The following is a 64,913-nucleotide window of genomic DNA, read 5'->3' as shown; positions in this document are numbered from 1 at the left end:
TGACAAGGCGAAAGGCTCGGCGAGAAAGAAGTAAGTCCACAAATCCCAATGAGGAGCGATCCCCAAGTACCCTTCGCATAACGCTACGAAAATAGCGGCCTGCGAGATGGAGTTGGGGGAGAGGTTGTGCAACTCCACCCCATAGTGGAATAGAATGGCCCGCATAAAGCGGCCCGTCGGCGCGCCAAATCCCCGCTCATGGAAGGAGACGAAGCTCACGACATACCCCGGCGGCGGGGACGGAGCGGCTCCGCCCACGGGAGGAATCCATTCTGGCCGCTGCTTGTCGGTGAGGGGGCGGAGCAAACCTTCGCCGACCAGCTCCTCCAGATCACTCGCCGTCACCGTGGAGAAGGGCCACGGATCGCGCGGGGGGATTATGGTCACTCGATCCGCCATCACCAAGATGGAGAAGATGGCGGCGCGGGGGGCAGGGAGGGTGGTTTCTCTCTCCTCCGACTAAAGTTTCCCGGGTTGCGAAAACCTAAAGGGAAAAGAAGGGAGCAGAGCGAAGAACCGTCACCGGACCCCCTCTCAAGTATATGAAGGCCAGGGCGAAACCGTTTCCAGCACGCCGCCTGGACCGGACGCAGGATTCGAAAAGCGCGAAGCGGCACAGCCGTTCCTCGAAACGGCTCGCACACGCGTAACGGCCGCCCCGCCAACCACTCGCCCCGTCGCATTAACTCCGCGGCGGGACACGCGGCGCCTCTGGCAGGAGGAGCGCGCGACGCTTCACCTTCGCCGTAATAACCGCTTCAGAAAAGGTACGCCACGTCGTCCGATTTCGTATCCTTTTCCGTTTTTCTCTTTCTCTATCTCTTGCAACAGGGACCGAGAAAGGGGGATACCCCGAAAGGGATCCTTCCCCGCGAAGGAACCGGGCTCCGAGCCCCCCATTACTGATCAGGGGTTCGAAGGCTGGCCCTCCGAAGGGTTCAACAGTCGCCTCAGATCGCGTGGGCCCGACACCCACTACTGGTCAGGGGTTCGAAGGCCAGCCCCCCGAAGGGCTCCATGGCCGCCTCAGGCTACTCGGGCTCCGCGCCCATTACTGATCAGGGGTTCGAAGGCTGGCCCCCGAAGGGTTCACAGTCGCCTCAGACACCGAGCGAGGGATGACCAGGGGTACGTTCGATACATAACCGAGGCTCGGGCTGCGCTCCCGAGGTACCCTAGGACATTTCCGAGACCAGCAGGAACGATCTTGTAACGGAATCCCATCGGAGGGAGGCATCGAGCCCTCGGACCCCGTCGCCAGGGGACCGGGTCCGGCAAATCACCCGCAGGTACTTTTGGGCGTGCCTCTGGGCCCCTAGCCGACCCCCAACGAACGGGGCACGGACGTCCACTCGGATTACCCGCTTGCAGCTCACCGGAGACACCATGTTCAGTGCCCATCGAGGGTAACATGGCGCACTCCCCCCCTCCTCCTTGCGGAAAGGCGACGTAGGGGCGTATGTAAAAAGTCGAGTCTGTCCCTGACCGTCCTCTCGCCCTGTGCAGAGGCTCGGGGGCTGCTCTCGCAAAAACCGGCTCCGGCCAAATCGTTGACAGCGTCAACATACCAGCCCGAGAGCTTGGGCCCCGACCGTGCACCCGGGCTACGGCCAGTTCGCATGAGGCAACGACCAGACCAGCCGAAGCGTTAAGCGAAGTATTAAGACCTCGAAGGAGTGTAACCACTCCTCCGAGGCCTCGGGGGCTACACCCGGCGGGTGCGCTCGCGCGCACCCACCGGAACGAAATGCAACCGAGAAAGGCTGGTCCCCTTGCAAAAAAGTGCGACAAAAGCCTCCAAGCGAGTGCTAACACTCCCTTCGAGGCTCGGGGGCTACTGTCGGGGACCATAATTAGGGGTACCCTCAAGACGCCTAATTCTCAGCTGGTAACCCCCATCAGCATAAAGCTGCAAAGGCCTGATGGGTACGATTAAGTCAGGGATCAGTCCACACGAGTGACTCGATCACGCTTCACCCGAGCCTAGCCTCGGCCAAGGGCAGCCGACCTCGAGAGACTTCCGTCTCGCCCGAGGCCCCCTTTTTATGGCGGACACACCACACCGACTGACCAAACTGCAGGGGCATTTAACGCAAAGGTGGCCTGACACCTTTATCCTGACACGCGCCCCCGGCAGAGCCGAAGTGACCGCCGTCACTCCACCGCTCCACTGGCCAGTCTGACAGAAGGACAGCGCCGCCTGCGCCACTCCGACTGCAGTGCCACTCGACAGAGTGAGTCTGACAGGCAGTCAGGCCTTGCCAAAGGTGCCACGACGAACTCCGCTCCGCCCGACCCCAGGGCTCGGACTCGGGCTAAGACCCGGAAGACGGCGAACTCCGCTCCGCCCGACCCCAGGGCTCGGACTCGGGCTAAGACCCGGAAGACGGCGAACTCCGCTCCGCCCGACCCCAGGGCTCGGACTCGGGCTAAGACCCGGAAGACGGCGAACTCCGCTCCGCCCGACCCCAGGGCTCGGACTCGGGCTAAGACCCGGAAGACGGCGAACTCCGCTCCGCCCGACCCCAGGGCTCGGACTCGGGCTAAGACCCGGAAGACGGCGAACTCCGCTCCGCCCGACCCCAGGGCTCGGACTCGGGCTAAGTCCCGGAAGACGGCGAACTCCGCTCCGCCCGACCCCAGGGCTCGGACTCGGGCTAACGCCCGGAAGACGACGAAACTCCGCTTCGCCCGACCCCAGGGCTCGGACTTCGCCCTGGCCTCGGCCGAACGACTTCCGCCTCGCCCGACCCCTTGGCTCGGGCTCGGCCACGGCAACGGGAGGCAGACTCAACCTCGGCTTCGGAGGAACCCCCACGTCGCCCTGCCTAGGGCACAGATCGCCACGTCAACAGGAAGCGCCATCATCATCCTACCCCGAATCGACTCGGGTCACGGAGAACAAGACCGGCGTCTCATCCGGCCAGCTCCGCCGAAGGGGCAATGATGGCGCTCCACAAGCTCTATGACGACGGCGGCCCCCAGCTCTCTTACGGAAGTAGGACGACGTCAGCAGGGACTCGACCGCTCCAACAGCTGTCCCTCCGCCAGGCTCCGCCGCACCTCCGACAGCCACGACATCATGCCAGCAGGGTGCCCAGATCTCTCCGGCTGCCACATTGGCATGTACCTAGGGCGCTAGCTCTCCCTCCGCTAGACACGTAGCACTCTGCTACACCCCCCATTGTACACCTGGATCCTCTCCTTACGACTATAAAAGGGAGGACCAGGGCCTTCTCAGAGGAGGTTGGCCGCGCGGGACCGAGGACGGGACATGCGCTCTCTTGGGGCCGCTCGCTTCCCTCACCCGCGTGGACGCTTGTAACCCCCCTACTGCAAGCGCACCTGACCTGGGCGCGGGACGAACACGAAGGCCGCGGGACTTCCACCTCTCTCACGCTCGACTCCGGCCACCTCGCCTCTCCCCCCTTCGCACTCGCCCACGCGCTCGACCCATCTGGGCTGGGGCACGCAACACACTCACTCGTCGGCTTAGGGACCCCCTGTCTCGAAACGCCGACAATATATATGTCTAGATTTATTATCATTTATTTAAATACAGACATAAAAATTAAGAGTTAAGACAAATACTATTATCCCATAACATAGGTAGCTCTTGAACGAATGCCCACTCACGGTCACATTCATCGACTTTGAGTATGTGAGTTCCCAGTTCCACTTCTATAAAAATGAGCTTTGGTAAAAACAATTTAAAATCAACATGAACACATAATCGGTCGAGTCATCACGATAATAGTAATTCATCGTTTTCTAGATCCTGAACCACTTCATTTTTTTCTTCGCACGTAATTCTTACGATACTCTTATACCTCTCTCAACAAGATTCTTTACACAGCCACATTCTTAGAAAAGATGGTAAGAAAAAAGTTGAACAAAAAAGACCTAAATTGATGTAATCAATCTTGGCCAAAAGCACGCAAAACAAATTCGAGTGACCTTGTCAGTGCCCTAATTTTGTAGCAGCTCAGTGTCACTGCTCGCACTGCCGCGAGCGCAGATTCCTGGATCTGCTAATCTAGCCACAGTAGAAACATACGCCAGCCAACGTGCAGCTCCTGCAATCAATTCAGGCCGCCAGGACCCCCTCTTCCTGCAATCAATGGCCAAGATGATGATATGATCGGGGTACTGGTACTGCTCTGCGCCACGCCCTGCCCCTGACAAGTGGCCCATGCAGAATTTAACACACACACATTTATCTTGCCCTCCCCGTCGTTTCCCCGTAGCTCCACCATGGTCCCAACGCACGTGAAACGTCACTCGTCACTGCCGACGGGACCACCAGAACGCGCGGGCCCCAGGATCCAGGGACGTAACAAAAACAGTGCTCCCCTCCCGGTGCCCCACGGGGCCGATCCCGCAGCCAGCCAAGGTCGCTGTCTGCACTCGACTGCGGACTGCCCCCCAGATCCCACCACCGGTTTCGTGCCGCGGTTGCTCTGCTCACACCCGGCGCGGCGCACCCACGCCACGCCCCACGCTTGCTTCGCTCCAGGCCAGCCCTGCGATTTCGCGCACGTCGCAGGGGCAGAAGGGGCAATCCACGTGCCCCGTATTAATTAAGTCAACATGAGCCGCGGCCTCCTACCCGACGATTCCCCCGCTACCAGGCGGGGTCCACTTTCCCCAAACTGCCCTTCCCACCACCCCCTCCTCCAAAACCACCACCTAGCTTGCTCCCTGTCTCGTCCCCCCTTCACACTCACCTCTCCACACCCCCCCGCCAATGGCCGATTCGCCGAACCCTAGCTCCGGGGACCTCCCCGCCGGCCCCGGGGGCTCGCCGGAGAAGCCGGTCCTGGCGGATCGACGCGTGGCCGCGCTCGCCGGCGCCGGCGCGAGGTACAAGGCCATGTCCCCCGCGCGGCTGCCGATCTCGCGGGAGCCATGCCTCACTATCCCCGCCGGGTTCAGCCCCGGTGCCCTCCTCGAGTCCCCCGTCCTCCTCAACAACTTCAAGGTGATTTTTACCGCTCCACACTGTACCTGTCACCCGCGCCACTCACTCACTGCTCCCGCGGGATCTGCGAATTCCGCGGCCTCCATGTCACGCCGAGGCTGATTCGGGACGGGGGAAAGAGGGATTCCGATGCGCATTAGCTTTGTGGCCTAGTTTATGAGACATTTGCGCCGGTGGGATTGGCTCGTGGCTCTGGAATATCGCGTTTTCCCCCCGCCGGCTTTCGCATTTCCGGTGGTGATATGTGGCTTTGGAGCTGCCTTTCCCGCGGGGGTTCTCGGGGATATGGTTGTTTTTGCTCGGCTATTCCTTTTGGGGCGCCCCTGCGCCGTCTATTTGGTGCGGGGTGATGGGGAGAGCTGTTGCCTGTGCATCTGGGGGAATTATTCTGTCCGGCACACACTTGGTGGCTGAGAGAACAAATCATCGTTTGGCATTTCTCTTGTGGGGGCTTTAAATGACCTTATTTAAGGAAATGTCTCCTCTGCCTCGGGTGGTATGGTACTGGCCTCGAGTGCTAAGGGATGGTACACTTCCATAAAGAAAACATCAAGCTGCTGGGGAAGGAAAGAGTGGATTTTGCAGGCTTGGGCTACGGATGACCATTTCGTTTCTATTGTCTCTTGAGATTGGTTCAAGTGCTGTTTCTGACTTTCATTCTTCTTCCTGACTACCCACATCCCAAAATAAGCTAGGATATGATGTTTGATTACAGATTCGTACTATTGCTTTGTTCCAGTTTTTTTGTCACTGTTCACATTCTTCTCTGTTTCCTTTTCCAATCATTAGATGCTTCGCAAATATATTCTTCTTACTAAAGTAAGAATTAATGAAGTTAGTATTCATTTCAGATTTCACTGGTGTTTCTAATAAATCTCTAAGGGCTTAAATAATACTATATTGTCATAACAGAAACACTTTGAACAAGTTGTGCGAGCTTTGTTCTACACTATTTGATGTTCAATGGTGCATACAGATACAGTTTATCCTGCTGGACAAATAATCAATAGGCATTTTTATCTATTTATATAGGTTGAACCGTCTCCCACAACTGGTACTCTAAGCATGGCTGCAATCATCAACAAGAGCACTCATATGGACATAATGCCTTCACCTAGGGATAATTCAGCTGGTAGTGGCCAGGAAGATGGAGGTTCTCGGGATTTTGAATTCAAGCCTCATCTCAATTCTCATTTGGCGGTATGCAACCATTATTGGAATGATTACTTTTGTAATTCTTTAGCACCATAGAACACGTCATCTTGAGGGTCTTGTTTATATGTGAGCTACAAAAAAACACTACCTTGTATAGCAACAAAGGGTGTTTAGGCATTTTGTCTGTACAACCACTAAAATATAATGTAGAAATTATCCTTATGCTCTGCAGAGGGAAGTTATAGTTCTGATGTACTTTATACAACTTCCTTTTAGCAGCATGATGCTCTCTTATTGTTCAATCCTCATCTCATTAGTATTCAGAGACACAGCTAATTGGTTTCAGTGTTTTATATTTTAGGTACCAGCTCTATACTGCATTCTGATTCATGGAAAAAATTTGTTCTTAGGTTCTTGTGTTGTATAAAAAAAAATAAATATCCCCCTTTGCAGTTTGCACGGTGTTCTAGCACTTATGTGTGTGTTTCTTTGACTGAAATAGTAATTACCAATTTATCAAAGCTATGATTTGTTAATGTTCTTTAGTAGCTGTGTAGTTATCAAAATTTAGTCAGATAACATAACTGATTGCTGATTGATAGTTATCACCATATCTATGCTCATCTTACATATATGTATATCTGAAATCCCCCCCCCCTGCTATTCTTTTTGGGAGTTAGGAAGTGAATTTTGGTGTCAAATAAATTTGAACTCTTGAATGTTAGACCACAATCCGATTAACTCGATTTTATTGGGTCTTGTCTCTTGTGCATGTTGTCGCTAGTATAAGTTTTTCTTACCTGGATTTGCTTCAAATAAAAAAGGTGGCACCATCACTATCATGGTTCGGGAAAATTGCCAGCGTAGAGCTTGCAAATGACTCACAACGGGACCAGTGACCTGCTATTGAGAGCTTAGTACTCTTTTTTAGAGTAACTGACCACATATGAGTGACACTGTTGTGTTTCTGTATCCCACAATTTCAAGTCTGAATGACTTATGGTTCTGTTACATTTTGGCTTGACAGCCTATAAATGCTGCAATGGAAGTTTGACCGTTTAAGGAGAACATGTTATGATAAACTAGTAGGACAGTTCAAGATGAAAAGGTTGCTAGTGTGCTTGCACATTTACAGCAAGTCAGTGATTACAATATAAAGAGGAAAATCTGCAGGAATTTTGTAGGAAGAGTCCACGATTGAAGTAGCGTGGATGTTTCCTTATAAGGTTTCAATGGCATTCCTATGTTGCAGTATTGAAAGAATTACTCTTGACCTTTGTGGCTTCGATTATGATCAACAAAATAGGGTGTTCTAGCTTCAACAGAGAATGGAGTCAATATTCTTATAATTTGTCCAGAGTCTTATCTACTCTACTCTCACATGTGCAAAAGTTCTTTTTGCAGAACTGACAAGTTTTTACGAAAAAACTTCAGTATTTTTGTGATCTACCTATATGGGGCTTCTGTATTTCTTATTCTTGTTGACTCACGCTGCAAATAATTTTGTATTCCATGACATTCATAGTTCTCACATGCAGGCTCCTTCAGTCAACAATCAAAACCATCATGACACTATGCAAAAATATAGCTCAAATCATACCACACCATCTAGCAATTTGAAGACTGAAAATAAACCTCTCTGTTCACGGGAATCGAGTCACACAGCACATGCTTCAATTGCTCCAAACCAAACTGTTTCGATAGTTTGTCCGTCTGACAACATGCCTGCTGAAGTTGGTACAATGGAGATGCACCAGATCAATAGTTCTGAAAATGCTACCCAGGAGACACAAATTGAAAATGTAGCTGAAAAATCAGCAGAGGATGGCTACAATTGGCGTAAATATGGACAGAAGCATGTCAAGGGAAGTGAAAATCCTAGAAGTTATTACAAGTGCACGCATCCTAATTGTGAAGTTAAAAAGCTATTAGAGCGTTCGCTTAATGGCCAAGTTACTGAAGTTGTTTATAAAGGGCGTCATAATCATTCTAAGCCCCAACCAAATAGAAGGTTAGCTGCTGGTGCAGTTCCTTCAAGCCAGGGTGAAGAAAGATACGATGGTGTGGCAACTATTGAAGGTGAGTGTCCCATGGTTTTCTGTAAATATATTGGATTCTGGTGCATTGCAATTTCACCTTGAGCATACTCATATCTAGTTTTGCATTATGAAGTATTTGCTTGCTCATTTTGCATGTCTGTTTCAATTACTTTTTTAACAATTTAAGTTCCGACTTTTTCAAATTCTTGAGAAGGAATGATTTGAATGCACAATGATCATTTGATAATAAGTTTTAAAATGTTTACCTGTTATATTTTGTTGGGTCTGACAATTTTTCTGTTAATATGCAGACAAGCCTTCAAATATTTATTCCAACCTCTGTAACCAAGTACATTCAGCTGGCATGATTGACACTGTTCCGGGTCCAGCTAGTGATGATGATGTTGATGCTGGAGGTGGAAGATCCTACCCTGGGGATGATGCTAATGATGATGATTTGGACTCGAAACGCAGGTAAAAGATAGTTTGAACTTTGGACTCACTATGCCCTAAGGGTTTTCTCCTGCCAATTGCTAATGATGTACTCCACAACTGTGTGGCTAGGAAAATGGAATCTACTGGTATCGACGCCGCTTTGATGGGTAAACCAAATCGTGAGCCTCGTGTTGTTGTACAAACTGTTAGTGAAGTTGATATCTTGGACGATGGGTATCGTTGGCGCAAATATGGGCAGAAAGTAGTGAAAGGAAATCCCAACCCACGGTCAGCACTCATTTTATTCATTATTTTTGGCCAATATTATGTTTTGCTTCCTTTTGTGTTTCTGACATTCCAATAGAAATTTGAACCATTATATGATAAAGTCGGGTTACATTATTTGGACCAGAAACTAGGAAATGTTTGTAATCAGCATATCTTATTGCAACTGATCATTTGCATGCCTGTTGACTTTTGGTGCTTTCTCAAAAAAAAATTATTATTACTGTGCTGGTTACCTGTACTCTCTAGAAACTTAAATCCAGTGTGGAAGTGACCATGAATCAATAAAATTTTCTACTTAACATGGATAAGCTGAAACATTGTCTTTTAACAAATTAGGATGCAGTTAGTAAATATGTATGGTGGATTGATGCAAAAACTGCTATGGACATCTATCTCAAATATGTAGAAGGAATCCTTCTTATTAAGATCTGTCCATCTGTCTCTCAAGATCCCTCAGAGCTAGAGTCCATTTATTCTGTTGATTTGGGCTGCCGTTTTGTTCTGTTTGACACCTGATTAGGGCAGCTGCCAGCCAACACTATTATGATGTTCTATTCCCTTGGCATAGATTGCAGCTAACCACACAAGAATTAAAATGATGAGATATATGTTAAGTTTATAAGGAATATCCGGCGCTTTACATTTCGTATATTTCCTACAACTATGCAAGTATATGTTCATTTATGTATATATCCTAGCCTACGGTCCTACCCCAGCAAAAGTACATTTCATGTAGAAAAAAAACATTGTCTTGCACTAGTCTATTCCAAATATTTGCTTATTTTGTATAATAAAGTGCACTTTTCTTTATTAAAGATATGAAGTCAAGGCAATTGGTTCACTAGGATTTGTCTTCTACGCATGATTGTTTGGTTTGAAGCCCTTCATGTAGTTTATTAATGGTTGGGGAGTAAGGTTTGAAAGAACCTGCTCTTAAATGGGTCGCTAGCTAGGCATGTTGGCATCAATTGGTGTTTGGTTTGATACCTACGGTTGTCAGAATTTGATGGCACTGCCCTGGTTATAAGATTGACATGCTGCTAGTTTTCTGCACTTCTAGAAAAAAAGGGATGGCACATTAGGCAATATGTTTAAACATATTCACTTCTCTTCTTGATTGCAGGAGTTACTACAAGTGCACAAATACAGGATGCCCGGTCAGGAAGCATGTTGAGAGAGCATCACATGACCCGAAGTCGGTGATCACAACATATGAAGGAAAACATAACCATGAAGTCCCTGTTTCCAGGAATGCAAGCCATGAGATGTCCACAGCTCCCATGAAGCCTGCTGTGCATCCTATTAAGAGCAACATGCCAGGCCTTGGTGGCATGATGAGAGCATGTGATGCCAGGGCCTTCACCAATCAATATTCTCAGGCAGCTGAAAGTGACACCATCAGTCTTGACCTTGGTGTAGGCATCAGCCCTACCCACAGCGATGCAACAAACCAAATGCAGCCTTCAGTTCCAGAATCTATGCAGTATCAAATGCAACACATGGCTCCTGTATATGGTAGCATGGGACTTCCAGGAATGCCTGTGACAGCAGTACCTGGAAATTCGGCTAGCAGCATATACGGTTCTAGAGAAGAAAACGGAAATGAAGGGTTTACTTTCAAAGCCGCACCATTGGACCGATCAACTAACTTATGTTACAGTAGTGCTGGTAACTTAGTGATGGGTCCATGAGTGTCTCTGCTGATGGTCATACCTCCATGAAGCACATATTACCGTAATCATGAAGATTGCTTCAGAAGGTGCTCTACTGTGTATCGTCATCCACACATAATTGAATCGGAGGTGGTCAAGGTATACCTGGGAGCTGCAGCGTTGACACATGAGCCTTTTGCTGTTTGGATGTACACTTGCTGTATGTGACGCTGCAGCTCAACATTCGTTGTACAGCAAACCAGTTATGATTAATTAGATTCTGATAATTTGGTTATGTAAACTTCTTTCTGTACTGGAATATGGGATAGAACCAAAGATCCGTCTGGTGGCAAAGCTTTGTTATGCCCTGCATATGAACGATGCCAGTTTGATATCCATATGAAATGAAATATATCATTTCAGCAAACTGATTTTCGGCCCTCACTAGTGAAGATTTCCGAAGGGTCAAGTTAGAAGGTTTGATGTCCTTTTTGAAGAGGCCACCCTTCAGAATGCACCCAAGCAAAACTGATTAACTGAAACATATACCCAAACTTACTACTACACATCATCAACCTGTTCTAGGCTAGGCTGGTAGTGACTGCCATCACAGCATTAGGCATTTAGGCTATATGTGTTCTACTACAACTCAGTATCTATCACCATAGGCTTCCTATAGATAGTTCCAGTGACCAGCCAAACATATCTAAACCACTAAGAGGTACTTCGAAGGTTACAAGAAACATTCTCCATCAGGTCAACATTCTCTGAAGTCAACACTAGTGCCATGCCGATGAGACGATCAGGGGCCTGTTCTTCCAGCCGAGGTAGAGCACGCCGTCCCTCTCGGCGAGCTTGTAGTCCGGCGAGTAGCTCTGCAGCAGCGTCTTGATGGTGGCGTTCACCAGCGCGCTGAGCGGGGACGGGCTGAACCCGGCCATCATCAGCCGCGCCTTCCACTTGCCGAACACCTCGTGCCGCTCCACCCGCTCCTCGCCCTCGCAGGCCACCAGGTTCACGATCTCCCGGGCCAGGCAGTGCTGCTCGATGTTGATCCGCTCCCTGTCGTCCCTCGGCAGCGCCAGGTCGATGGACTCGAAGATGGCCGTGTAGTAGTCCAGCGTCTCTGCGAACCGCTGCGCGAAGGGGGCCGTGTTGGTGTTGGACTCCTGCTCCACCAGCGTGAGCACCTTGGGCGACAGGCCCTTCACCAGCCTCAGGATCCGGTCCCGGTGGTTCGCCGTGCTCACGGTCTCGTCGGGGATGTGGTGCAGCTCAAGGGTGAAGTTGACGGCGACGGCTTCGCCTGGGACGACGCCCAGATGCTCCTCCTCCACCTCACTGCCTGAGATAGCGACTGCGTCGAACTGAAAGGGCACCTTGTAGAGGCCAGCAATATGTGTCAACCTCCTGCCAACCAACTCCAGACCGCCGCCTCGAGCGTAAGCTGAGACTGAATCATCAATGCCGGTGACCCTCACGAACGGTGGCCCGCCAGGCCTGGCTGCAAGGGCTTGGAGGAGAGAGACCCACTGAGCCCCTTGCGCGATGTGGAAGTCGATGATATGGATCCTGTCCTCTCCCTTGATGGCCTCCGCGATCGCGCCGTTGGCTGACATGTAGCCGAACTTGAAGTAGGGGCAGGCCTCATACAGGAAGTGCATGTAGGAGAGGAGATCAGAGCTCCTGGGCTCCTTACACTTCAAAGCCTTGTAGATTGAGCTGCCGGAGGCCGCGAGCCTGGCAACAAGACCTTCCACCATGTAGGCTCCCAGCCTCTCAAGCGGCTCGCCGGACACCGAAACCATCTTCCTCAGCTCTGTGATCATCAGATCAATGGCGTAGCTGTTGTTACGTTCCACTGCCCTAGCGCAGGCAATCAGCAGCTCCTTCAGGTTCCCTCTGGGCATGCTCACCATGTGCTCCCACTCCTCGGGCTCCAACGAGAGTTGGTTTGCCGCGGAGATCTCGAGACTGTTGACTATCTCGGGGTCAGTCTCAGACGTCCCCAGCATTACAGCCTCAAGATCCTTCAGTTTCTGCTTGAGATCAGTAGGGTCCTCGCCGGTGACACACGACGCGCTCACAGGTGATCCATGGCCATTCGTGGAGCCGGAGTGGCTGTCGTCGTGAGACACAGGGCTGCCACTCCCGGCATGGACGCTTTGGCTGGAGGGAGAACCATGCCTTGAACAACCAGAAGCCGCTGAGGACTCCAGCGTGTACTGCTTGTGAGTCTCATGGTCTTCAGAACCAGCATTATTTGGTGAGTGAGACTGAGACCTCACGGTGTAACGGCGCTGGAGCACGACATGGGTGTCCGGAGCTGACTGGTACGGATGGCAGAGGTGCTGCGGGTTACCAGAATACAGGAATTGCTTGGGAGTCTGCCTTGGGGCGTCGCCAAAGGGGTGCACCATGCGGGACGTTGGAGTGTCAGCCATACTGGTCCAGCGCAGACAGTCCGGACTACAACTCCAAGCTATCAGTTGCTTGTGGTAAGACAAGCATGTCCCAACTTTGAGGTCAATTCTAAGCTTGCAATTTGATAGCTGATGCGTGTGAATATGTCTTCTAGCTAGTGCTCTACTTTATGAAGACCAAACAGAACCTGCAACAGTAGATTAAGCATGTGAGAGAGAGAACACAACCTACAAAGCAATGTACCAGTAAGTAAGGGAATTGGTACTGCAGTTTGACAGTGAAATATGAGAACCAACTGCACAGCCTTGTCGCTTACAGAAATTAAATCTGGTGCACGAACTCAATAATAAGGATATCTACAGTTGGGAATTAATTCATCAGAAAGCAAGCTGAGAAATTTCTACAGTTGGTAAATAGCAGCTCGTTTAAACATCATCTCTGGTAGTGCTAATCGATCAGAAAAAGAGAGAGAGTATCTCATCTCAAAAAGGTTCTCTTCACTGACTGAGGGTAGCGTACAGCAGATATTTTCATCCATGCTAATTCTGAAAGCCACGCAAGAGCAAATAACTAGCTAGCCTAATCAGAAAATGCTAGTAGTAGTTGTGTAATCCCCAAATCCTCCACTAAAGTTTGCATTCTGAACCGGGCAATAATAAACAGGACCACAGCAGCACACCGCGACAAACACAGGCACGGTTTAAACTGCCGCCGAAGTCCTGCTGACGGAAACGGCACGAAGCGTAAGGTGGGCAGGATGATGTGTGTAAGGCTGACCAAAGAAAAGCTACGATTCTGCGTCATGGTAAGAGATACGCATCTCACATCCCGACAAGTTAACTAATCTTACAGTCTGACCAAACAGACAGCTAGAAGAAGAAAAAAAAACGCTAATATTTATAATACCAACTAAACATTATTAGATTACCTACATCATACTATATGTTTTATAGTAAACCCTATTTAGAGATACACATATCAATACTGTTTTCTAGAATTTTAGCCCAGCTTAAAGTCTGTTGACTCGTCAAAAATAAGACGAGGGTTAGTTTGGGACGGGGTACTACACTAGTACGTGCTGAGTACTGAACGGGAGGTATATGAACAGTCAGCAGAAGAGATTTTCCGCGTGAAACTGAAACCAACCCCTGCCGCACAAGGAGTTTGACCCGTACCACCATGAACCACCTGCCGCAGACGATTTGTTTTGTGTGTACTCTTTATATATATTAAAATGCAGAAAATCAGGTGGTCAAAAGCTTCTAGATCTGCTGTTTTTTTTGTACGATCGCGGGTCAAGAGATCCGCGTAGGCGCGTACTAGCCACCAGCCCACCAAACCACTAGTGTGCATCGTGCTCATCCATCCTAGGACCTGAGCGATTGCCATGGTCGGGGGGGGGGGGGGGGGGGGGGGGGGGGGGGGGGGGGGGGGGGGAGGGGTGGACAGGAAATTCCCCACGACTTCACAAGGAAGGCCACGGATGATGAATGTGGTGTATAAAGCCTATGCCCTACGGGGGTTGTAGATTTACTTGTAGTACGAGACGATCCTGTTCTTCGAAGCCAAGCCCTCCCCCTTCCCCCCACCCCCATCAGAGCAGCTTCGTTACTGCAGTTCTGAAGCTCCCACGTCCCTCAGCGCAACGAACTGACACACGCGAAGGTCGAGGCTCAAGACAGCCGCAGTGAGACCGCGAGGCTCCGAAACGGCACTAGCGGTAGCGGGGGAAAGCAGAGACGACACGCGGCCGGAGCAGAGTTACAGGATCTTCAACCTGAGCGTTCAAGCAAATCAACCAAACACAGCAGCTTCCCATCCGTTTGGATTACCAACTGCACACAGGGCAGGCCCGAGCTGGTACCAGCTACAGTACCCAAGGAGAAGGAGAAGGCAAGCAAGGCAAGGAAGGAGGCAAGCACGTACCTGTCCCGTCGTCCGGCTGGGCGCCCAGGGCAGATCCTTCAGCTGAGGCTTCCGACCGTAACTCGGAGAGGGGACGGCCAGGTAGCTAGGCCGACGCTGGTGGAACAGGAACAGACAGGAGGGGGCGCGGTAGCTGGGGCTGGGGCTTGGGGAGGAGAAGAGAAGAAGCGTGGGCACGGGCAGGCAGGTAGTGGTGGCCCGGGGATTGGATGTTTCCGCCGAGGGAGGAGGGCATTATTATCGGTGTGGCGCCGACCGAGTGGAGTATTTCTACCCGCGCGTCGCGCGTGGCGTCTCGCCGTCCGTGCGTGCCTCGCCCGTGCGCGTCGTCCGCGGTTTCGGTCGCGTGACGCGCGCGGTGGGACCCGCCGCGCGCCTGTGTTCAAAATTGCATATTCCTTATTTTTTTACTAATCTCATAAATTTCAGACTCTTACATGGGACTTCTTTTACCACCACTATATATGAGATATCGTCTTGTTCTACCCTTATACTCCTACAAAAGGTCCAAAAAGGTGAAATAATTGTGACAGTATTGCACCTGTAAATATCTCTTTTGCCTTTGTACTGCACACGCACGTACTATGTCGGTACTGGAATACGTTTTTTTTTAAAAAAAAACAAGTGCAAGCTCATGGTTTTGATTAGTACCGCAGAAAGCAAAGCACGCACCTTTTGCAGCGGAGCTCTACCACACGCAGACGCAGGGCATCTCAATCGGATTTACAGCAGGCAAGCAACCATATCCCTTGGCTTTTCCAGCACATCTCACCGGCCGATTTTTTCTTGTGTACACACAATTAAAAAGCGCCGACGTCCTAATCATGCCGTAATCTTTACCATTTCCCTCTCTTCTAAGTGCGTGCGATGATTTCTTATCTGTCTGCCAGTGTTATCCCCCCGTCACCTCCTTTAATTTTGACTCTACTTTTGCATTGAGAATCCATTTTTTTATACGCCTCCTTTTACTTCTGGATCGTATAGTGGTGGTGGGGGGTCCGTCAACACACCCTAACCATGGTGGCGCTGACGTGTATAAATAACTAATATATACAATAAAATGATACGGTGTGCAATTGCATTTTTTCTAGATACTGACAAAATGTGTTCGTATCTTTTTTGGCAACCAGAAGGGTAAGCATCATGATGTCGACATGACTATTTGATTAAGCATGGATCGCCAAACATGTGGAAATCCGGAGAGGATCATGCTCTGGAGCCCGAGGAGTAGCTGGCTACCGCCTTTTCTCGCACGCGACTATGAACTATAAGGAAAGCAACGTAGCACAAGTAGCCTGGCAATGATCCAAGGCAACATCAAAAGGTTTTTCTTGACTAGAGAGAGGCTTCTATGTAGGTGGTAGTATATTTGAGCACTTCTAGTAAAAAGGATTCGTTTTTCTTACAAATCATACCAACACCACTACATATATAATCCATATTCATGGTCGATTCATCAACACCGATTCGTTATAGTAGATGCCGTAGTACTAGTTGCCAATGCAAATATAAATCGACAGTATTGCTCAAATACCGACACTGTCGATTTAATGTTCGTACTCGCGGCGGTGATCTCGAAGACACCGCTGTCGTTGTGAACTTGTGATAGATAGAAAAACATTGTGACTATCATTTCTCTGAGTCCATGAAGTTTTGGAATTAAGGGATAGGGACAGTTCTGAGATGAGGCCGGCGTCGTCACCCTCGCCTCGCTCCTCGATCGCATGTATATATGCCACACAGTCGCAGACTAATAGTAGGTGCTTGTGAGAGGGTTTTGCTGCTGTACACCCACACCACGACGTTATAACTTAATTACTACTACTACCTTATTACGAGAGGTTGCATGCCAAGGAGACTTCACGCCAGTCGCTTCAATTCGGAATGTCCACATTAATGGTACTACTCACTACTAGTAGATGAGCTAGCTAGGAAAAATACGATATATTATAGGTTTAAGAAATTCTTATAGAGCCAGAAATTCTTTTATTGTAGTTTCTTTTGCACGGTCATTTCTAATATCCTGTTCGTGCATGTTATGATCAATTGTACCAGCTTCTGCCGCCACCTCGATCCACATGCTGATGATAACGTATACGTTTACGCACTGCGTACGCAGGGTGGAAGTGCAGGACTGCAGACACGTCCAAAAAAAAAAAGAAAAAGAAATGTACGCGTCGCTCGCTCTTGTCAGTCTTCTTCGGTACCAAACCGGAAAGAAATGGCAGGGTTGGAAGTGCTGGTGAGAGTGGTCAATCTTAGACCAGCCGGCGGCAAATGGTTTGACCTCAAGCGTAGCATGATCCGATCAGAGCTGCTGGGAAAGGCAGGGATCGAGCCGATCGAGCGTTACGTAGCGACAGCGTCGATGGGGCGCTAGTCTATGGCAACTTGTGTCATGTGTCTGACATTTGCCAAGTTTATTTGCTCTCAGTCCAGTGATTGGAACTTGACCAAACATTAGTGCTTGTTAGTCAGCTTCGTGTAATCGTGTTATGTAAGCAGATTGACTTTTCCTGTGCCTTTTGTTAATAATAAACTATACAGTAGAGTACAGTACAGGTCCTTTTCTGGATTCTAATTTCTAAGTACTTGTCAACATGCGTCCGTGATGCCGCTTTGGCATGTTGCATTAATCTTACTACTATTATTATCCCTTGGGTCTGCTTCTGTGTGACGCCGCGGCCTTTTTCATCCGGATGCGGTGGAGAAGGGCGAAATAAAAGCGGCTGCCATATGTATTAGGAGTCACGCGTGAGCCGGATCCGGGCCTCGGCAGGCGGCAGCGCTGTTGCGACCCCACAGTTCCTGAGCACGGTGAGTGTGTATTCTAGACTCCCAAGGCGGAACACGCCTGGCAGCGTGACACACACAACCAGCGGCGCGGTCGACCCTACTAGTACCCCGTACGTACAGTATTCTCCCGGTTCGGTTTGTTTTTGTCCATGCGGCGTGGTCGTCGAATGATTCGCATCCATCCACGCGGTTTCGGGCCTTTCGGCCTTCCAAGGAGTGCTCGGTTTCGCGTGTTCGTTTGCGGGCCCCCCGGGAGGTTCCACCCGGCGTCGGTCGGGCGCTGGCCACCACTGCCAGCAGCCAGCGCGGTTCACACGTGTGCCCGCGCGCCGGCCGGAGCCACTGCCATTCCCCGTGCACGCCGGCCGACCACGCCGCGCCATCCGATGCCGGTGCGACCTCCGACCTGCCTCGCGACCAGAAGATCCCAGTGGCGGTCACCACACCGCGACGTGGCGCACGGCCGCGCGCGCGCGTGGCTGCTGCGTCTGCGTGCTCCGCTTTTGAACGACGAAAAAAATAGATTGCAACGAGCTAACAATTTGAGTTTTCCTGCGATATCTGATCTGAACTATCGACTCCATGAGTCCATGGATGCTTTATTGATCTGGTGGGCACGTCATTGGATCCAAGTGCTAAGCTGTGCCAAACACGACATACCCCTATGTTGGAGGAGCCTCAGGGATGCCTTTTTCTGTTTTGTCTCTACAACCAGGCACGAAGGCAGTAGACGAGGCTCGACCTCCCTACTGGTCATATAACTTCAGTAACTGGAACCTCCCTAGAATTTAAAATTTACACAGTATAAATGTATAATAAAGAAGAGTCTTATATACTATAGCAGCTTAGTTTAATCCCTCCTGAAAAAATTACTAGCTCCGTCACTGTGTAGAACAGCAATGCGTGTTTTCTTAAGAGGAAGCAGGGTAGGGTTTAAATCAGACACGAATTAATGTATAAATATAAACTAATACACCTCCAGCGGCATTCAGTCATTACGCTGGTAGTGTGGCGAAGTCGACAACGACATCTGGTACCGCAGCTATTCAACAGCCTCCACCAGATGGCCAAGGACTGGTTTTAATCGATAGATCCCAACTACGCTATTGCGTATGATTAGGCCACAAAACGACAAGAAAAAAAAACTTGCAGTCCATCACAGAGAGTTCTAACCCAACCACCATGAAATGGTAGGACGTACAAGCCGTGTATGATTCATGATAGCAAGCCTTCACAAAAAAAGGAAACCCCCAATGTCAAAAGGCATTGCAGAATTACAGCAGTACACAAGGCTGCCTGTGATGGCACTCTTACAGTTAGGCTACATGTTTCTAGCGTAGCATTTTGTTCAGAAGCTGTACTTAATAGTAAAACTAGCAATCAAGACGGGAAAAAACTGCTGGGAAAATTCGTTGTGCAATCAAGCTTCCTGTGCAATTAAACTACCAAAAGTCATGAAAAATCTAAAAAAACCATAGATATAGATATTTTATTATCTGCTCTACCAATATATCAAAATTTAAATTCTAACTTATCCTCGTCAAGGGAAATAAAAAAGAGAAAAATTATATCCAATATAAAGGATTAAAAAATGATAAATTTTCTCTTTTTTAATCTCTTAACATATGATGAATTAGAACTTAAAATCTAGTATATTGATAGAATAAATAATAAAGTACCTCTATATTTTTTTTGGAAACTTTTTATGACTTGGTAGTTTGGTTGCATGGCGATTCCACCGAAAGCTTGACTGCACAACAGTTTTAGCCGTCAAGGCGAGGTACTCCTAGAGCTAGGTAACCAAGTGTCCATCCAACCATTCTGGCGACTGGCAATAATGCATTTCTCTTAGATTGTCATCCATTTGCAGCTGATTGAGGGAATTCGGTGAAGACTTTTCACCATTAGGGAGGTGATATGGACGATAAGTATATGCTATAGTTAATGATGCAGTATAAACCCTGTGAACATCAAGTACCAAGTCAGCAACCAAGCCCATTTCCTGAGAACTGTGAACTAATCACTAATCAGTACTATGCGTATGCAGACTGCTACCAAACAAACTCTAAAATCAGAAAGAGATCATCTTACTGTTAGGAGCGTGGGCTCAAGAGAAACAAACTCCCACCACCTAGGCATCTACCGTCTTGAGACTAGTGTTTTCCTTCCAGACTTCTCTGCGAAACTTGTTAGCAGCAACCTCTGTCTGAATGTATGGTATGCCTCCAAGCTAGTCCCAGCCCACCTCTGGCAAAAACGCTCATCTGTGGGCACAAAGGAGCTCAGAGGAAATGGGCCCTTTGGAGCTTTCTTCAAGGAAACCAGAAAACGATGGCGGGGACGGATTCTTTGATCAAGAGACAAACTCAGGTACATAGGATATTTCGTTAAGGATTGGACCTCATTCTTGAGGTCATTGACCAAGTAAAGATACTTTGGCTTGAGATTGTCCTCCAATGACAAAGATAACACCTGACATGGAGTGTGCAACAGTACGTACACCATGAGACACATACACATTGAACAATGAACTTAATTGTAAATGCAAGGCAAGAACAGAAACAATGGGGAATGATGACATGAGTGAAGTAATACCTGAGTAAGACTTGTCAATACTTTGAGAATGTCAGAGTTTCTCATACCAATGCTTCTCAGGAAATTTAGTCGAGGTAAGATTCCATCTTCAATGCTGTAGTGAAGCAGCTGAGGGTGTTTTGTGACCATCTTAACAATGCTATGTTTGGGAGCATCCAGTTCTTTTGACAGGAAAAGCGATCGAGATTTCCATGCACTATCAATTTTCTGCACCAGAATCTGTGGGCTTAGCTGCACTACTTTCCCCACATCACTCTCCTCAATACCTACTTCCTCAATCAGATACCTTACTGTTGGCTTCAGAGACTGCTCCACACTGTAAGAGAACATCGAAGGAGCAGCAGAAATAATTTGCCCTATTCGTCTATTTGGAACTCCAATGCTCACGAGAAAATCAACATGAGATTTCAGATTGCCAAGGGTGTATTCCAGAATCTGTGGCTGCCTCACCAGTATCCTTTTCATATCTTTGCTTTTAACCCCAGCATTTAGCAGGAAATCCAACCTTTCTTCTGCTGAAGCCTGACTGATTTGAAAGCAGGCCATGTGTCTCTCATAGATGTAAGTAAAATGAGACTCTTTTAGTCCAAAGGTGCACAAGTAATCAATCAGTGGTAACCATTTGTCATCGAAGTCATATTCTTCTTGTAGTTTCTGGAACAGACTTCGAGAGATACTTGCATTTTTCAACTGCAACAACAAACAACAGTAACTAAGTGCACCATAAAATCAATAATATGGACATGTTACATTTACATGCTGAGTAATTTACCTCAACTTCTCTGTCCATGTTCTTAAGATCTGTTGATGATCGTCCCACTTTACTCCTAGGATGCATGGACTTACTTCTTCCTGGACTACCGTATTTGTCATGGGTTTTGGTTTGTCTTCCTTCCCAGTTTTCTTTTACCACTGGAGTTTGGAGTCCTGGAGTATTAGAGTTTAAGCACGAAGTGACCACTGTTTCTAAATAGATTTAGCATAACACTTAAGATACCTGGTTTCTTGCTTGAAGCACGAGGGCTGTTTGAATAAAGTACACCAGGATATTCCAAACCCGACAAGTCATCCTGAAAAGGAAACCAAGCATAAATTTAGGATAGTAGACATAGATGAAAAGAACTCATTATAAGATTCCAATGTTACGTTCCATGGCCAAATAAACAACAGGATATAAAAATACAAAGTTTTTCCATATTCAACATTTGTCTGTCATGCAATTCGAACTCAGAATTCAAAGATATAATTTTATGGGGTGCTCAGTGAAACATATGCATTTCAGATTGCCAGTCAATCATCCAGTGGTACTGGAACACAGCGGACAAGTACTACAAACATAATATATGCATATATAATCTATTTTTGTGGTGATGATATAGATATGGACTTTGATGAACTGATTCAGTAAAAATGTGTTATTGATCAGTTACGGCCATTCAGTAAAAATCTTAGCTAATCCTTTGAGCCATTATGGTGTTTCTTCTAACAATATGGGTAACAGGGATTGGGGGGCAATGTGCCATTTATGCAGCTTCATATTTCGAAGCCTTAATCTGTTGATGCTGAATTTGAGGAACACCGACCAGATGTTAAGGCCATTCTCAATTGATGGTTTTATTGCACAGTTTTCAAGGTTGTCATGTCAACATTTGTGCAGGAAACAGTGTATGCAGAATTGCATCCCATAAAATTGCATGTCATGTCATCCTCTTTGCATATGCGGCATGTCATTTAATGAGAATTAAACTTCCACTGAGAATGGCCTAATGACCAGACAAATATCACGCCACACTACATGTCATTCACAATATGTCACAACTTGGGGGAACACAGAGGACACCAGTAATGAAGACAAACAATTGTACACCAGAGAAACATGTTAGAACTTAGAAGGGAAGTGCAGGAGAACGCAAACAACCAAACACAACAAAGCCACTAGTTCCAAATTCCAATCCTACAAGCCGAAGCACATAAGTGGCAAAATGGCAGATTAAACCTTACAGGTCACTAGATCTTAGGTAATTGTTCCATCATGGTTCGTGGTGTGCCTATACAAGGACACACGTTTAACTCGTTCAGTCAACCGTGAGAACTGTGTGTTGCACATGTGAACCGCAAAATAGCAAAAGTCCTGTTCAGTTGCTACTATCAACATGACATTTCTAAGATGGTATGATCCAATGATGGCAGGGATCAGGTGTTCTATCAAGCAAACCTATGCGGACAATAAGTGAGGAATGGGAAACTAGCGAATTGGCAATGGGGTTAACTTACATCGCTCTCGTAGCCCTCCTCGTCGTCTTCATCGTCCTCGTCGAACTCCGCCTCCTCCTCGTCGTCCTCGTCGAGATCGTAGTAGGGGTCCCGAGAGCGGCGGACGCGGCGGTTGGGCTTGAGGAGGCGCACGTTGGTCTGGAGCGAAAACGCAACGCCGCCTGCGCGGGCGTGAAGGGGGGTCGCGGAAGCGGAGGCACCATGGGCTGGGGAAGGGAGGAGGATAGAGGGCCGTGCGGCGGCGAGCGGCCGCGGCAGCTGGAGCTGCAGCGCCATGGTGCGAGCGAGGGGGATTGCGCGCACGGCGCGGCCTTGGATATTTCTTTTTGGGGTTTTATTTATTAATTATCCGCGACGGTGAGGGTAGGGAATCGGTGACAGGGCCACAGGGGGTTTGGAGACGGAGGAAGAATCTTCCGGGCGGACTGACGTGGACCGCTGCGGGCAGGCTTGACGCTACTGGGCCGGAACAAGCTTGGGCTTAACGCTACGGTGACATGCTGCAATTTGCGCGGCTGAGCCGGCGGACTCAGGTCGCATGATTTGTTGCACATTTCTTTTTCGAGAGAAAGAGTGCATTCATTCGCCAAAAAGTATAATTACTTTCTAGTTTAACGAGCTCACTGATACAAAAGAAAAGTTGTTTCTCTCATTGTGCGTCTTGCTAGCTGAGCTAATTCGTGAGCTGCTTTATTGCACTCTCTCCAATTTTACTAAACCACACATCTCAAGCATTACTCAAAGCATGTTTAATCTCCACCATAGATGTCTTAAGAGTTTTCACTAGACAATGCCTTTTTTGTCCATTGCGCTGCTAGTTCAATGCCTTCAAAACAGGACGACTACAACGGCAAGTGTGAAGGCATCCACAAGTCAGGGAGTATAGCAGCCCGACGGGACGATGTCCAGTATAGGATTCTGAAAATAGCTATTCAAAATTGCTACGAGATAAATTTTTTTAATTATATAAAGTCTAACTAGTATATATAGTACTAGGTGAGTGCCCGTGCATTACAATGAAAACACATAATATCACAGTACTGTTATGAGAAAAATGTTTCTTAATACATTTGTGATCATATCCATACATAAATTTTGTTATTTTAGTCTAGTTGTTTCACCACTACATTACAATCATCAGTACCATTGCATCAAGCTAAGGTGTAAAAAAGAAGAAGAAAAAACAGAATTTTCCTGGGTTCACCGTCATCCACTTTCTTGATGTTATAAAGTGAATCCTATTCACTATTGTTTAAGGGGGTGTTTGTTAACCAGATTAAATAATCTAACAACTTTTGAACTAACACTTAGTTCAAAAATTGTTGGATTATATAATCTGGATAGATTATAATACCAAACAAACACCCTAAGTATCATTCACGTAACTAAACACAACTAATAGGCTTAAACACAACCCAGAACCCAGATCCATTTGTCTTCCAGAGCAAAACCAAAAGGACACGATTTGAATATTTCTACAAAAAATGATGCAGCATGCCATTGCTAAAAATTACAACATATTTAGTGACAGTCAGAAGCAGACTGCTTTAAAAAAAAGGAATGAGCAATAGCATTTACAAAGGTCAAGAGTCAAGAGTACAACAAGAAAAACAATAAAATGTCAGTAACAAATAAATAGTAAATATAATCAATCTAAGTAATAGATAGGCAATGATCACTTTATATCAGGGGCTAGCCAAACACAACCCAGGAAACATAGAAACACATTTGCTCAAGGTACTCACACATTGAGAGAAGAGAATATGGAAGCACACTCTACTTCAAGGTTAGTGAAAGTCAGTGATGATGTCCCAAGCAATAAAAGTTGAAGGTTGGAGAGCAACTCATTCAACAGAATCAATAACAAGGCTAAACTTGAACGCCCTACCTAGTCTGAGGTGATCAGAAGGGCAGGTTTGTCTCGCCAAGGCCTTGACCAGCTGTTCTGGTTCCTCCCTCTGGGTGGACATCTAGTCTATATGAGAGCTATAACACAAGTGGAATCAAACATGAACATACAACAACACGTTACCATACTATGACAATATGAGCACTGCCACATGAACTAAATCAATTGTAGTAGATGGATATTTGTGAGAGATTTGTTATCTGAACTGAAAGGCCTGACACAACTTGGTTATGGCGTAACAGAAGAATAGAAGGTTGGAATTGGGTTTACAATTGGAGGTCACAAGAGAGCATGCCCTTTTTTGACCAGCTATCTAGAGGACAATCATCCGTTATTGTCCCTCGGCAACAACATCACCATCCTCTGCATAAACCATACCAAAGGCACTAAGTGACTTGCATTTCTTAGGCCTTGCAGGAGGAGATCATCGGTGACCATCAACGGGCTTTTATATGTCATGAAAAACCTGAAAGAATTTATCCCTGCAATTTTGAAATTGATATCATGCAGTCACGCACCAGGCCATTAAAATGTAATATACTTTTCCATTAAAAAGCTGGTTCTCACGTCGATGCATATGAGTTGCTCTATGTAACAAAGTTTGGTTTAATTCCTTAAGAAAAATAAACAACAATAGAGGAAAAAACAAAATGTATACACTGACCACATTCCCTAACCATGACTTCCATTTCCCTTGCAACCTCATCATCCCACTTTGTAATGGCTATCAGGCCATATGAAAGCCATAATCCACGACAACTTTTCCTACTTTGTGCTTATAGGACTCTAAGCCTGCAGTCAAGTTGTTGAAATCTGTTGAAAATGTCAACAAAAAAAAGAAAATGTGGAAACACAATAGAGAGGTTGCATGATATCAACATGTTTCAGAAAAGTTTTTCCAGGTAATTTATTTATGTTTTTTTACTTATACTAACCAAAGGAAACTGAATCTATTCAGCACTAAAATAGTTGCACATTTGCAGTGAATTATCCAAGTGCCTGCTCAAATAACATATATGATAAATGAAATTGGTTGGCATGTGTAGCAAATAGGACCCTAACCATCATCCATCGAAACAAACAAGCACATAACAGTGAATGCGACCAAAGTAGATTCACCGATTCTGATGTACCTAATCATAAGACAATTCTAAGTTCGATCAAACACCATTCACAAGCATGTTTAGTGACACTCAAAAGTGGTGATTTAGCAACAAGATATAAAAGCAAACTCGGTACTATAATACTTCATAGGGGGCAGTAAACTACTGCATACTACGAAAAGAACACCAGCCTGTGGCTTGCCTACACAGTACTAATGTTGGCTGAATAGTTGATGAGCTATCGACACACCCACTTGCTCTCTAACAAATTCTAAATCAGGATCAGGGCATCATGCCTAGACAAAAGAGAGTGTCATAGTATATAAAACAATTGTAGGTGCAAAGTTGTCTCAATGTACCACTGAGCATAAAAGAAACAAGGGATGATTTGACATGAGAAATAAAAAATAAAAAAGTAAGGACAAGAATTACCTCAACTGTCGTGTGATCGTGTCTCCCATGCTCACAACAGATAGCAAGAATTAAGAAGTTGGACACAACTTACTGCAGATAGCAAAGACACCAAGTTTTATATAGTAAGGGCTGCAAGTTTTATAAGTGGGCTTGGATACCTAATCTATGATGTCAACATTATAAGCCGAGCATAGTAAATTAGTACCCTTTCCAAATTATAATGTGTTCTGGCCTTTCTAGATTTATAGCTTTTGTCACGCACCAAGATATAAGTTCTGTATAGATATATATTATCTAGAAATACCAAAATGTCTTATAATTTGGAACGGGGAGTAACAAACATGATCAACCTTGTTCCCGATTTTCACATCATTCTAACTGCAGGATTTTGTTCAAAGCATTCTCATATTTCTGTTTGAGAATTGGAACCCAGATTAAGTTCGGTGGATGAAACTAAAAGAAAACTCAATGGTATCATAAAGAAAAGGAAGGATGTGTGTACCTTGTGTTTCTCATGAAGTTGTAGTGTCCGTTCATCAGCTTTCTGTTGCTCAATTCTGGCCACATTGAGGGAATCATTTTGGTCAACATTTTGCAGGGATTATGAATTTATTATTGGCAAGATTATAAATACAGTTCAGAAACTTTCTGAAATGTGCAATGATAGATAAGATGTGTACAATAAACGATAGCCCTGTAACAATCAATCATGATAAAAAGTTCAAAGTTAGAGATTCACTTGAGAGCTGTGATACTCAGGGCCCATAGTCAAGGAGAATGTAAGAAAACATTAGATGACTTGTTTTCTACAGTAATCAGTAGTTCATAGTTCAGGTAAAGGTTCAGATCAGAAGAATTGTAAAGTTTAAAAATGTGGAGTTACTTACTTGGATTTGGTTTGGTTAAGCAAGGTTTACCTTCATCGATAGCGTACAATACATATGAATCCTTACATATCCATGTGAGATGCAAAACATAACTACTAAAGCTTGCGTTGAAACAATTAAACCCAAACTTAGTCATAGAACACTCATATAAAAGTACACTAAGGTTCACTACTTGGTGGCATAAATCTCGAGTAGGAACCGAGATGAAAGCATTTGGTGCAGGTTTTCGAATACGTCCTTCTGAGGACGACTTCAGTAGCTGGGGCATCGGCACGGGGCGTCGAGGCAGAGGGCAGCTAGGGGGTGTCGAGGCAGAGGGTGGCGCTGGGCAGGAAATTGGCCCATTTAGACCAAAGTTGCTTGTATGCCAAAACCTATTTATGTAGAAACAGTCAGGCATGGCCCATTTAGACCAAAGTTGCTTGTATGACAGAACCTATTTATGTAGAAACAGTCAGGCAAAAGTTTTGTGCTGCGGCAAGTGCTGCCAGCTGTTGACCTGGATAAAAATAGAGCTAAGTATACAGAAATAGTGGTACATGCAGTTCTCAAAGATTAAGTTGAGATACAAAAATAAAAATAGCACATAGCAGTATAGCACAGATCAATCAAATAGAGCTAAGTATTAAGAGAGGAATAGAGAAAGCATGAAGTAACCAACCAAATCTTTGTGGGATAGGTAAGCATTCTTTTTTTCCTGCTGAGAAATAGTTAACTGGTCGAATGCAGTCCATCCATGTTTGAAGCTCATAGAAGCCCAAATCATCTTTGACAAAAAAAGAAGATCATAGTTTCATTCTGATAAACAGTGTGATTATCATCTCCTAATACACGCGCCCTTTCATTTGAGCAGCGACCCGAGGAGTGAATGCTAGCTCTGAATACAATGGAACACAATTATAGTAGTAGAGATTAACACAATTATAGTATATTAAGATACCTGATTACGTTTTTGTTCATCCAAGTTTGGAGGAGCTGAGCTTCTCCTAGCATGAAATTGTTGTACAAATTTTTATATTTAATAGATGTCATTTAAGTAGAAAGCAAAAGGTAATTTCTTCTATATAGCTTCTGCCCCAAGCTGGAGGTAAAAAGGGATAAGAAAATCATACCGGCAACCCATTAATATTTATATACTACCAAATTCAAAGTTAAACTCTGTCGGCGTTTCGGACCCGGGGGACCCTCAACCGGCCCGACTAGTGAATTTTGTGCCGCGTGCCCCTGTCTAGATGGGTTGATGCAAGATGGAACACAAGAGGAAGGATGAGGCTTATATTATCTTGCACCGGGGGTGCTTGCAGTAGGGGTTACAAGCTTCGCGAGAGAGGGAACGGGCCCTAGGCCTCCTGGGGAGTCTAGTGTTGCGGAGTGGAGCTCGATGTTTGGGTGAGTCCGTCTCCGTTGCTCTTGCTGCCCATGTTGCCCCCTCCCCTTTTTGTTCTCCTTTGAAGGCCTTGTGCATCCCCTTTTATAGACACAAAGGGATGGTCCAGCTGTACATATGGGGGCGTAGCAATGTGCTAACGTGTCCGATGAAGAGGTGCTTGAGCCCTGTATGAAGCGTAGCTGGCGGGGCGGAGCTCCTTGTTGCGCCCGAGGCTGAACTCGGGAGAGGTTGTGACTTACTGTTGTTAGTCTTACCCTGGTGGTTGGCACAGTAGCCGGAGCGGGGCGAACAGTGCTGTTTTCCTGTTAGAACGGTCAGTGAAAGGGCGAAGTGACTGCGGTCACTTCGACCTTGCCGACTGAGGCGCGCATGTCAGGATAAGGTGTCAGGCGATCCCCGCATTAAATGCGCATGCGATACGGTCGGTTGGTAAGGTGATTTGGCCGAGGACGCTGCACGACAAAGTTTACCCGAGCTTGGCTTCGGGCGAGCCGAGGGGGCGCCCACTGCCTGTGGAGGCCCTTGGGCGAGGCGTGAATCCGCCCGGGACTACTGTTCCTGCCCGAGGCCGGGCTCGGGCGAGGCGAGATCGCGTCCCTTGGAAAACAAGGCCTTGACTTGAACCGTGCTTATCAGTCTTTGCGGTTTGTTCTGAATACGTTTTCCAGCCGTGTTTAGGAGTGTTGGGGGTACCCCTAATTACAGTACCCGACAGTAGCCCCCGAGCCTCGAAGGGAGTGTAGGTATTTGCTTGGAGGTTCTGTCGTATTTTTGCAAGGGGACCAGCCTTTCTCGGTTATATTTTGTTCCGATGGGTGCACGCGAGCGCACCCGTCAGGTGTAGCTCCCGAGGCCTCGGAGGAGTGGTTTGACTCCTCTGAGGTCTTAATTCTTTTTGTGATGCCTCGATCGGCCTTGTTGTTTCCCCACGCGGCCTGGTCGCAGCCTGGGTGTATGGTCAGGCTCTGAGTTTTCAAGTTGTTTTGTCGACGTGGTCGACAATTTGGCTGTAGCCTGGTGCGAGAGCAGCCTCCGAGCCTCTGCACGGAGCGAGAGGACGATCTAGGACCGTCTCGACTTTTATTGTACGCCCCTTCGTCGCCTTTCCGCAAGGAGGAAGGGGGGAAAGCGCCATGTTACCCTCAGAGGGCACCGAACACGGTGTTTCCAGTGAGTTGCTATCGGGTGATCCGAGTGGACGCCCGAGCCCCGTTCGATAAGGGTCGGCTAGTGGCCCAGAGGCGCGCTCCAAAAGTACATGCAGGTGATTTGCTGGACCCGGACCCATTTGATAGGGCCCGAGGGCTCGGTGCCTCCCTTCGGTGGGATTCCATTACAAATCGTTCCCGCTGGTCTCGGAAATGTCCTAGGGTACCTCGGGAGTGTAGCCCGAGCCTCTACCATGTAACGGACGTACCCAGGGTCATCCCTGACTCTGCGTGCTCTGGGTCGGCTGTCGAACCCTTCCGAGGGGCCAGCCTTCGAACCCCTGATCAGTAAAGGGCTCGGAGCCCGAGTGCTCTAGGGCGGTTGTCGAACCCCGCAGGGCGCAACCTTCGAACCCCTGATCAGTAGGAGGGATCGGGGCCCGTTTCCTTCGCTGAGAAGGATCCTTTTCCGAAATATCCCCTTTCCTGATCCCTGTGGCAAGAGAGAGAGGAAAAGGAAAAGGATATGAATTTAAATAATGTGGCACACCTTTTTGACGCGGTCATCATGACGGAGGTGAAACGGCGCCCGCTTCGCCTGTCAGAGGTGTCGCTTGCCCTGCCAAGGAGTTAATGCGACGGGACGGGCGATTCACGGGGCATCTGTTGCACGTGCGCGAGTCGTTCGAGGAACAGAAAAACCGTTTCACCTTCGAGTTTGAGTTTCGGGACGGGTTCGGGCAAAGTTTTGGGTGGATCTCGCCCGGACCTTTATATACCCGGAAGAGGGGCCGGCGGTGGTTCTTTACCCTGCCATTTGTGCTTGCCTTCTGCTTTGGTTTTCGCAACCTAAGATAAAGACCAGAGAAGAGAAAACCGAGCACCTCATCCCCTCCGCCTCCACCGCTTCTGCTCGGCGATGGCTGACAAGGCGACCGTCATTCCGCTGCGCGACCCGTGGCCTTTCTCCACCGTTATTGTGGAGGATCTGGAGGCCCTTGTTTCCGATGGTTTGCTCCGTCCTCTCTCCGGCGGGACGCAACCTGAGTGGATGGCCCCCAGGAGCGAGGCCGACCCGACTCCGCCGCCGGGGTACATGGTCAGTTTCATCCCCTTCCATGAGCGGGGGTTTGGGATGCCGGCGAGCTGATTCATGCGGGCGCTCCTGCACCACTACGGGGTGGAGCTGCATAACTTCAACCCCAACTCCATTGCGCAAAGCGACCATTTTCACGGCGGTTTGCGAGGGGTTTTTGGGGATTGACCCTCACTGGGACCTGTGGACCCATCTCTTTTCCGCGGAGTTCTTCGCCGCGTCGACGGATGTGAAGAAGGTCCGCATGGTGGTGCGGGCCGGTGGCTGCACCCTCCAGCTGAGGTCGGGGCGGGCGCAACAGTACATCCCTGCCTCCCTTGTATCTTCGAACAAGGGGTGGCAGAACCGGTGGTTTTATCTCCGGAACGACGACGGGATGCTTCCGCCGTTTTCTCAACGAGTGGTGACCGCCGCCGACAATAACTGGCGCTAGGGAGCCACACGCGAGAACCAGTAGAAGCTCCAGCCTATTCTGCGTGCCTTGCAGAGGTTACGAGATGAGGGCCTTACCGTTGCGGGGGTCGTCGCCACTATCCATCGCCGGAGGGTGCTCCCTTTGGCAGAGCGGCGGTTGCGGCTCTCGAAGATGAAGCCGGGGGTCGATTTGGAGGGCTCGCGGATGTCCTCGACCTCCCTCTCCGCCGACGACCTCCTCAGGCGGGTAGCGGGTACGGTAGGGAGGCTGGATGCTGGCGTCCTTAGCCAGTCCTCGATGCGCCCCGACCATGGGTACGTGTCCCTGGTAAGTGTTCGATCCTCCTTCTATTTTCTGCCGAGTTTTTTACGTCTTTGATTCTTACTGTTGGGATTTTTTGTTCGTCCCCAGGGGTTGAGGGGTTTTAAACTCTCCCGGCCACCGGTCCCGGAGGACGCGACGGACCAAGCCGCATGTAGGCTCGCCGCAGAGAAGGAAAAGGAGAAGAAGGACGTGGAAAAGGCCCGAGCTCGCAAAAGGATGCGAGCTCGGGAAGCCTTGGAGAAGCGTCGTCGGAGGCAGGCGAGGGATGGGCTCCCGTTGGAGCCGTTGCCGGAGATGCCTGACGAAGACGATGATGATGATGACGAAGACGATGACATGGCGGCCCGACTTGGCCTCAGCCCGGACCTAAGGCTGGGCCAGGGGTCGCCGAGCCAGCCTCCAAGTGGGCTGGCACCATCAGTGCCTGGGGCCGGGACACCAAGGTCCCGGTCCGAGGAGCGGAGGCAGGCCGAGGGGGTACTTGACCCCTTGGCCGAGATAATTGGGGTGACTCCGGGGGGTCAGGCCGAACCACATGCCCCTCAAGAGCAGGTGCCCACGCCGACCGTATAGGAGGCCGGTCCCTCGTCCGTCGTGACGACGCTTGGGCAGGCCGCTCCCTCGGCGCCTCGGGCGTCCAAGGCGGAAACGGCGCTGAAGCCGGCAGCGGGGCAACCCTCGGCAGCGCCTATGGAGACCGGGCCCCGAGGGGTCTCCCCGCAGGCACGATTGGCCTTGCCCCGGAGCGGGTAAGTATCTGAAGATACCTCTGTTTTGGTTTTTTCGTTGTGTGTCTTGAACTTGCTCTCTCTCTTTCAGCAAGCGGAGGCAGGGCTCGGCCGGTCTGGCCCACACGAAGTCCCTTAAGACGGGGCCGGCCTCTGCAGCTGGTGCTGCGGCGCGTCATGCCGGTTGGTTGGCCTCCGCACAAGGCGCCCTCCAGCGGGGGCCCACGCGGCACGAGTTGCCATGGGGCAAGCCTCCCAGGCTGACCCCCCTGTTGGAGCGGCCATCATGCCGCGGCCCCGACCCGCCTGACTTGTTGTAGGCGCCGGCATCGACTCCTGCCGGGGCCGTCGCTGATTCGCCCACGGAACCGCCCGTCGCCGCCGACGTCGAGATGGTTGAGGCGCCGCCGCCCGTGGTCATCCCCTACCTCCCCATTCTCGGCCATGAGGAGAGGGCGGCCGTCGTTGCCGAGGTCGGTGATCGGAGGCCTGCCACCTTAGCCGAGGGGAGGCCCAGTATGTCGACTACGGCGGTGCCCGATGCATCAGCTGTAGGGGGACCCAACGCCTTGGTCGAGGGGTGCGTAGAACCATGGCCCATCTTGGGGAGCAGCGGCCTTATCCCCACGCAGCTCAAGCCCAATGAGTGGTGTGGGCAGCCGCTCCTGTTCTAGAGCCGCGACACCTCAGACCCGGAGCCCCTCCTCTCCCTCAACGATGAGCTGGAGGAGAGGTCTCGGGGTAATTTCCGTGAGTATACCGAGGCGGCGATGAGGTCGCTTCGGTCGACCATGGAGATCCTCTCCAGGGACGTTCCCAGGGTCTTCCAGGTAAGGATTTAGACGTAAACCTTACGTGACCAGGGCATTCTTTATAATATCTTGTTTTCCTTCCTCAGAAACTTGCGGACGTGAGCACCGCCAAGTCACTGTTCATCCGTCGCGAGAGCGACGTCTGGGATTCGCTGCGGTCCCAGTGGGCCGCGCTTACCGAGGCCAATGAGCGCCTCGCCCAACGGAGCGCCGAGGTGGCGGACCTTTGGCTGCTCTGTGATGAGCTGAAGTCGGAGGCAACGGCGGCGTTGGCACGGACGGAGGCTTCGTCGTCCCGGGAGCAGGTGGCTTCCTAGGCCGAGGAGATGCAGCAGCGGCAGCTGGAGCTTGGCCAGGTCATCGGCGAGCGGGACCAATCTCGGAGCCAAGCTGCCGAGGCCGTGATCTGGGCTGAGGCCCTTAGGGGTCAGCTGGCTGAGGCTACGGAGCGGCTAGCCGAGGCGTCTGCTCGGGCCGGGACCCTTGCGGAGGGCCTGGCCGTGGCCGTCGGGTCTGCCCAGTCCGCCCAAGCCGTGGCCTCGCAGCAGCGTGCCCGGGCCGAAGGTATGTTTCGCCTACTTTGCGACTTTGGTTTAGCTTCATCCTTTTCCTTGTGTCTGAAGAACATTGTTCGGCTATCTGCAGGGTTCAAGATGGCTCTTAACAAGTCCGTTAAGAACTGCAAGGCGCTTGCCCAGGCGGCTGAGCAGAAGGAGGCCGACCGTGTGGCCATGTCCGAGGCTATCTCGGCCTTTTGCCGGGCCTTTGGCCTCGACGACGTCCCCTCGGGTAGCTCCCCCTAGAGTCACCTGCGGGCCTTGGGCGGCCATGTGCGTAGCAGACTCCGCGGGGCGCTGCACCACGGCGTTAGGCGGGCCTTCGCCGTCCTTGCCTCCCACTACGACGTGGATATGGAGTGGGTCAGCGAGGGGTACTGCTTACTCGACGAAGAGGAGGCCGCCTTAGCCGAGGTCCAGAGGCTTAACGCGGCTGTCGAGGGCCCAGGCGCGGTGTTGGCTTCCCTCTTCGAGGTGGAGGTCCTTCCACCCGCGTCACCGTCCGAGGCCGGGCCAGACTCCGCCGCGGGAAGGAACGACGCCGAGGGTGCTGCTCCTCCCCCTGCCGACACCTGAGCCTGATGACGAGGAACAGTTTTTTCTAAGTACGTGTATGTTTCTCGCGGCCGCTGAGGCCTAAACATTTTCAATGTTGGAGTTTAAAGCTGCGTTTCCTTTCCTCTTGTTTCGAGCATTAGGACTTGTTCGGTAGCAGAGTCACTTATCCGAGCGTGAGCTACCCTTCATGGAAGGTGACGAGTGAGGTATTCGTATCCCGGAGGCGTAGGAGTCCCTCAGCTCGGTCGACCTTGCCATTCAAGGTCTCTCTCGCTCGTTTTTAGGATTTCGTTATCGATATAGTCGAAATGGTACGAAAGTCGTTTCCTACCCGAGCGTTAGGACTTGTTCGGTAACAGAATCACTTATCCGAGCGTGAGCTGCCTTTCGCGGAAGGTGATGAGTGAGGTATCCGTATCCCAGAGGCGTAGGAGTCCCTCGGCTCGGTCGGCCTTACCGTTCAAGGTCTCACTTGCTCGTTTTTGGGATTCCGCTATCGACATAGTCGAAAGGCACGAAAGACATTTTGGTAGAAAACTTTTCCGAGGAAAATTTTGACGCAGAGGGGGTTCCCCCCTTCTAGCCCCCGAGGGAGGGTCGGTTTTTGTTGAGGCAAGGCCGATCCTCCCTTAACAGCTAGACTTTTTTATTTGTACACGTAAAGGGACCAAGGTACATAAACGACTTGAAACATTTTAAGGGTAAAAGCGACGTAGTTGTTCGATGTTCCAAGCGTCGTCGATTTTGACGGATGACTAATATATATCCCTAAAGAAGACATTCGGGGGAACCGTCGTTCGCCCTGAGGCTATTTTTGCCAGCTCATCCGTGGTCTCGTTGTACCGTCGAGCAACGTGGTTGAGCTCCAGCCCATAGAACTTATCTTCCAAGCGCCGAACTTCGTTGCAGTAGGCCTCCATTTTTTGATCGCGGCAGTGAGAGTTCTTCATGACTTGGTAAATAATGAGCTGCGAGTCGCCACGAGCGTCGAGGCGCCGAACCCCTAGCTCGATGGAGATGCGCAGTCCATTAACCAAGGTATCATACTCGGCCACGTTGTTTGACGCCGAAAAATGGAGGCGTATTACGTAACGCACATGTTCTCCGAGGGGTGAGATGAAGAGCAAGCCCACGCCTGCTCCGATTTTCATCAACGACCCATCGAAGTACATGGTCCAAAGTTCGGCCTGGATTGGGGCCGTTAGCAACTAGGTGTCTGTCCATTCAGTCAGGAAGTCGGCCAAGACTTGGGATTTTATGGCCTTCCGAGGTGCAAATGAAAGTGTTTCGCCCATGAGTTCCACTGCCCATTTTGCTATCCTACCCGAGGCCTCTCGGCACTGGATGATCTCTCCTAGGGGGAAAGATGACACCACAGTAACCGGATGAGACTCGAAGTAGTGTCGCAGCTTCCGCTGTGTCAGAATCACTGTGTACAGCAGCTTCTGGATTTGCGGGTAGCGAATTTTGGTCTCGGATAGCACCTCGCTGATGAAGTAGACTGGCCTCTGGATGAGCAGTGCATGCCCTTCTTCTCGTCTCTCGACTACGACTGCAGCGCTGACCACCTGAGTGGTTGTGGTGACGTAAATCAAGAGGGCTTCTTCCGCAGCGGGTGGCACCAAGATGGGCGCATTAGTAAGGAGTGCCTTTAAGTTTCGAGGGCTTCTTCGGCCTCGGGAGTCCAAGTGAAGCGCTCGGCCTTCCTTAAGAGGCGGTACAAGGGCAATCCTTTCTCGCCAAGGTGCAAGATGAAGCGGCTCAGAGCCGCAAGGCATCCCATGACCCTTTGTACTCCTTTCAAATCTTTGATTGGCCCCATGTTGGTGATGGCCGCGATTTTCTCCGGGTTGGCCTCGATGCCTCGTTCGGAGACGATGAACCCTAGGAGCATGCCTCGGGGGACTCCGAAGACACACTTCTCAGGATTGAGTTTTATGCTCTTCGCTTTTAGGCACCTGAATGTTACCTCAAGGTCAGAGAGGAGGTCGGAGGCTTTCCTTGTTTTGACAATGATGTCATCGACGTAAGCCTCGACCATTCTGCCGATGTGCTCTCCGAACACATGGTTCATGCACCTCTGGTATGTTGCGCCCGCATTCCTCAAACCAAATGGCATAGTAGTGTAGCAATACATGCCAAAAGGTGTGATAAAAGAAGTCGCGAGCTGGTCGGATTCTTTCATCTTGATTTGGTGATAGCCTGAGTAGGCATCGAGGAAAGATAGGGTTTTGCACCCAGCGGTGGAGTCCACAATTTGATCGATGCGAGGCAGAGGGTAGGGAACCTTGGGGCATGCTTTATCTAGCCTAGTGTAGTCTACACACATCCTCCACCTCCCACCTTTTTTCTTTACAAGTACAGGGTTAGCTAACCATTCTAGATGGAATACCTCTTTGATGAACCCTGCAGCCATTAGCTTGTGGACCTCCTCGCCTATTGAGAGCACCTAGAGGGGGGTGAATAGGTGATCCTGTAAAAACTTGAAACTTATAGCCACAAAACTTGGTTAAGTGTTAGTAGGCTAAATGGCGAGCTCTTGTGAACACAAGTATCACAGAAAAACAATCACAAAAGACACACGAGTTATCCCGTGGTTCGGCCAAGTACAACACTTGCCTACTCCACGTTGTGGCGTCCTAATGGACGAGGGTTGCACTCAACCCCTTTCAAGTGATCCAAAGATCCACTTGAATACCACGATGTTCTTCTTTCTTTACTCTTTCCCGTTTGCGAGGAATCTCCACAACTTGGAGTCCTCGCCCTTACAATGAGGATCAACGTGAAAGCACTAGAGTAAGGGAGGGAAGCAACACACACAAATCCATAGCAATACGCACACACATAGCCAAGACTTGAGCTAGAATGAATCGCAACAAGTTCACCACTAGAACAGAGCTCAAATCACTAAGAATATCGATCGAGTACGCAAAGACGGGGTGTGGGAGATTAAGATTGATCAAAGTATACTTAGATAGTTCCTCCATGCGCCTAGGGGTCCCTTTTATAGCCCCAAGGTAGCTAGGAGCCATTAGAAGCAATCCAGGAGGCAATTCTTGCCTTCTGTCGGGTGGCGCACCGGACAGTCCGGTGCACCACCGGACATCAACTGTACACTGTCCGGTGCAGATTGCTTTCCTAAATTGGCGCAGCCGACCGTTGAAGATTTGGAGCCGTTGGCGCACCGGACATTGTCCGGTGCACATCGGACAGTCCGGTGCCCCCCATTGGACCGTTGGCCCGGCCACGCGTCACGCGTGAATTGCGCGGCCGACCGTTGGCTCATCGGACAGTCCGGTGCACCATTGGACAGTACGGTGATTTTTAGCCAGACATTGTTGACTAGTTTCCCGAGGGCAGCGACTTCGCTGCAGACAACTCACCGGACAGTCCAGTGCACCACCGGACTGTCCAGTGATTTATAGTCGTACGCCACCGTCGAGACCCGAGAGCAGGCTGTTCATCTGGACTGGTCCTGGCACACCGGACACTGTCCGGTGCACCCAGACCGAGCAGCCTTTTGGCTGAACACAACCAACTTATCTCCAAAGTGATTTCTCCTGTTTCTAGCACTTGGACACAATACATTAGTCTTCAAAACAATGTACTAAGTCTAGAAACATACCTTTAATCTTGATTTGCACTTCTTGAGTCTTTGGCACAAATATCACTCAAGGCATTTGTGTGTAGCACTTAATCACCAAAATCTTATAGAAATGGCCCAAGGGCACATTTCCCTTTCAATCTCCCCCTTTTTGGTGATTTATGCCAACACAACAAAAAGCAACAAAAAGAAGTGCAACATCAATGCGAATGAGAGCAAAAATTTTGTTTTTGATTCAAATTTGGCATATTTGGATCATTCTTTGCCACCACTTGGTTTGTTTTTGCAAATCAAACTCAATTTCCTATCTCTAAGTCAAATTCACTTGTTGAGGCATAGAGAGAGGTATTCCAAGAGAAATTGATCAAAGATTCAAAAACTCCCCCTTTTTGCCATATTCAAACATTCTCCCCACTAGAGACCAACTTTTGACAATAAGAGACAATAAGAGTATTTTGACAAAACAAAGCTCTAACTCTACTATTTTCAAAAATCTCAAGTGGTAGCTGATCCATTTCTTGCTTTGGCCTTAATTTCTCCCCCTTTGGCATCAAGCACCAAAATGGGATCATTCTTGGCCCAAAAACCCCATTGCCTCACCAAAATCTTCAATTTAGAGTAAAAAGGCAATAAGGGCATGGAGATGAACTTGGAGTAAATTACCCTCTCATCGGAGTGCAGTGGAAGTCTTGCATGGTCCAAGTTCACCTTTTCCCTTTCAATCCTCCTTTGAGACTAAATTAAGAACACTCAAGCACATGGTTAGTCTCAAGGGATCAAGTTGTAGCATTTCTCCCCCTAAGTATGTGCATCATTCACACATGGACTTGTGAGGTCCAGGGATCCCTTAAATAAGCAATAAAATGCATAAAGGAACATGATCAAAAGCATAAAACACATGTATGCTATAGATCAATCCAAGTTACGCGAATCTAAGACATTTAGCTCATTACGCAGCCTGCAAAAGGTCTTCTCATCTAAAGGCTTGGTAAAGATATCGGCTAGTTGGTTCTCGGTGCTAACATAAAACACTTCGATATCTCCCTTTTGCTGGTGGTCTCTCAAAAAGTGATGCTGGATGTCTATGTGCTTTGTGCGGCTGTGTTCAACAGGATTGTCCGCCATGCGGATTGCACTCTCATTGTCACATAGGAGTGGGACTTTGCTCAGATTGTAGCCAAAGTCTCAGAGGGTTTGCCTCATCCAAAGTAGTTGCGCGCAACACTGTCCTGCGGCAACGTACTCGGCCTCAGCGGTGGATAGGGCAACAGAGGTTTGTTTCTTAGAACTCCAAGACACCAGGGACCATCCTAGGAATTGGCACGTCCCTGATGTACTCTTCCTATCGACCTTACATCCAACATAGTTGGAGTCTGAGTATCCAATCAAGTCAAAGGTAGACCCCTTTAGATACCAGATCCCGAAGCAAGGCGTAGCAACTAAATATCTAAGAATTCGCTTAACGGCCACAAGGTGACTGAAAGGGAATTAGGCTTACACCTATTTCCTAAACTAATTTTGGTGGTTGAATTGCCCAACACAAATAATTGAACTAACTAGTTTGCCCAAGTTTATAAGTTCTACAAGTACAAAAGGTTCACCATAAGCCAATAAAAAGACCAAGAAAAAGGGTTCAAACATGGAGCAAAGAGACAACCGAAGGCACCCTGGTCGGGAGCACCGGACAGTGTCCGGTGCACCAGGGAAGATCGACTTCAAACTCTTCACCTTCGGGAATTCTCAGGGCCGGCATGCTATAATTCACCGGACTGTCCGGTGTACACCGGATAGTGTCCGGTGCTCCAAGAGGACACGGCTCTGAACTCGGCAGTCTCGGGAATTCGCAACGGCTGCTCCGCTAAAATTCACCGGACATATCCGGTGTACACCGGACTATCCGGTGTAACAGCGGGGCAACAGCTACTTCAGGCGCCAACGGCTACCTGCAGCGCATTAAATGCGCGCCAGCGCGCGCAGAGGTCAGGCACGCCCATGCTGGTGCACCGGACACCCTATAGTTCATGTCCGGTGCGCCACCGGACATCAAGACGGGCCCAGAAGTCAGAGCTCCAATGGTCGGAACCCTAACGGCCTGGTGACGTGGCTGTCGCACCGGACATGTCCGGTGTGCACCGGACTGTCCGGTGCGCCATACGACAGACAGCTTCCACCAAACGGCTAGTTTGGTGGTTGGGGCTATAAATACCCCCAACCACCCCACATTCAAGACATCCAAGTTTTCCACTTCTCAACCACTTACAAGAGCTAGGTATTCAATTCTAGACACACTCAAGTGATCAAATCCTCTCCAATTCCACACAAGGCTTTAGTGATTAGCGAGAGAGATTTGCCGGGTTCTTTTGAGCTCTTGCGCTTGGATTGCTTCTTTCTTTCTCACTTGTTCTTGTGATCAAAACTCCATTGTAACCGAGGCAAGAGACACCAATTGTGTGGTGGTCCTTGTGGGGAAGTTTTGTTCCCGGTTTTGATTTGAGAAGAGAAGCTCACTCGGTCCGCGGGATCATTTGAGAGAGGGTAAGGGTTGAAAGAGACCCGGCCTTTGTGGCCTCCTCAACGGGGAGTAGGTTTGTAAGAACCGAACCTCGGTAAAACAAATCTGCGTGTCACTCTTCATTCGTTTGCGATTTGTTTTTGCACTCTCTCTCTCGGACTCATTATTATTTCTAACGCTAACCCGGCTTGTAGTTGTGATTAATTTTGTAAATTTCAGTTTCGCCCTATTCACCCCCCTCTAGGCGACTTTCAATTGGTATCAGAACCCGGTGCTTCATTAGAGCCTAACCGCTCGAAGTGATGTGGGGAGATCACACCAAGAGGGAGATGGAGATCGGCGACAAGCCCACTACGAGTCATGGGAGCACTTCATCGGAAGAGTCCCGCACCAAGAGGAAGGAGAAGAAGAAGAGCTCCTCCAACAAAGGGAAGGGGAAGGAGAAGAAATCCTCTTCTCACAAATCGCATCGGAGAGGCGACAAGCACAAAAGGATGAGGAAAGTGGTCTACTACGAGACCAACACTTCATCAACATCGACCTCCGACTCCGACGCACCGTCCGTTACTTCTAAGCGCCAAGAGCGCAAGAAGTATAGTAAGATCCCCCTACGCTACCCTCACACTTCAAAACGTACTCCTTTACTCTCCATTCCATTAGGCAAACCACCGGTTTTTGACGGTGAAGATTATAATATGTGGAGTGACAAAATGAGACACCATCTAACCTCACTCCACACAAGCATATGGAATGTTGTTGAGTTTGGTGTACAGGTACCATCCGTAGGGGATGAAGACTACGACTCGGACGAGGTGGCCCAAATCCACCACTTTAACTCCCAAGCAACCACTATACTCCTTGCCTCTCTAAGTCGAGAGGAGTATAACAAGGTGCAAGGGTTAAAAAGTGTGAAGGAAATTTGGGACGTACTCAAGACCGCGCACGAGGGAGATGAGGTGACAAAGATCACCAAGCGGGAGACGATCGAGGGGGAGCTCGATCGCTTCATGCTTCACCAAGGGGAGGATCCACAAGCGATGTACAACCGCTTGAAGACCTTGGTGAACCAAGTGCGCAACCTCGGGAGCGAAAAATGGGATGACCATGAGATGGTCAAGGTTATTCTTAGATCCCTCGTATTTCTTAACCCTACACAAGTTCAATTAATTCGAGGTGATCCTAGATATAAGCTAATGTCTCCTGAGGAAGTTATAGGCAAATTTGTGAGCTTCGAGCTAATGATTAAAGGCTCAAAGAAAATCATCGAGCAAGGCACCTCCTCCACGCCCGAGGCACAACCATTCGCATTCAAGGCGACGGAGGAGAAGGAGGAGGAGTCTACATCAAGTAGACAACCCATTGACGCCTCCAAGCTCGACAACGAGGAAATGGCGCTCATCATTTCCGCCAAATCCTCAAGCAAAGGAGGGGGAAGGATTACAAGCCCCGCTCCAAGAAGGTTTGCTACAAGTGTGGTAAGCCCGATCATTTTATTGCTAAATGTCCATTATCTAGTGATAGTGACAGGGGCAACGACAAGAAGGGGAGAAGAAAGGAGAAGAAGAGACACTACAAGAAGAAGGGCGGCGATGCCCACGTGTGCCGCGAGTGGGACTCCGACGAGAGCTCCACCGACTCCTCCTCCGACGAGGACGCCGCCAACATCGCCGTCACCAAGGGTCTTCTTTTCCCCAATGTCGGCCACAAGTGCCTCATGGCCAAGGACGGCAAAAGGAAGAAGGTTAAATCCAAATCCTCCACTAAATATGAGTCCTCTAGTGATGATAATGCTAGTGATGAGGAAGATAATTTGCGTACCCTTTTTGCCGACCTAAACATGCAACAAAAGGAAAAATTAAATGAATTGATTAGTGCTATTCATGAGAAGGATGATCTCTTGGACTCCCAAGAGGACTTCCTAATCAAGGAGAACAAAAAACATGTTAAGGTTAAAAATGCTTATGCTCTACAAGTTGAAAAATGTGAAAAATTGTCTAGTGAGCTAAGCACTTGCCATGAGACCATTGATAACCTTAGAAATGAAAATGCTAGATTAATTGCTAAGGTTGATTCTCATGTGTGTGATGTTTCAATTCCCAATCTTAGAAATGATAATGATGATTTGCTTGCTAAGATTGAAGAATTAACACCTCTCTTGCTAGCCTTAGGATTGAAAATGAAAAATTAATTGCTAAGGCTAAAGAATTAGATGTTTGCAATGTTACAATTTCCAATCTTAGAGATAACAATGATATTTTGCATGCTAAGATTGTTGAACTTAATTCTTGCAAACCCTCTACATCTACCATTGAGCATGTTTCTATTTGCACTAGATGTAGAGATGTTGATATTGATGCTATTCATGATCATATGGCTTTAATTAAACAACAAAATGATCATATAGCAATATTAGATGCTAAAATTGCCGAGCATAACTTAGAGAATGAAAAATTTAAATTTGCTAGAAGTATGCTCTATAATGAGAGACACCCTGGCATCAAGGATGGCATTGGCTTCCAAAGGGGAGACAATGTCAAACTTAGTGCCCCTCCTAAAAATTTGTCTAACTTTGTTAAGGGCAAGGCTCTCATGCCTCAGGATAACGAGGGTTACATTTTGTACCCTGCCGGTTATCCCGAGAGCAAAATTAGGAAAATTCATTCTAGGAAGTCTCACTCTGGCCCTAACCATGCTTTTATGTATAAGGGTGAGACATCTAGCTCTAGGCAACCAACCCGTGCTAAGTTGCCTAGAAAGAAAACTCCTAGTGCATCAAATGATCATGGCATTTCATTTAAGACTTTTGATGCATCTTATGTGCTTACTAACAAATCCGGCAAGGTAGTTGCCAAGTTTGTTGGGGGCAAACACAAGGGCTCCAAGACTTGTGTTTGGGTACCCAAAGTTCTTGTTTCTAATGCCAAAGGACCCAAAACCGTTTGGGTACCTAAAGTCAAGAACTAAACTTGTTTTGTAGGTTTATGCATCCGGGGGCTCAAGTTGGATCATCGACAGCGGGTGCACAAACCACATGACAGGGGAGAAGAAGATGTTCTCCTCCTACGAGAAAAACCAAGATCCCCAACGAGCTATCACATTCGGGGATGGAAACCAAGGTTTGGTCAAAGGTTTGGGTAAAATAGCTATATCTCCTGACCATTCTATTTCCAATGTTTTTCTTGTAGATTCTTTAGATTACAATTTGCTTTCCGTATCTCAATTATGTCAAATGGGCTACAACTGTCTATTCACTGATGTAGGTGTCATTGTCTTTAGAAGAAGTGATGATTCAATAGCTTTTAAGGGAGTGTTAGAGGGTCAGCTATACTTGGTGGATTTTGATAAAGCTGAACTCGACACTTGCTTAATAGCTAAGACTAACATGGGTTGGCTCTGGCACCGCCGACTAGCCCATGTTGGAATGAAGAATCTTCATAAGCTTCTAAAGGGAGAGCACATTTTAGGATTAACAAATGTTCATTTTGAGAAAGACAGGATTTGTAGTGCATGCCAAGCCGGGAAGCAAGTTGGTGTTCATCATCCACACAAGAACATCATGACAAGTGACAGGCCACTGGAGCTCCTACACATGGATTTATTCGGCCCGATCGCTTACATAAGCATCGGCGGGAGTAAGTACTATCTAGTTATTGTGGATGATTATTCTCGCTTCACTTGGGTGTTTTTTTTGCAGGAAAAATCCCATACCCAAGAGACCTTAAAGGGATTCTTAAGACGGGCTCAAAATGAGTTCGGCTTAAGGATCAAGAAAATTAGAAGCGACAACGGGACGGAGTTCAAGAACTCTAAAATTGAAGGCTTTCTTGAGGAGGAGGGCATCAAGCATGAGTTCTCTTCTCCCTACACCCCACAACAAAATGGTGTAGTGGAGAGGAAGAATCGAACTCTCTTGGACATGACAAGAACCATGCTTGATGAGTACAAGACACCGGATCGGTTTTGGGCCGAGGCGGTCAACACCGCTTGCTACGCCATCAACCGGTTATATCTACACCGAATCCTCAAGAAGACATCCTATGAACTCCTAACCGGTAAAAAGCCCAACATTTCATATTTTAGAGTTTTTGGTAGCAAATGCTTTATTCTTGTTAAGAGAGGTAGAAAATCTAAATTTGCTCCTAAAACTGTAGAAGGCTTTTTACTAGGATATGACTCAAACACAAGGGCATATAGAGTCTTTAACAAGTCCTCAGGACTTGTTGAAGTTTCTTGTTACGTTGTGTTTGATGAAACTAACGGCTCTCAAGTAGAGCAAGTTGATCTTGATGAGATAGGTGAAGAACAGGCTCCGTGCATCGCGCTAAGGAACATGTCCATTGGGGATGTGTGTCCTAAGGAATCCGAAGAGCCTCCACATGCACAAGATCAACCATCTTCCTCCACGCAAGCATCTCCACCAACTCAAAATGAGGACGAGGCTCAAGTTGATGAAGGAGAAGATCAAAGAGATGAGCCACCTCAAGATGACGGCAATGATCAAGGGGGAGATGCAAATGATCAAGACAAGGAGGATGAAGAGCCAAGGCCGCCACACCCAAGAGTCCACCAAGCAATACAACGAGATCACCCCGTCGACACCATCCTCGGCGACATTCATAAGGGGGTAACCACTCGATCTCGTGTTGCACATTTTTGTGAGCATTACTCTTTTGTTTCCTCTATTGAGCCACAAAGGGTAGAGAAAGCACTTCAAGATTCAGATTGGGTGATGGCGATGCAAGAGGAGCTCAACAACTTCACCAGGAATGAGGTATGGCATTTAGTTCCACGTCCTAATCAAAATGTTGTAGGAACCAAGTGGGTCTACCGCAACAAGCAAGACGAGCATGGTGTGGTGACAAGGAACAAAGCTCGACTCGTGGCCAAGGGGTATTCACAAGTCGAAGGTTTGGATTTTGGTGAAACCTATGCACCCGTAGCTAGGCTTGAGTCAATTCGTATATTATTAGCCTATGCTACTTACCATGGCTTCAAGCTCTATCAAATGGACATGAAGAGTGCCTTCCTCAATGGACCAATCATGGAGGAGGTCTATGTTGAGCAACCTCCCGGCTTTGAAGATAGTGAGTACCCTAACCATGTCTATAGGCTCTCTAAGGCGCTTTATGGGCTCAAGCAAGCCCCAAGAGCATGGTATGAATGCCTAAGAGATTTCCTTATTGCTAATGGCTTCAAAGTCGGCAAAGCCGATCCTACTTTATTCACTAAAACTCTTGACAATGATTTGTTTGTATGCCAAATTTATGTTGATGATATCATATTTGGGTCTACTAACGAATCTACATGTGAAGAATTTAGTAGGATCATGACACAAAAATTCGAGATGTCTATGATGGGGGAGTTGAAGTATTTTCTAGGATTCCAAGTCAAGCAACTCCAAGAAGGTACCTTCCTTAGCCAAACAAAGTACACTCAAGACATTCTAACCAAGTTTGGAATGAAGGATGCCAAGCCTATCAAGACACCCATGGGAACAAATGGGCATCTCGACCTCGACACGAGAGGTAAATCCGTCGATCAAAAGGTATACCGGTCAATGATTGGTTCATTACTTTATTTATGTGCATCTCGACCGGACATTATGCTTTCCGTATGCATGTGTGCAAGATTCCAAGCCAACCCTAAGGAATCACACCTTACGGCCGTAAAACGAATCTTGAGATATTTGGCTTATACTCCTAAGTTTGGGCTTTGGTACCCTCGAGGATCCACATTTGATTTGATTGGTTATTCGGATGCCGATTGGGCGGGGTGCAAAATCAATAGGAAGAGCACATCGGGGACTTGCCAGTTCTTGGGAAGATCCTTGGTGTCTTGGGCTTCAAAGAAGCAAAATTCGGTCGCTCTTTCTACCGCCGAAGCCGAGTACATTGCCGCAGGCCATTGTTGCGCGCAATTGCTTTGGATGAGGCAAACCCTGCGGGACTATGGTTACAAATTAACCAAAGTTCCTCTTCTATGTGATAATGAGAGTGCAATCCGCATGGCGGATAATCCCGTTGAGCATAGCCGCACTAAACACATAGCCATTCGGTATCATTTTCTTAGGGATCACCAACAAAAGGGGGATATCGAGATTGCATACATTAACACTAAAGATCAACTAGCCGATATCTTTACCAAGCCTCTTGATGAACAAACTTTTACCAAACTTAGGCATGAGCTCAATATTCTTGATTCTAGGAATTTCTTTTGCTAATTTGCACACATAGCTCATAAGTATACCTTTGATCATGTCTCTTTTATATATGCTATGACTAATGTGTGTTCAAGTATATTTCAAACCAAGTCATAGGTATATTGAAAGGGAATTGGAGTCTTCGGCGAAGACAAAGGCTTCCACTCCATTCTACTACTCATCCTTCGCCGTCGCTCCGAGCATTTCTTCGTCTTTGGTATAATCTTCACTCATATGTTTTATTTGCCAAAGGGAAGAAAATAGTTAGGAAAGGGCCTATATTTCATTCCAAGTATCCGTTTTTGGCGATTCATGCCAAAGGGGGAGAAAGTATTGGTCCAAAGCAAAAGGACCGCACCACCACCCTAAATTTTTAAAATGATTTTCAAATTGGTAAATTTCAAATTGATATCTTTTTGTGTTCAAAAGGGGGAGAAAGTAATATTTTCAAAATTGATATCTTAAAACCCTCTTGAACACTAAGAGGAGAATTTATTGAGGGGGAGTTTTGTTTAGTCAAAGGAAAAGCATTTCAAACAAGGGAAGAAAATTTCAAAACTTGAAAATGCTTCGCAAAATCTTACTCATTTACCTTTGACTATTTTGCAAAAAGACTTTGGAAAGGATTTACAAAAAGAATTTGCAAAAACAAAACTTGTGGTGCAAGCGTGGTCCAAAATGTTAAAAATAAAGAATCAATCCATGCATATCTAGTAAGTAATATTTATTGGCTCAATTCTAAGTAACCTTTGCACTTACACTTTGCAAACTAGTTCAATTATGTACTTATATACTTGCTTTGGTTTGTGTTGGCATCAATCACCAAAAAGGGGGAGATTGAAAGGGAATTAGGCTTACACCTATTTCCTAAACTAATTTTGGTGGTTGAATTGCCCAACACAAATAATTGAACTAACTAGTTTGCCCAAGTTTATAAGTTCTACAGGTACAAAAGGTTCACCATAAGCCAATAAAAAGACCAAGAAAAAGGGCTCAAACATGGAGCAAAGAGACAACCGAAGGCACCCTGGTCGGGAGCACCGGACTGTCCGGTGTGCCACCGGACAGTGTCCGGTGCACCAGGGAAGATCGACTTCAAACTCTTCACCTTCGGTAATTCTCAGGGCCGGCGTGCTATAATTCACCGGACTGTCCGGTGTACACCGGACAGTGTCCGGTGCTCCAAGAGGACGCGGCTCTGAACTCGGTAGTCTCGGGAATTCGCAACGGCTGCTCCGCTAAAATTCACCGGACATATCCGGTGTACACCGGACTATCCGGTGTAACAGCGGGGCAACGGCTACTTCAGGCGCCAACGGCTACCTGCAGCGCATTAAATGCGCGCCAGCGCGCGCAGAGGTCAGGCACGCCCATGCTGGTGCACCGGACACCCTACAGTTCATGTCCGGTGCGCCACCGGACATCAAGACGGGCCTAGAAGTCAGAGCTCCAATGGTCAGAACCCTAACGGCCTGGTGACGTGGCTGTCGCACCGGACATGTCCGGTGTGCACCGGACTGTCCGGTGCGCCATACGATAGACAGCTTCCACCAAACGACTAGTTTGGTGGTTGGGGCTATAAATACCCCCAACCACCCCACATTCAAGACATCCAAGTTTTCCACTTCTCAACCACTTACAAGAGCTAGGTATTCAATTCTAGACACACTCAAGTGATCAAATCCTCTCTAATTCCACACGAGGCTTTAGTGATTAGCGAGAGAGATTTGTCGTGTTCTTTTGAGCTCTTGCGCTTGGATTGCTTCTTTCTTTCTCACTTGTTCTTGTGATCAAAACTCCATTGTAACCGAGGCAAGAGACACCAATTGTGTGGTGGTCCTTGCGGGGAAGTTTTGTTCTCGGTTGATTTGAGAAGAGAAGCTCACTCGGTCCGAGGGACCGTTTGAGAGAGGGAAAGGGTTGAAATAGACCCGGCCTTTGTGGCCTCCTCAACGGGGAGTAGGTTTGCGAGAACCGAACCTCGGTAAAACAAATCCTTGCGTCTCACTTCTTCACTCACTCGCGATTTGTTTTTATGCCCTCTCTCGGACTCGTTTATATTTCTAACGCTAACCCGATTGTAGTTGTGATTAACTTCGCAAATTTCAGTTTTGCCCTATTCACCCCCCCTCTAGGCGACTTTCAATTGGTATCGGAGCCCGGTGCTTCATTAGAGCCTAACCGCTCGAAGTGATGTCGGGAGATCACGCCAAGAGGGAAATGGAGACCGGCGACAAGCCCACTACAAGCCACGGGAAGACTTCATCGGAAGAGTCCCACAACAAGGGGAAGGGGAAGGAGAAGAAATCTTCTTCCCACAAGTTGCATCGGAGAGGCGACAAGCACAAGAAGATGAGGAAAGTGGTGTACTACGAGACCGACTCTTCATCACCATTGACCTCCGGCTCCGATGCGCCGTCCGTAACTTCTAAGCGCCATGAGCGCAAGAAGTTTAGTAAGATCCCCCTACGCTATCCTCGCATTCCTAAACATATGCCATTACTTTCCGTCCCTGTAACACCCGGGTTTTAGGGGTCCAAAGCCCGGGCGTAAACATAATCACCAGGTGTGCTGGGACCAAGTCTCACACATATGATGAATCATGGCACAGGATCGAATGTCACATCTTTACTATTTAACAGGAGTTCTATACAAAATAAATAAGTAATTACATTATAAGGAGACAACGGTCCAGCAACCCAAAGTTGACTGGGAGACGACGACCTAGATCTCTCACGAACTCATCGCAGCATCCTCCAAGCGCCTCATCCTGTGGTACCTGTTCTTGACCTGTGGGGGGGTGTGAGACAGCAAGAGTGAGCTCACATACGTTCATCGCTCAACAAGTTGTGGGGAATAATGTGCATGAACTCGCCAAAGGTGGGAGCTCACGTGAAGTGTAAGGCTTACCAAAGAGGATGGTTAGAGCTGAGCATTGCTTTTAAAGTTGGTCAAAATTTTATTAGCAATTACTAAGTATAAGTAAATACCAACCCAATTAAGTAGTAGAACAAAAGTAACAACATCACCTGCAATGCAATGCATATGACAAATTGAATTTAAGTTCCATAATTTAATCATCAGAGAGTCCTGAGCTGCTCATGACCGTGAGCTCGACTAGTATACCAGTTTTACACTCTGCAGAGGTGGTACCCTTTACCCACAAGTCATGTTACCCATCTGCCAAGGGATCGCGACTTCCCATACACCTCTACCGAGGAGGCGAGGCAGGGTAACACTACGAGGCCTTTACAAAGTTCCACTAGCTTCAGAAAAACCCGCTACAGTTTATAGGAAGCTTCAATGCAGGAATCCCTTGCAGGACCGCCATCGCAGCAAAATCCTCCCGAGGGCCTCCCTACACTGACTACTCCCCTACTGCCCTTGCCCCTTTCGGGTAAGGTAGTCCTCCACTAGCTTTCCTAATTAGTCAGCCAAGGGCGTCCCATTAAACCCTTGTGGTGGCACGTGGTTCTCAAGTTAAGCTCTATGTTCCAATTAACATTTTAATGATCTTGTCATGAACATAAATAGAATAACAACATAATTGGAACATAGATGTAATGAAATATTAACCCAAAACCATATAAAGCAGTAGCAGAACTACCCAAGTGATTCAGGGGTAAACAAGGTATTCAGGATGAACAAACTAGGGTGACCTATTGGGTCCCATCAAAATTAACCTATGCAGATCATTATGATTAATCAGAACATGAGTAGGTAAAAGAAGTGATCAAGGGCACAACTTGCCTGGGACTTGAGATTCCAGGTACCAGGATGATCTTCAGATTGTCGTAACCTCGCGCTAGTCGTAGCAATACAAACAAGCATGGTATATGCAAAATTAACATCACACCAAACATAAGAATAAACTGAATAATAATGATCTACGCGTTGCTACGAGACTAACAGAACTTGAACGGATCAAATCGGAGTTAAAACGGAGGAGATACGAATTTCCTAGGGTTTATGTATTTGGTACGAGATTAATTTTTAATACCATTTTCATGTTTAAAACAGAGACACAGGGTGATAAAAAACATTATTAAAAAATTATAGGAATTGGAATGGATCAATTTGGATCAAGTATGAATTTCCTACAATTAAAACAAGTTTCTGCAATTAAATTTGTACTAAAAATCTATTTTTTTAAATTAGTTTCCCTATTTTATCTGATCTCGGGACTGGGCCTCATTTTCTAGAACACGCAGGGGCTACGGCGTAAAAGAACCTAAGACACCGGCCGCAACCCAGCTGGACGGCGGGTTGTTTTGGTGAAAACCGAGGGGCTCATGCGCAAAAAGGCCTGGGCGAAGGGGTACAGAGCATCCAGGGCCGCACGATCAAGATCCGGTGCACCAGATAAAACCTTCAATCGGTACGCAGCACCAACCGCTAGATCGGGATCTGACGGCCCGGATCCAATGTAACTGAATAGCTTATCAACGATCTAATCCGGTCCGCTCAGGATGGATCCAACGGTCCGGGTCAGAATAACCAAAGGCGAAGAGCTGAGTCTAATCGTAACCGTCCACGTTGAGATCAACGGCGCACGACCCTTTACCCCATCCCGCAATACAGGATGGCGACGCCGCCCAACCACGGCGATGCACCATCGCCGGTGACACGCCATCATTCTCCCAGATGCCTCATTCTCGAATCCTAAGCGCTCTACCCGAATTGAAGTCAAAGTGAGTAGGTTGAGACTGCTATTACCGATATTCGCGCAGGGGTGAGCCTTATCCACGAGAAGGGGCGGATGCGCGGTGGTGCTAGATCTCCGGCAAGGAATTGAAGACGCCCTGAGGGGTATCCCATTATGGCGTGGCCATGGAAACGTTCCTCGCGGTTCGACGGAGCGAGCGAGCAGGCGACAGCACTCAATCGACGGCGTTGGTGCGAATTCCACTGCGGTGGTGTGGAATCCCAGGACCCGGCTGCACCCGTGGCGTCAATCCGGCCGCGACATCGAAGCCCGGCCACCGTGGTTGCGTCCTGGCGAGCGCTTCCCCGTACGCGAAGCTCCCAAGCGGCGGCATCCTCTCTGTTCCTCAGCTCTCTCCTCACGATTCTTATGGCGGCGCTGGTGGGCAACCAGCCGTGATATGGGCAAGGCAGCCGAGGAGCATAGGTTTTATACCCTAGAGACCGAGTCCGAGCAGGAGGGCGGTCGCCTGAGATCACGGCCGAGCGGAGACGACGGAATCGCGTTCTGTTGAAAGAAAACGGAGGGGGAAGAAGATGACGACTGGGCCCCGCTGGTCAGCGAGCTAGTCCGAGCAGAGGCAATGCGCACACACAATAGCTAGTGGCTGGCACGCGGGCCCTACGCGCAAGTGACAGGCAGTGCGGAGCGCGCGCGGGAGGACGGGTTGGGCCACGCGGTGGAGAGAGCGATGTGGGCCGAAATGAGGAAATCGGCCCAGCAGGCTATCTTCTTTTATCTTTATTCCGATTTTATTTTCTGTTTTTCTTTATTCACAATTATTTGCATCTAGATTTGAATTTGAATAAATTTCACCGTTGAACTAATTATACAAGTTCAAACTCTAATGCAGGAATATATAATTTTTTTTATTCCCTTATTCTTATCTAAATGCTATTTGTTTACTTCTCTTTTCTAATTCTAGAATCTCTTTTAGGTTTTTTTTAAATTCCACTTTAGACTTTTCAATATATTCCTTTGCCACATTATTATTTTATATAGCCACAACATGCACACAAAATAAAACCAGCATGATGCATAGTTTAGTGGTGTCTTTTATTGATTATTTATTGGTGTAAGTGAGATGCCCACATGAAATGATAAATAGGGATGACACACATATATGCAAAGAAATATAATTTCTCCTTTTATACTCTTATTACAAAGTGGGTATTACAAATCCTACCCCCCTTAAAAATAATCTCGTCCTCGAGATTTGTAAGAAAAGGGATATAATAGGTTTGGTCTAGAATTTTAGTTTCTCATTTGGTTTTGGGAATCAAAGTTTTGTTCAAGTTTTTTTTAACAGTTAGTAGATGATATGAATATTGTATGTCTAGATATTCATTAGGTCAGGTATGGTTATGGCAAGTAGAGGTTGTGGCAAGGGTATAATAAGGAAAGACTTCATCCTAAACTATGGATCTTGATTCCGCTGGCGATTCAACTTGATCTTTGAAGTCTTGAGTTGATGCTTATCCTTCTTTGACATGGTTGGTCTTCTTTGGCCTTTATTTATTGGAGTTGTCATCCGAGTTAAGGACATATGGCTAGGACATATGTGAGTAGGATGGATTGTATGGTGTAGGTAGGTTAGAATCTCTTGCTAGGTTAAAATTGTGGGGTTATGCAATTATTGGATGGTTAAGGTAGCTGCATATGGCCAAGTCGATCTGTCATTCTTAATTTAGTGCAGGGTGAACTAAGTTAAGACCTGTTCTATAGGAGTAGAGTCTAATCTATTTCATCAGTATTATCTAACATGTTTGATAAGTCACTTTAGATTGGATCAGATCTAGGTTAGATTGGTGTGACTAGTTTGACTAGATAAGATCTTATTTATTTTAGGCTAGATCATGGTTGTTACACTAGCGTGGGATAAATATGCTTATTGGGGTAAGATGAATCCATAAGGATAAGGTAGGATCTTTTGAGGTCAGATAGATCTATTAGGATAAGATAAATCTTTTCAAGATAAGATGAGAATCTATTTTTTTTAGGATAAGATGGATCTATGAGTGTAGGATAGACTTTTTCAAGATAAGATGGATTTTGCTAGGCTAGATTCTTTGATGAGGGATAACCTAGTTCATTTAGATATTTTTATGACCGTTTTTTTTCTATATGTATATGCAGATGTGATTGTGGACATTACTCCACAACTCATCACACTCAATCAAAGATCAATATCAGACAAGTATCATAAGAACAAACATTGAAGCACATAGATACCTACAAAAATAGTTTTGTTTTGTTCCTAAGAGTAGGTCTCCTATTCCTAAAGGTCACTTTAGGTACGGAATTTCAAAGTGTGAAATCCACATTTGTCTTTTAGAAAGAAAAGGTAAGAATAATCAGAGTAAAGCGAAAATAGATGAGAAAGGTTAAGAAAAGTTTAGAGAAGAATCAGAGTAGCAAAGGTAAGTAAGTATTGGTTGTCCAGTTCTATCTAGGTTTCGTCCTACAGTCAACATTCCTCTGATACCACTTCTGTAACACCCAGGTTTTAGGGGTCCAAAGCCCGGGCGTAAACATAATCACCAGGTGTGCTGGGACCAAGTCTCACACATATGATGAATCATGGCTCAGGATCGAATGTCACATCTTTACTATTTAACAGGAGTTCTATACAAAATAAATAAGTAATTACATTATAAGGAGACAACGGTCCAGCAACCCAAAGTTGACTGGGAGACGACGACCTAGATCTCTCACGAACTCATCGCAGCATCCTCCAAGCGCCTCATCCTGTGGTACCTGTTCTTGACCTGTGGGGGGGGTGTGAGACAGCAAGAGTGAGCTCACATACGTTCATCGCTCAACAAGTTGTGGGGAATAATGTGCATGAACTCGCCAAAGGTGGGAGCTCACGTGAAGTGTAAGGCTTACCAAAGAGGATGGTTAGAGCTGAGCATTGCTTTTAAAGTTGGTCAAAATTTTATTAGCAATTACTAAGTATAAGTAAATACCAACCCAATTAAGTAGTAGAACAAAAGTAACAACATCACCTGCAATGCAATGCATATGACAAATTGAATTTAAGTTCCATAATTTAATCATCAGAGAGTCCTGAGCTGCTCATGACCGTGAGCTCGGCTAGTATACCAGTTTTACACTCTGCAGAGGTGGTACCCTTTACCCACAAGTCATGTTACCCATCTGCCAAGGGATCGCGACTTCCCATACACCTCTACCGAGGAGGCGAGGCAGGGTAACACTACGAGGCCTTTACAAAGTTCCACTAGCTTCAGAAAAACCCGCTACAGTTTATAGGAAGCTTCAATGCAGGAATCCCTTGCAGGACCGCCATCGCAGCAAAATCCTCCCGAGGGCCTCCCTACACTGACCACTCCCCTACTGCCCTTGCCCCTTTCGGGTAAGGTAGTCCTCCACTAGCTTTCCTAATTAGTCAGCCAAGGGCGTCCCATTAAACCCTTGTGGTGGCACGTGGTTCTCAAGTTAAGCTCTATGTTCCAATTAACATTTTAATGATCTTGTCATGAACATAAATAGAATAACAACATAATTGGAACATAGATGTAATGAAATATTAACCCAAAACCATATAAAGCAGTAGCAGAACTACCCAAGTGATTCAGGGGTAAACAAGGTATTCAGGATGAACAAACTAGGGTGACCTATTGGGTCCCATCAAAATTAACCTATGCAGATCATTATGATTAATCAGAACATGAGTAGGTAAAAGAAGTGATCAAGGGCACAACTTGCCTGGGACTTGAGATTCCAGGTACCAGGATGATCTTCAGATTGTCGTAACCTCGCGCTAGTCGTAGCAATACAAACAAGCATGGTATACGCAAAATTAACATCACACCAAACATAAGAATAAACTGAATAATAATGATCTACGCGTTGCTACGAGACTAACAGAACTTGAACGGATCAAATCGGAGTTAAAACGGAGGAGATACGAATTTCCTAGGGTTTATGTATTTGGTACGAGATTAATTTTTAATACCATTTTCATGTTTAAAACAGAGACACAGGGTGATAAAAAACATTATTAAAAAATTATAGGAATTGGAATGGATCAATTTGGATCAAGTATGAATTTCCTACAATTAAAACAAGTTTCTGCAATTAAATTTGTACTAAAAATCTATTTTTTTAAATTAGTTTCCCTATTTTATCTGATCTCGGGACTGGGCCTCATTTTCTAGAACACGCAGGGGCTACGGCGTAAAAGAACCTAAGACACCGGCCGCAACCCAGCTGGACGGCGGGTTGTTTTGGTGAAAACCGAGGGGCTCATGCGCAAAAAGGCCTGGGCGAAGGGGTACAGAGCATCCAGGGCCGCACGATCAAGATCCGGTGCACCAGATAAAACCTTCAATCGGTACGCAGCACCAACCGCTAGATCGGGATCTGACGGCCCGGATCCAATGTAACCGAATAGCTTATCAACGATCTGATCCGGTCCGCTCAGGATGGATCCAACGGTCCGGGTCAGAATAACCAAAGGCGAAGAGCTGAGTCTAATCGTAACCGTCCACGTTGAGATCAACGGCGCACGACCCTTTACCCCATCTCGCAATACAGGATGGCGACGCCGCCCAACCACGGCGATGCACCATCGCCGGTGACACGCCATCATTCTCCCAGATGCCTCATTCTCGAATCCTAAGCGCTCTACCCGAATTGAAGTCAAAGTGAGTAGGTTGAGACTGCTATTACCGATATTCGCGCAGGGGTGAGCCTTATCCACGAGAAGGGGCGGATGCGCGGTGGTGCTAGATCTCCGGCAAGGAATTGAAGACGCCCTGAGGGGTATCCCATTATGGCGTGGCCACGGAAACGTTCCCCGCGGTTCGACGGAGCGAGCGAGCAGGCGACAGCACTCAATCGACGGCGTTGGTGCGAATTCCACTGCGGTGGTGTGGAATCCCAGGACCCGGCTGCACCCGTGGCGTCAATCCGGCCGCGACATCGAAGCCCGGCCACCGTGGTTGCGTCCTGGCGAGCGCTTCCCCGTACGCGAAGCTCCCAAGCGGCGGCATCCTCTCTGTTCCTCAGCTCTCTCCTCACGATTCTTATGGCGGCGCTGGTGGGCAACCAGCCGTGATATGGGCAAGGCAGCCGAGGAGCATAGGTTTTATACCCTAGAGACCGAGTCCGAGCAGGAGGGCGGTCGCCTGAGATCACGGCCGAGCGGAGACGACGAAATCGCGTTCTGTTGAAAGAAAACGGAGGGGGAAGAAGATGACGACTAGGCCCCGCTGGTCAGCGAGCTAGTCCGAGCAGAGGCAATGCGCACACACAATAGCTAGTGGCTGGCACGCGGGCCCTACGCGCAAGTGACAGGCAGTGCGGAGCGCGCGCGGGAGGACGGGTTGGGCCACGCGGTGGAGAGAGCGATGTGGGCCGAAATGAGGAAATCGGCCCAGCAGGCTATCTTCTTTTATCTTTATTCCGATTTTATTTTCTGTTTTTCTTTATTCACAATTATTTGCATCTAGATTTGAATTTGAATAAATTTCACCGTTGAACTAATTATACAAGTTCAAACTCTAATGCAGGAATATATAATTTTTTTATTCCCTTATTCTTATCTAAATGCTATTTGTTTACTTCTCTTTTCTAATTCTAGAATCTCTTTTAGGTTTTTTTTAAATTCCACTTTAGACTTTTCAATATATTCCTTTGCCACATTATTATTTTATATAGCCACAACATGCACACAAAATAAAACCAGCATGATGCATAGTTTAGTGGTGTCTTTTATTGATTATTTATTGGTGTAAGTGAGATGCCCACATGAAATGATAAATAGGGATGACACACATATATGCAAAGAAATATAATTTCTCCTTTTATACTCTTATTACAAAGTGGGTATTACAGTCCCATTAGGAAAACCACCAACTTTTGATGGTGAAGATTATGCTAGGTGGAGTGATTTGATGGAATTTCACCAACCTCACTCCACCAAAGTTTATGGGATGTTGTTAAGTTTGGAGTGCAGGTACCATCCGTAGGGGACGAAGATTACGATGAGGACGAGGTGGCCCAAATCGAGCACTTCAACTCGCAAGCCTCCACTATACTCCTCCAAGCTCTAAGTCGAGAGGAGTATAACAAAGTGCAAGGATTGAAGAATGCCAAGGAGATTTGGGACGTACTCAAGACGGCACACGAGGGAGATGAGGTGACCAAGATCACCATGAGGGAGACGATCGAAGGGGAGCTCGGTCGCTTCATGCTTCACCAAGGGGAGGATCCACAAGCTATGTACAACCACTTGAAGACCTTGGTAAACCAAGTGCGCAACCTCGGGAGCGAAAAATGGGATGACCATGAGATGGTCAAGGTTATTCTTAGATCCCTCGTATTTCTTAACCCTACGCAAGTTCAATTAATTCGAGGTGATCCTAGATATAAGCTAATGTGTCCCGAGGAGGTTATAGAAAATTTGTGAGCTTTGAGCTAATGATTAAAGGCTCAAAGAAAATCATCGAGCAAGGCACTTCCTCCACGCCCGAGGCACAACCCGTCGCATTCAAGGCAATGGAGGAGAAGAAGGAAGAGTCTACACCAAGTAGACAACCAATCAACGCCTCTAAGCTCGACAATGAGGAGATGGCGCTCATCATCAAGAGCTTCCGCCAAATCCTCAAGCAAAGGAGAGGGAAAGACTACAAGCCCCGCTCCAAGAAAGTGTGCTACAAATGTGGTAAGCCCGGTCATTTTATAGCTAAATGTCCACTATGTAGTGACAGTGACAGGGGCGACGACAAGAAGGGCAAGAGAAGAGAAAAGAAGAGGTACCACAAGAAGAGGGGCGGTGATGCCCATGTGTGCCGTGAGTGGGACTCCGAGGAGAGCTCCTCCGACTCCTCCTCCGACGAGGACGCCGCCAACATCGCCGTCACCAAGGGACTTCTCTTCCCCAACGTCGGCCACAAGTGCCTCATGGCAAAGGACGGCAAAAGGAAGAAGGTAAAATCAAGATCCTCCACCAAATATGAAACCTCTAGCGATGAGGATAATGCTAGTAATGAGGAGGATAACTTGCGTATCCTTTTTGCCAACCTAAACATGCAACAAAAAGAAAAGTTAAATGAATTAATTAGTGCTATTCATAAAAAGGATGATCTCTTGGACTCCCAAGAGGACTTCCTTATTAAAGAAAACAAGAAGCATGTTAAGATTAAGAATGCTTATGCTCTAGAAGTAGAAAAATGTGAAAAACTATCTAGTGAGCTAAGCACGTGCCATGATGTTATCAACAACCTTAGAAATGAAAATGCGAATTTAATTGCTAAGGTTGATTCAAATGCTTGTGATGTTTCAATTCCCAATCTTAGAGATGATAATGTTGATTTACTTGCTAAGGTTGAAGAATTGAATATCTCTCTTGCTAGCCTTAGGATTGAAAATGAAAAATTGCTTGCTAAGGCTAAAGAATTAGATGTTTGCAATATTACAATTTCCGATCTTAAAGATAAAAATGATATTTTGCGTGCTAAGATTATTGAACTTAATTCTTGCAAACCCTCTACATCTACCGTTGAGCATATTTCCATTTGCACTAGATGTAGAGACATTGATGTTGATGCTATCCATGACCATCTAACCTTAATTAAGAAACAAAATGATCACATAGCTCAACTTAATGCTAAAATAAATGAGCATGACTTAGAAAATGAAAAGTTTAAATTTGCTAGAAGCATGCTCTATAATGGGAGGTGTTGGGGACTTGTTCTCAAGTGCTATGAGTTAAGAACAAGGCAACATAGAAAATGTTAATCGTTAAAGTCCTTCGTCCTCCGAAACATTATTTCCCTTAGGATATAATGGTTTACGGACGAAGGTTATGAAGGACGTACCTTCATAAATTCATTAAACAATGACGAAGGATGAAATGTAAAGAATATAAAAGACAACATGAACAATTATATATTATTATCAGGCATAAACAGAAATATCGTTGAATTACAAGTGTACCTTCAATCGGAAGGAGATGACAATACAAGCGTGACGCAAAAAGCGAATGCCAAGTCAGCGTCGTCAGTACGGGAGTACTGTTCACCTATTTATAGGCGCGGGACACAACCCACACAAAATTACATTCATGCCCTTTACACTTGATAATAATTCTATAGTAATCTGTCGAGGTCTAAATAGCCTTTTCGTCTTTAAGTCGGTTCCACCTTCTGCTGTCACGCCGAAGCTTTCCTGCTTACACCTTCGGCGCTGCACCATCCTTCGTATTGTTCTGGTCTACTGTGATGCCGACTTGAGTCCGAAGATACCTGTTCACACATTATACTCCAGAAATACTATTAAATCCTGTTTTTGAGGACCTTCGGATGTCGAAGGTCCCCAACAGTAGCCCCTCGCAATAATAATTTGTTTAAAATAATAAATTTAGATTGCGACATGGACGAAGGCTTTACGCCGAAGGTCCGAAAAAACACCTTCCCTTTGCTAGAATAGCAACATTCACTGACAAGCGGAGTCTTTCAATTTTCAACGCACTTGGCGTATAAATACGGCCATACCGCAAACTCATTTGATACGCTTTCTGGCCAATTGCTCTCACTCACTCAATTTTTAGCTCTTGTGCACCAAGATTTGCTAAGCTTTTAGTTTTGAAGCTTCGGCTTTGAAAATAGTTTTTTAGCATCTCCGAAGATGTCCGAAGATAAGAAGACTGCTGCTGAGACGAAGCTGAGCCTCGACGAAGAGAAAAATTTGGGGTTTCTTATAGCGATGTCAAAGACCAACACAGAAAAAATCACCAAGGAGATTCTGGAAGGTTTGTCTGAGGATACTGGTGACAGTGACAGCTATGATGTGGACAGTGGTGGTGAAGACTCCGAAGATCGTCCCTGGCGACCAAGCCATTCAGTTTATGGTAAATCAACTATCAAAGAAAATCATCTTGTCAACATGAGAGGAAGGTATTTCCGGGATTTGTCCATTGTGAGGGCGGACGAAGGGGAAAAAACTTGCCCACATCCCGAAGAGAATGAAGTCGTAGTGTACCGAAGCTTTTTGAAAGCTGGACTGCGATTTCCTTTAAGCAGCTTCGTTGTAGAGGTGCTGAAAATATTCGAAGTCTATCTCCATCAACTTACCCCCGAGGCAATTATAAGGCTGAATATCTTCGTGTGGGCCGTGAGAAGCCAAGGTCTGAAGCCTGACGCAAAAAGCTTCTGCAATATACATGAATTATCATATGAAACAAAACCTTGGGGTAAGGAACAGTATCACAATAATTTTGGCTGCTACAGTTTTGTTTCCCGGTCCGGGTCAAGCTGCCCCGTGCCAACCTTTCGGAAGAGATGGCCCGGAGACTGAATGACAGAATGGTTCTATGTGAAAAATGATCTGACAATACGAGAAGATATTAAAGGTATAATTATGCGCCCTATTTGGCAAAGCTTCGGCCTTCGGAGGCCGAAGGTTGAAATGAATGAAGCTGCCGAAGAATGCCAGAGGCCTTCGGCGCAGTCTGCTCTTTCATTGGAACGAGAGACTTAGTACAAGAGCATATTGCCTTCAGGGTATGGCCGCTCGCAGAGAAATGGGAAATGCCACAAGAAACCGTAAAAGAGGCCGACGAAGGTGGACTTATCAGGTTGAAGTACACTTTTAAATTTGGAGATAAATTCGTTGAGCCAGATGATGACTGGCTAAAAAGCATTGAAAATTTAAGTGATGAACTGCTTGGGGCTTATTCGAAGGCCGAAGACACTGCAATGTCAGCAGCCTTCGGAGGCCGAAAAAAGAAGAGACTGAATCGAGTATTTGATGCAATCGGGTTTGTCTACCCTGACTATTGCTATCCCATTCGAAGGCAGAAGAGAAAAAACACAACCTCTACAAAAGAAGAAGCTGCAATTGCTCCTAACGAGCCAGAACCGAAAAGAAAAAAGATAAAGGTCCTCACACATCGGCCGCGCTATATTGAACCAGCTTCGGTGCCTGAGTTTACCGGAGAAACTTCTTCGGCCACCGAAGCTGAAAAACCAACCGAGCCAACCTTGCTGCCAGAAGTCGCAGAAACGGCCGAAGTGCCAACAAAGATAGAACTGGAACAATCAAAGATTTTGTTATCAGAAACGAAAGAGAAGGCCGAAGCGCCGTCCACAGAAAAAATGGAAGAAGTAAAAGAAGCAACTGAGGGGTCCAAAACATCAGAAGTTTTGAGTCCTGCAGCAAACATTGAGACAGTAAAAAATCAAAAAGTGCCAGCAGTGACTCCGAAAAGAAAGAGAATGGCTAATGTGCTAGATGTACTGGAAACGATCAAATCTTCAAGCACACCTCCGAAGAAGGCTGCTGTCATTCCTGAAACAACAACTGAAATTTCTGGTTCTAAAGCTCCAGAGCAAGAGACTGAAGCCGAAGCTGGGCCCTCAGAGCCCGCAAAGATAAAACCCTTGGAAAGTGAGGCAGAAAAAATAACAAAGCCAACTTTTGTTGAAGAAACCGGTGTTATTGCCCCCGAAGCATCCCCCAAAGTTCGTGATTATATTGTTCGTCATGCTTCGGGGAAAAAACTATCAGAGAAAGAAGAGCAAGAGGCCCAGTACTACGCCCAAAAACTGAAATATCCAAAGGGGGCGTTAATATTCAATGGCAGTGGAGAAGAAGACTTCTTGTATTGTCTTCCCGACAGCAAGGGGATTTTTGTCTGTCGGGAGATGAGCAAGAGCTTCGGATTCCCAACTTTAGAAGACGGGCTCTCAGTGCTGTCGAAGAACGATCTGGCCGACAGCCTGGCTTATAATAGCTTAAAGGTGCGACAAATGAAATCCTTGTATTTTTTGTTGAGTCCAAAATTTTTCGTTTGTTTAAACCTATTGACGCACACATCTTTGCAGGGCCTGATACTTAGCAATGCCCTCAGAGCACAGAAAGATGCTGAAGACGAAGGGTGTTCTATAGCCCTGAGCAACCTTCGTTCCGAAGTTATTGAACTGAGGAACGAAGGTCTCGAAAAAGATAAAATATTACACTCATTGATAAATAAAATAAAGGAAGACGAAGCTGCTTTTAAAGGTCAAGCTGAAGCTCAGAAACACGAAATTGAAGATCTTCGGAAACAACTGGCCAGAGCCAAGGAAGAACACATACTTGAAGAAACAAAGCGAGAACTCAGCGACCAATGGGCAGATCACCTAGAAATAACTGTTGAAGAGCTTCGTTCGTCCAGAAAGAGATGCTATAACAAATCTATAGAGTGTGTTAAGAAGTTAAAAACTAGCTTCGCCAGGGTCGGTGCCTTCTCAAGCGAAGAAAACTTTACGAGGGGGAATCCCGAAGGTCCCATCGAATGGATCGACCACGAAGCTGAGGCCTTCGAAGAAATTTTAAATAGCCGTGGAGATATATGCGCCTTCTCTGGTGCCAGAGGAATTGCCACCATCTTAGAGAAGAAGGGCTGTGAACATGTAAAAATTTTAGCACAATCCGAATCTGCTTTGTCTTTTGAAGATGCAAGAGATCCTTCGGCCGAAGCTAGTATAATTGGTGGAAAATTTTTTACCGATATCTGGGATAATGGTGGCCGAGAAATGGCCGGAGAAATTATTCGAAGAAGTGAAAAGGGCATTCACGATGCTAGAGAAGTAGCTGAGGCTGCTGAAAAGAGCGCAGAGGCCGAAGGTCAATTAGGTATTAACTAATAGTTTTTATTGTGTTGTAATCTTAGGCTTTAAGATTTGTTTGCGATTTGTAATAGCAATGTAGCCGTATCCTATCTTACTTCAGATCCTGCTAAAGCATCTTCGGGCCCTCAGCCGAAAGGAGACGACGAAATTAAAAAGATGGCTGAAGATATTATGGATGAAGTCGTTAATCGGCTCCTGAACGAGGCTGCAGAAGTCGTTTTGAGAGAAGATTAAGTATTTTTGTAAAAACTTCTGAAATGTAATATACTGTAACATTTTGTAACCCCAAATGTAATATACCTATTTTTGTTAGTCAATTCTTTACGACGCATGAAACTTTACACGTACCGCTTTTGAGTCTTTGACGAAAAAACACCTTCCCTTCTTTTCATGCTTCGTGAAGAAGAATTTTTCTTTGTCACAACAATATCCAATGTTCTGATGATTAATATCCAGGCTTCGTGAAGATATTTTCCGAAGCTACACTTCCGAAGACCAATGATGTATCTTTTTGTGACTTTGATTTCTCCCTTTTTCAAAGCGTTCTTCTGTAGATTAATAATGTGTCCACCTCTTGTGCCATGTGCAAAATGATGTATGATGCTTATGCCATGCGAAATGATGCGATGATGTTATGTTATGTGAGATGACGTTTATTCCGAAGATACATACGCATCCCTGCAATAAAACACAATCTTTTATAAGCCTCCCTTAGGAGCTTCTTCGCCTTTTACTTTAGCGGAATCAGCGTTTATTTTTCGCTGTAAGCCTCCCTTAGGAGCTTCTTCGCCTTTTACTTTCAGCGGTATTCGCGTTGACTTTTCGCGCTTCGCCTTTTACTTAGGCGGTATCATCGTTGACTTTTTGCTGTATGCTCTGCATTCCCTTTGGAACGACTTTGGAGCAGAAAACTTACACTGTGCTCCCTTTGGAACGACTTTTTGTGACTTCGGCAAACTTACTCTGCGTTCCTTAGAACGACTTTTTGTTGCTTCGAAGAATTTTCGATAGTTCGAAGGTCCTTTTTATTATCACAAGTCTTTGAACTTCAATCAATTTAAGCCTGTGAAGAAAACATATTTTTCTTGTAGAAATCAACGAAACTAATTACATGAAACCTAAACAATGTCCTTTATTACAGAAAATAAAACTGAATGAAAAAGATTGCTATTAAGGTAGGATATTCGTCAATAGATGTGCTTTGACTCTGGCACAGTGCTATTGACTGTACGAGCTTCGGACTGCTCTCTGAAGTCCCTCTGGTGTGGAGCATACTAGCTCCCTTCTGGCTGCTGGCCTTGTTGCAACGGAGGTGGAGGCGGAGGCTGTTGCCAGGAAGCATGAGGCTGACTCGCCGAAGCAACAGAAACTGCAGGATGATTGCCCACATATTCTGGGATGTAGGGCGAATGATACGAAGCTATATGCATGACCTGCTTCGGCTGAGCTTGTTGTGCTGCGGCTTCAGCTATTTCCTTTTGCTTCTGAATAGTAACATGGCACATCCTGGTAGTATGGCCTTTGTTCTCTCCGCAGAATAAGCAAAAGATTCTTCTCGGTTGATCGCCAAATCTTCCTCCAAAGCCCCTGGCGCCTCTGCCTCTTGGAGCTGGTGGTCGGAAGGAGCTTTGTTGTTGCCCCGAAGCCTGTGAGGAGCTTTGTGGCCTTTGCTGTTGACTTCCTCTATCATCATTTTGTGTAGAGTTATGAATTGATCTCACGTGCCTCGGGTAGAACCTCCCTCCGAAGCCCCTGGTCATTTCAGAAAACCTGAAAGCCTCCTCCCTTCTTTGGCAAAAATCATTATCGGCCCGAATGTACTCGTCCATCTTCTGGAGCAGCTTCTCCAAAGTTTGAGGAGGCTTCCTGGCGAAGTACTGAGCTGACGGTCCTGGCCGAAGCCCCTTGATCATGGCCTCGATGACAATTTCATTGGGCACCGTTGGTGCCTGTGCCCTCAAACGCAAGAACCTTCGGACATACGCCTGAAGGTATTCTTCGTGATCCTGGGTGCACTGGAACAGAGCCTGAGCTGTGACCGGCTTCGTCTGAAATCCTTGAAAGCTAGTCAACAACAAGTCCTTCAGCTTCTGCCATGAAGTGATCGTTCCTGGTCGAAGGGAGGAATACCAGGTTTGAGCAACACTTCTGACAGCCATAACGAAAGATTTGGCCATGACTGAAGCATTGCCACCATACGAAGATACTGTTGCTTCGTAGCTCATCAAAAACTGCTTCGGGTCTGAGTGGCCATCGAATACGGGAAGCTGAGGCGGCTTGTAGGACGGAGGCCAAGGTGTAGCCTGCAGCTCAGCGGACAAAGGAGAAGCATCATCAAAAACAAA

The 64,913-nt window shown here is 47.2% G+C and overlaps 3 protein-coding genes across 8 annotated transcripts; 1 reads left to right on the top strand and 2 right to left on the bottom strand.

The window, feature by feature from the left end:
* The first annotated feature begins 4,671 nt into the window (after positions 1-4,671).
* Positions 4,672-10,977, top strand: LOC100382344 (uncharacterized). Of its 2 annotated transcripts, none has more exons than NM_001175091.1 (6): positions 4,672-4,981; positions 6,014-6,181; positions 7,675-8,215; positions 8,487-8,649; positions 8,740-8,898; positions 10,022-10,943. In NM_001175091.1, exons 1-6 carry the CDS (start codon positions 4,748-4,750, stop codon positions 10,587-10,589), a joined length of 1,833 nt encoding a protein of 610 aa, NP_001168562.1. In that variant the 5' UTR covers positions 4,672-4,747; the 3' UTR covers positions 10,590-10,943. The 2 variants fall into 2 exon arrangements, with proteins under 2 accessions (NP_001168562.1, XP_020403440.1); XM_020547851.3 differs by lacking the exon at positions 4,672-4,981 and adding an exon at positions 5,480-5,619 and having other exon boundaries at positions 10,022-10,977.
* Positions 10,978-11,093: 116 nt separating this feature from the next.
* Positions 11,094-15,139, bottom strand: LOC100281447 (uncharacterized). The gene is made up of 2 exons (NM_001154365.2): positions 14,901-15,139; positions 11,094-13,161 (listed from the first exon to the last, which is right to left on the bottom strand). Exon 2 carries the CDS (start codon positions 12,992-12,994, stop codon positions 11,330-11,332), a length of 1,665 nt encoding a protein of 554 aa, NP_001147837.2. The 5' UTR covers positions 12,995-13,161; positions 14,901-15,139; the 3' UTR covers positions 11,094-11,329.
* Positions 15,140-18,857: 3,718 nt separating this feature from the next.
* LOC100285943 (uncharacterized) lies at positions 18,858-22,930 on the bottom strand. 5 transcript variants are annotated; one of them, XR_561756.2, is made up of 7 exons: positions 22,566-22,930; positions 21,289-21,361; positions 21,064-21,218; positions 20,292-20,981; positions 19,788-20,168; positions 19,376-19,657; positions 18,858-19,125 (listed from the first exon to the last, which is right to left on the bottom strand). XR_561756.2 is itself a non-coding variant. In XM_008669948.2 (6 exons), exons 1-5 carry the CDS (start codon positions 22,839-22,841, stop codon positions 19,836-19,838), a joined length of 1,527 nt encoding a protein of 508 aa, XP_008668170.1. In that variant the 5' UTR covers positions 22,842-22,930; the 3' UTR covers positions 18,858-19,657; positions 19,788-19,835. The 5 variants fall into 5 exon arrangements, 4 of the variants coding, with proteins under 4 accessions (XP_008668170.1, XP_008668171.1, NP_001152304.2 ...); XM_008669948.2 differs by having other exon boundaries at positions 18,858-19,657; XM_008669949.2 differs by having other exon boundaries at positions 18,858-19,657; positions 21,064-21,203.
* Positions 22,931-64,913: the final 41,983 nt, after the last annotated feature.

This window comes from Zea mays, chromosome 2 (genome assembly GCF_902167145.1).
Source record: "Zea mays cultivar B73 chromosome 2, Zm-B73-REFERENCE-NAM-5.0, whole genome shotgun sequence".
NCBI lineage: Eukaryota > Viridiplantae > Streptophyta > Magnoliopsida > Poales > Poaceae > Zea > Zea mays.
The sequence above is the reverse complement of the archived record's forward strand: the minus strand, read 5'-3'. Positions and strand labels throughout refer to the sequence as shown.

Coding starts and splice junctions, on each gene's coding strand:
- LOC100382344 (NM_001175091.1), top strand. CDS start 4,748: ATGGCCGATTCGCCGAACCCTAGCTCCGGGGACCTCCCCGCCGGCCCC. Junction 8,650..8,739: donor GATTTGGACTCGAAACGCAG/GTAAAAGATAGT, acceptor CTGTGTGGCTAG/GAAAATGGAATCTACTGGTA. Junction 8,899..10,021: donor AAAGGAAATCCCAACCCACG/GTCAGCACTCAT, acceptor TCTTGATTGCAG/GAGTTACTACAAGTGCACAA.
- LOC100281447 (NM_001154365.2), bottom strand. CDS start 12,994: ATGGCTGACACTCCAACGTCCCGCATGGTGCACCCCTTTGGCGACGCC.
- LOC100285943 (XM_008669948.2), bottom strand. CDS start 22,841: ATGGCGCTGCAGCTCCAGCTGCCGCGGCCGCTCGCCGCCGCACGGCCC. Junction 21,362..22,565: donor AGGAGGGCTACGAGAGCGAT/GTAAGTTAACCC, acceptor TTTCCTTTTCAG/GATGACTTGTCGGGTTTGGA. Junction 21,219..21,288: donor TGCTTCAAGCAAGAAACCAG/GTATCTTAAGTG, acceptor CTAATACTCCAG/GACTCCAAACTCCAGTGGTA.